The 72,089-nt window shown below is 40.4% G+C and overlaps 2 protein-coding genes and 5 long non-coding RNA genes across 10 annotated transcripts in view; 5 read left to right on the forward strand and 2 right to left on the reverse strand.

The window, feature by feature from the left end:
- Positions 1-3,664, forward strand: part of LOC148154871 (carbonic anhydrase-like) — a 4,069-nt gene extending 405 nt beyond the window's left edge. The window contains exons 4-5 of the mRNA XM_088014851.1: positions 106-261; positions 1,343-3,664. Coding sequence (XP_087870977.1) covers positions 106-261; positions 1,343-1,462 — 276 coding nt within the window. The 3' untranslated portion in view covers positions 1,463-3,664. The remainder of the gene's footprint in view (positions 1-105; positions 262-1,342) is intronic.
- Positions 3,665-25,567: 21,903 nt separating this feature from the next.
- On the forward strand, positions 25,568-27,404 carry LOC148154872 (uncharacterized). The gene is made up of 2 exons (XR_015765910.1): positions 25,568-26,941; positions 27,036-27,404. It is a non-coding gene; the product is annotated as an uncharacterized LOC148154872 (long non-coding RNA).
- A 4,073-nt stretch (positions 27,405-31,477) lies between these two features.
- Positions 31,478-41,368, forward strand: LOC106912823 (uncharacterized). Its single transcript, XR_015765829.1, has 6 exons — positions 31,478-32,361; positions 32,440-32,532; positions 40,067-40,146; positions 40,287-40,421; positions 40,516-40,797; positions 40,876-41,368. It is a non-coding gene; the product is annotated as an uncharacterized LOC106912823 (long non-coding RNA).
- Positions 41,369-47,672: 6,304 nt separating this feature from the next.
- Positions 47,673-48,718, reverse strand: LOC148154873 (uncharacterized). The gene is made up of 2 exons (XR_015765840.1): positions 48,478-48,718; positions 47,673-47,839 (listed from the first exon to the last, which is right to left on the reverse strand). It is a non-coding gene; the product is annotated as an uncharacterized LOC148154873 (long non-coding RNA).
- Positions 48,719-49,539: 821 nt separating this feature from the next.
- On the reverse strand, positions 49,540-51,798 carry LOC148154874 (uncharacterized). Of its 4 annotated transcripts, none has more exons than XR_015765822.1 (6): positions 51,709-51,798; positions 50,594-50,703; positions 50,387-50,504; positions 50,138-50,205; positions 49,947-50,062; positions 49,540-49,848 (listed from the first exon to the last, which is right to left on the reverse strand). It is a non-coding gene; the product is annotated as an uncharacterized LOC148154874 (long non-coding RNA). The 4 variants fall into 4 exon arrangements; XR_015765823.1 differs by having other exon boundaries at positions 49,947-50,066; positions 50,594-50,682; positions 51,709-51,781; XR_015765824.1 differs by having other exon boundaries at positions 49,967-50,062; positions 50,594-50,682; positions 51,709-51,779.
- A 12,201-nt stretch (positions 51,799-63,999) lies between these two features.
- LOC148154875 (uncharacterized) lies at positions 64,000-65,380 on the forward strand. The gene is made up of 2 exons (XR_015765851.1): positions 64,000-64,445; positions 65,082-65,380. It is a non-coding gene; the product is annotated as an uncharacterized LOC148154875 (long non-coding RNA).
- Positions 65,381-68,858: 3,478 nt separating this feature from the next.
- The window catches only part of LOC106904607 (uncharacterized), a 3,821-nt gene continuing 590 nt past the window's right edge, over positions 68,859-72,089 (forward strand). The window contains exons 1-5 of the mRNA XM_014969022.2: positions 68,859-68,955; positions 69,424-69,455; positions 69,544-69,809; positions 69,975-71,834; positions 71,914-71,991. Of these exons, the coding sequence (XP_014824508.2) occupies positions 69,551-69,809; positions 69,975-71,834; positions 71,914-71,991 (2,197 nt within the window). The 5' untranslated portion in view covers positions 68,859-68,955; positions 69,424-69,455; positions 69,544-69,550. The remainder of the gene's footprint in view (positions 68,956-69,423; positions 69,456-69,543; positions 69,810-69,974; positions 71,835-71,913; positions 71,992-72,089) is intronic.

The following is a 72,089-nucleotide window of genomic DNA, read 5'->3' on the forward strand; positions in this document are numbered from 1 at the left end:
AAGCAATCTGAGGTGGAATTGAACTTGTGTTGTTCAAATGTTCTCATACTCATAGCTTTGTTTTTCCGGCTTTACATTTCCATCTCTTCTGTGTGAAACATATAGGGAAAGCAGACAACTTTCTCTAACTTTGATGCAAGAACTCTTCTTCCTGGTTCTCTGGATTATTGGACTTATGATGGATCTTTGACGACCCCACCCCTTTTGGAGAGCGTCACCTGGATTGTCCTCAGGGAGCCTATAAGTGTCAGCCCTGCTCAGGTGGGTAGCTTGGTCCACTTAAAACACTGGAAGGACAGAAAAGCTAAATGAATCAGTTAAGAGTTCAACTGTTTTTTTTTATTTTCAATTTTAAATTATGCTTATTTAGATCCAAAACTGAAACATTGAAGCTCTTTTTTGAGAGGAAAAAAAAAGTTCTCATTCATGTGATGTTCATGTAACATTTATTAGACATCTATATTATGTATGTACTGGCTGACAGGTGGGGAAAAGCATGGTCAACATATAGTTTGTCTCTGTTATATTCTCAGCTGGATGGTACTGGATAAGTATAGTTCACAAGTCAGTGAAATCTACACTGGATTTGCTGGGATTTATTTCAAACTGCACTGTAGCGCAGTTGGTAGCACTGTTGCCTGGCAGCAAGAATTAACCGATAGGTTAATTAGTTTGTCTAAATCCTGCTTAGGTGAGTTTGTGTGTGTGTGTGTGTGTGTGTGTGTGTGTGTGTGTGTGTGTGTGTGTGTGTGTGTGTGTGTGTGTGTGCATGATTGTCCTGTTTGTCTCTGAGTTGCCCTGCGATGGACTGGCGGGGTTGACTGGTAGGAGTTCATAACTTTATTGATGGGTTGCCAGTTTGATACCCAATCTGTCGTTGTGTCTTTGGGTAAGACACTTCACCCATCTTGCCTGCTGGTGGAGGTCAGAGGGCCGGTGGCTGCATTGCATGGCAGCTTTAATTTTGTCAGACTGCCCAGGGCAGCTGTGGCTGCTATCCAGTAGCTTGTCACCATCAGGGTGTGAATGAAAATCAGTGAATGACTGAAGCACTTTGGGGTCCTGTGGACTTAATAAATCAATTTTTATCATTACGAAATACTCAATCAGTTAAAATAACGTTTTATTAAAATTATATGTTATGGGTTCATCAGCCCAATACATGCAAGGACTTGGTTCTATTAAAATTTCTGAGTACTGGAGACTATTATTCAAAGTAGGTGAATCATGCTGGTAGGGTGAAAATGGTTATTGTTGGAAATTTGTGATATTGTGACATGAAGCAACATATATTGTGTCAAAGGAACTTCATAACTGTTTCTGTGTTCCTGTATTCTATTAGATGGCAAAGTTTCGAAGCCTCCTGTTCACTGGAGAAGGAGAGGCCGCATGCTGCATGGTGGACAACTTCCGTCCTCCACAGCTCCTCAAGGGCCGTCAAGTCCGTGCTTCCTTTAAGTAAATCTTAGTTATACAGCAGGTATGCAAATTATTGAACAAAGACAATTTTTCATAGTAAACATATTTTTGCTATTGACATGGAAACACCTGGTGTTCCCAAAACCAGGTGTTGGTAACAACCCATGTAATCCATACATAGAAAAAATAAAACAAATCAGTTCAGAAATTAAATTATGAGTAATAATATAAAATGAATTGGGCTATTCTAGCAGTTTTATGTTCTGTCTCTGCAGCTGGTTGAGAGCTTCATTGTCTCTGTGTTTGGGATCATTGTCCTGCTGAAATATCCACCCTTTTTCATTCTGGCAGCAGACTTTTCTCTATAATGTCTGTACACTTTCATTTATCATCAATTACATGAATTCTGACAATTATGCACAGAAAAATAGACCCACATATTGATGTTCCCACCTCCAAACTTCACTATCTGCATGGAGCCTAAGTTCATTTTGTCCTTCAAATGTGGTGTTTGTTATGGCATCCAAAGAGTTCAATATTACTCTTATCTGACTAGTCTATGTTCTCCCAGTGTTTTACAGGCTTGTCCAAATGTTGTTCAGCAAACATTAAACAAGCTTAAACTTTCTTCGACTCCAGAAATGGAGTTTTGCGTGTTGAGCGTGCATACAGGCCATGGCTACTGAGTGCATTACTAATTGTTTTCTGAAACAATTGTACTTGCCAACTCAATATCTTTCTGAAGGGCCCAGTGTAGTTCGAACGAAGTCGAACTGTCAATGTACAGTCATGTGGTTTTTGGATTTTCATTTTTGCAAAGACCTATTACGGTCCACAAAATACACTGAGGCGAGCTTCCCTCCCACTGCAGAATACGTCATGATGGTTTTTTGCCATGTGTGTAATTTATAACCGTATAGTAAACATAGCGATCATGGCAGAGAGACAACTATTACAAGTTCAGAAGTTCAGAGGAGGAGGGAATAATATTTGACAGTCTGGAAAATCAATCTTTTTCCATGTCATTAAAAAAACCCAAAAAGACAAATGTTATGCATTGATGAGCCATTCTCCTGCTTCAACTGAGAGAATGGGCAGTGTAATATTTCAGTATACTTCCTCCTCCTCATCAAACAATTTCTTTCTGACTGAAAAAACTGTGCTCTCACTATCTGACCTTCCTTGCACAGATATCAGTCAGATCAGCAGCCGGTGGAAATTGTGTGGTAGTTTCCTAAATGAATAAACACCCATGAAATTCAGACCAATCACACAATCTTCCAGAGAGGGGGCAAAAAGTTCACCAGGGGGTGAACAGCATAAGGAAGAGAACAAAATGATGCGATTTTCTTCATGCAACTGCAATAACGAGAACTGTTTTCAGCAATTTGGCTTCCATAAGCCATCAGTTTGGATTGAACCAGCTGATATTCATTTGCACTCAAAAGGGGCAGAATGTCTTTCTGATCACTGATGGATTTTAACTGGTGTCTTGGCTTTCCATGTCTTTTTCCACTTCCCTTTCTGTGTGTTCAATACTTTTCCCTCTTATTACTACGCATAACTTAATGTCTGAACTTGTTTGTTTTGGTTTCTTCTATATATGGATTACTTAAGTTGTTACAAACACCTGGTCAAAAAGTCATATTTACTATGACAAATTGTGATGTGTTCAATACAGCTGTATTCCAAAGCGTCTTTATACAATAGCTTTCCATTTCATGTTCATTATTTGAACTATTAATACACAAAGACAGCTTTTTAATTTCCTGCTTGTCTCCAGCTACTTGAAACTTAAACCTTTTGCTTCATTTTATCTCTAGAATGTTTTGCCTTTTTTTCCTCTGAGGATGAATAAATGTCATTCTGGTCTAACAACACTTTTGGTAAATCTTATTTGTAAACTCTGAAACATTAGAATATCAAACTAGACATGAATAAACACACCCATGAAATTCATGGGTATGGTTGTTATTTAAAAAATATAATATTTGAAACTTTGACTATCTTTATACTAAGATTTACTGAGGTCTAAAAAATATGACAAAATGAATAACGGAATATTTTGTTAATCTTTAACTTATAATTATATCCTGCCTGTTTGTGAAGTTTGTGGAATTATTTCAGATTTGTTTGGTAATAAAAGCCTGTGTGTGTTTTGTGAAATCTTATCCATGCTCGAGTGTTTTCTAGGATTGTAGTCCACTCATTAAATTGCTAAATAAAAGTTGGTATTGAGAACCTCCTTTGTGAGTTGGTGAGACTTTATATGAGCAGTTATGTCATAATTTGTCAGGATCCGTGTTTTTGTGTGTTTATTTTTGAGTTTTTCCTGTGTAGTCCTGTTCCTGTGAGTCTCGGTCCTGTCCTCCCCGTTGATTGCTCCCCATGTGTGTCTCATTTCCCCTGATTACCCGTGTGTATTTAAACCCACCTGTGTCTGTGTTAGTTGTCGGGTCCTTGTGGTAGTCAGTGTCATTCGTCGTAAGTCGTTTTTTGTAGCCTCGTTTAAGTCGTCACAGTAGAACTGGAAAGTCCTGTGGCGGCATGGCTCTTATTTTGTCAGTCTTTGTTTAGTTGCGGCCGGTGCTGAGTTTTTGTTTCCACTCTGCCGTGTTGCATGTACTTGGACTGTTTAGAGCTAAACTTGATTATTAAAGACGTCAACTTCACTACATCCTGGGTCCTGCGTTCAATCTCACCACCACCACCAACACACTTCATGACATAATTAACCATTTAATTGACTCTATGCCACTTGTATATTATGAGTTGCTTCTTTATTTTAGCACCTAAATGACACAAATTATATTACTAAATGCAAATATGTGTAACCAAATATCCACCAGTAACTATATGAAGATGGTCTTCTATGTATTTGTTTCACCAAAACAGCACTATCACTGCATAAATATTGGTATAAACACAATCTGGACAAAAATAATCCCCAGACCATAAACCCCAGAGGAAAGATGTAGAAAAAATGAACAAAACAAAGACTAAAAAAAGCACACCAAATGAGTCCTTAACAACCCTTAATGGTGCTGCTTAGTACAGTTTACATTCAAGAAAGTGCAGACCTTTCTTCATGCTGATCACTGCTGAGCTGGATGTGTTACATCATCAGCTGAAGACTTAAACTGGAAGCTTTTCCTGACATGTTCTTTTTCTTTAATCCATAACATAATGATGTTTGTGTCTTGTGCTAATGAAAGTTCTGACCATGTTTGCTTTGCTAGCCTTATTCACATTTGGGATATTTGAAAGAACAGCAGCACAGGGCTTGTACACATATGAAGGATGGGTTTGATACATCTTATTTCTGCCTGATTTATGGAATTGTAGAAATAGTAACACAGTAATACAGCAGATTTATTGCCATAATTATGTCAAGCATAAGTAGAAGACTTTCAAAGGTGTGTTGCTCAACACAATCTTTGAGGATCAAAGGATCAAGATAGCTATCTCTTCAAAAGGATATGGCTCTTGAAACTTCTCCAACAAGATGTTAGGACTGTTTTTCACGTTTTGAGAAAGTTGCTGAACTGGAGCATAAAATATCTGTTATGCAAGACACAGGATGCAGAGATGTGCATGGACATTGCGATCATTGGCCAGACTCAGACACCAGCGACCGCTGAGCAGCTGGCTGACACTATTCCTGAAGAGATGGAACTCATGGGTTGGGAGAGCAACGGACTTGTTCTATGCAGCGGCCTCGTTCCTCACAGCTACCAGAGGCTTATCTAATGGACCAGCTTCCCCCCTCACTGCTTTTGGGAGATTGTATTCTAAAGAATGTGAGAATGAGGGAAACTCTTACATTAACCTTCCACTATTATTGAAATACCTGATAAAATCCCAGAAATCATTAAATCACATCCACAGGTTAAAAGAATAAACGTCCATGTAGGAACCAATGACATCACAAATCAGCAGTCTGAGCTTTTGAAACAGGATTTTATTCATCGTTGGTACTGTTCTACAGTTTAAACTCCAAGTTTTTATCTTGGGTCCCCTTCCAACCTCTGTCAGAGGACTAGGTCGTTTGAGCAGACTTCTTAGTCTGGGCACCTGGCTTCTCTTCTGTTTGCATTTCTACAAATGTCCGATAGACTTGCCTGTCACACACATATCAACACTAATTATAACAATAATGACCAAAATAAAACAGGAAATATTAAGGTCAGCTAAATTGTCGTGGCGGGATGTAAAAAGGACCCCTGCTACGGACCGATGCTGTTGTAGTTGCATTGAGACGGACACTACGCAGCCGGGGTGAGCTGCCATCAACCCGTGTCTTTTTAAAATGCCCTCAGCCCGATACGCCACCGTCCTTAGAAGTAAAACCTCTCATAAAGATACAAACGTGAGAGGGAAGACGCAAATCAAAGTCTGAACATGTTAGTGGGGATGAATACAGACATAAAAAAAAAAAAATGTGTCTGTCGTGGTGCAATGTGCTGCTGTATGATAGACAGAATGGGTCAGGAGAGGAACTGCAGATGCATCAGAACCTAAAGAACCAGAAATCAGCATCTCTTCATCCCTCAATCATCTCCTGAGGGTGATATGGTAGAGCATTTTATTTATTGATAAAGTTTCTAATTGTGCTTTTAGTCCACTGTTCTGAGTTGATTATTTGCTTATTTCATGTATAATATCAGCCAAAAATAATATAAATGGTCATTTTGAGAACAAATCATACTGAGAGATTAACAGTAAATACATAAATATTTCCTACTTTTAAAAAGGTTTGTTAGAGCTTTCTGTTTGTTTTATTAAGAAATGTTAACATCTTTTATTAAGTCATTGTTCAGTGGTCATTTAATGTATTACTAATGTCAGACACAGACCTGCAGCCCAGGGGCGGTTCTACATGGGGGCCAACGGGGAACAGAAGAAATGATGCTAAATAAATGTATTTTGTTAATGCTCAGTGGTAGATTTTTTAACCTTCACAATTTTACTTTAACATTGAATTAAAAATTATGGTGCCACACTTTTAGCTGCTGTATGGAGACAGGATCACACTTTACATCTGCAGCCTGAATCTCTGGAGACACAAGTGGCTCTTTGGCTCACTTATTATATCAAATGATCAAATGATGAAACATTGCTCTGTTTTTTTTTATTTAATTTTTTTTAAGCGTCCCCATGAAAAAGCACTGACTATCCTGGCCCTAGTGGTAAATTTGATCTAGAACCAGCCTCCAAACCCAACTCCTTATTGGTATAAATATTTTGGTAATACGCTTTTGGTGTATGCATAAGTTACAAAGCATAACTTATGCTTTTTGAGCCCTGTCTGAGGACACATTTTGATTATTAAATCAAGTCTTATGATCAGTTACTCAGTACTTGAGCAGTTTACCAAATTCATTTTACACTTAAACTTGTTTAATTAATCAATCAGATATGCTCTGGTTGGAGTAAAATTTTGGAGTGCTCTATGCATGAACAATTGCTCTATGGGTTACTTTTTAAAAACAAAAACATTGCCATAAAATATTAGCTATCACTGCAGTGGCCATCCTACCCTATGAGAGTAGGATGACGCGCCGTGGTGGGCGTCCCTAATTTTTATTTCTGAAAGGTGGGAACCCTAGATAGGTGTCTTCCCATTCCCTTAAATGGCATTGAAGAAGAGTAATCTAGATTTTTAATAATTATAGACCTGTATCCAACGTACCATTTATAAAGGAATCCACGATTAGATGTAACAATTGACTTTATTTGGGAAATATTTATTTTAGATGTAAAAACAATACAGTAATAATAATGTATGTTATTTAGTTTTTATACATTTCAATAAAATATTGTCACACGAGCCATTGTTGTTCATGCTGCAATGCAATATGGGCAAATGACGTCAAATATTCCAACTGCCTGGCTCCCTCCAGCCAAAACAGTGATTAGTAACATTATTAAGCCTTTTCAAATTGAAATCAATGGAAATGTAGAAATAACAAACGGTGATGAAGATGAGGAGGACCAAACAAAAGAAGACAAGAGCATGGATAAGATAAGAGGAGCTGATGTTTGTTGCTGCTACCTTCATCTTCGTAAATGAAACACTGAATGACACTTACCTCTGCTCAGAATGTGTGATCCGGTAAGTAGTTCTATAACTCTGTGTCCGGTTTGGCTATAGCTGTTTAGGGTCAGTAGTGGTTTCACATTCAGTACTGGTGTTCTAGCTCCGTTAGCATTTCCAATAGTAATAGCTCTGTTAGCGCTGCTTGTCTTTGATGTCTCTCCCAGCGTCTGTAGCGCTCCCTGCCAGCATGCCTAGGTGGGCCCCATATGGGGGAAGGGAGGGCAGACATATGGGTCCCATATGGTTTTGTCCGCGGGCAAATCCACATGGGTGCGCCTTAATGGGCACACCCATGTGGGCTCACCACTATGTAGGGCCCATGTGGGCTGTGGCCGTACATGGGCAAACCCATGTGGGGCCACCGTGGAACCCGCGGACAAATACATATGGGACCCATCTGGTCTGCCCTCCTTTTCCCCATATGGGGCCCGTGCAGGGGCGGATCTAGAAAAATATTTATGGGGTGGTAAGAAGGGGGCAGGGATATTTTCAGGGGTGGCAGTGTATATACTTAGTGTTCCATTAAGTATGCTGTATAGAGGACGTCAATCCTTTTGTTGAACTCTCTAGCTTGTGACATAAATATGATTCAAGGCAGGTTTCAACCAGGATTGCTGGAAATTTCTCATTAGACTTCTCTTTAATCCAGCCTCTGATCTGTAAGAATTTTAAAAAGTTGTTTTTAGGAAGATCAAACTTCTTACTCAATTGTTGAAAGTTAGCTAGCGTATCATTAATATACAGGTCAGCTACTACTTGAATTTTCCTATTTCTCTAACCCAGCAATGTTGAATCAGCAATATGATTTTGAAGATTAGGGTTGCCCCACAAGGGTGTTCTTTGAAGGAAATTAATATTTACATCTAAAAGTGAGTGAGACTTCTGCCAGGCGGTGAATGTGTTCAGAATTATTGTGTTGTCAGGCATTTTCTATAGCCTATGAATGGAACATCCTCTAAGGGCACGTGCTTCATCTCATGTTGCTCTATTGAGATCCATCTAGTTTCGCTTTTTTCTGCATGTAGCCAGATCCAAATTGGTCTGTACTGAGAGGCAATGTAGTAATTACTAAAATTTGGAAGATTGAGTCCACCCCTTGAATACTGAGCCTGTAACGAGGCTATCTTAACCCTGGGGTTCTTCTTTTGCCATATAAAGGAATTCATAATTTTGTTAAGCTCACTGAAAACCTTTTTGGGAATAGTTATTGGAAGGCATTGAAACAGATATATATATATTTAGGCAAAGTATTCATTTTAATGGTATTGATTATGGAGCTTTAGCAGAGGTTCAAGCTGGAAGACTCCGCCCCCTCCGTTCACCCATTGACGTCATGCTCATCCCCGTCCTCAGCCTGGACCTCACCCTGCACGTTCAATCAGCAATCAGGCTCTTCATAAGAGGATCCACACCCAAACCGTCAGACGCTTCCCAGCTGCGTTCAATCCGTTCATCTGCACGTCTCAGCTCCTCCACAGCTTCGTGATTCCCCGTCCTTCGACCTCGCATCCTGCGTTGGTCCTTTCTTTTTCCCCTCAGACGCTCCCCGGATGCAAGAGATTTCTCCCGGCCCCAGCCTCGATCATTTCAAGCAGCTTCTCCCGCCTATCTCTCACCTGTCTAGAATTTCACTTACTCCACGATCCACCTCCGAAAAAACATAAGCCCTCCGGTCACCTTGTTTACTTTGACCCCTTTGGCCCGTGATGCACGACGGATTACCTCCCGCACAGTCGTGAGACAAGGTAGCTAACTGCGGAGCTCTACGTGGAGGGAACAGCCTGTTTAAAGATGCCACGTAAAGAAAAACGACAGAATCAAAAGGGAGGATCTGATGGAAGCAGCAAAAGGCTTCTTCCTTCGCCCGCCAAGCTTCTCTCACTTCCGCATGTCGTCATGGTCAGCACCTTTCCGGATTTCCCCCTCTACGCCCGTCTCAGGCTGTCAGGATGCTCCTCAGATGCAAGAGATTCCTCGATGATTTCAAGTAGCGTCTTCCCCCTTTCTCTCCTGACTGGGATTTCTCCATCTTCCGCTCCCTCGCCACCTACTCCACGATCCACCTCTGGCAAACAGACACGTGATCCCACTGTTTTCAACCCGCACCGTCGTCTTCACCTCAGCGCCTTCACACCAGTGCCACGCTAAGGATCAGCATGCCTACTATTTCCCTCTCCTGCATGGTCGCTGTCAGCCCGCTCAGCAACACCTCTCTGGTTTTCCCTCACTACGCCTGTTTCAGGCTACCAGGGTAAGACGTAGCATTCTCATGTCTCATTCGAGTCTCGCAATACTTCGTAACGCAGACACTTTTCATTAGTTTATCCCCTCCCGAACACTTTGGCCGTATATACATGCGCCACTCAGGTTCTAATGTTCAAGGACTTTTATCCGAACATTGACTTAGCTAAAACATCGTCACCTGTTTCTCCGAGGCGCCTTTAAACATAACATTGGTTCAGCAGGTGACCAGCTGTTGCGTAAGAGCTGCAAGGCGTATGTTAGAATCCAGTCAGCCTGGAGGGATGTCTATCGTATGAATAGCAGATGCATGTGCACTCAACTGCGAGCAGTGCAGCCCATCGTTAACGGGTCGTTTGGTCACCGCAGTTATCTATCTGCTTCACATTAGTTATTCGTCGCTAGTCAGCGCAGTTTCCTCCATCTCCCTTATCGCGTTCTCTGCAACCTTGTTCTGCAATTAAAACAGTTTTTATGCGCTGTTAACATATCATCTATTTCAAACGCAACTTAAGCCCGGAGACGTTCACACCAGTCGCCAACGGCGTAGGAGCCGCTAGTATAACGCCAATACTTTGCGTAATTTAACCGACCGAGTAGAGTAGTGCTGCTGGATGCAGGTGATGTTAGCTTAGTTATGACTAATTTCAATACAACCCCTTAAGCTTGTTAACAAGACGCCCGTGACCATTGTCGTTGTGTATGTTCAGCTACGTTGATTAATTCAGCCTGTTGAAGATTTTAGGTTGTAATTTGGAAAAACTCTGGCTCCATCATCTTCTCACGGATCCCAGGTTCTCCCGGCGGCCGAGTTAAATCACACAGAAAACGAGTGTAGACATCTCAGAATTAGAGTTTAATCCAAAGAAGACGCACATGAAATTTACAACAGAACTGCAGAACAGAGACATGCATTAATTTACCTGAGTCGAATGGAAGAAGGAAGAAAGAAGCAAAGACGTGCTTAGACGTCTTTGGAGAATTACAAGAGCAAATCCGAGTAGTTACTGCTGTGTACAAAGTTTTATAGTAAAGGCGTATTCTAGACTTTTTATTCTAATAAGGCATAGCTTTGCTCATCCAACCAGGGGTTGTCTCTGATCCTTTTTAGAGTTAGACACTCCCTGCAATTTGTTTTCAAGATCAAGCTCAAACTGTCACCTTTATCTAAACAAGTGGAAGCAGAGCTTCTCCTCTACTGGCCTGGACTCCTGCTGTTTCAAGGCTTTTCACAGATCAGTGTGAAAGCTGGAACTTCTCCTGATTTCCCACACAAAGAGCAGTTCAAAAGATCTCTGCAAACAATCTACTTTATCTACAGGTAACATAAAGGTTAACAGGACAGAATAAGTTATTAATCTGAGAACTATAATTAGGCTTTCCAATAAAGACATGGCAAGTTTTTAAAATTAGCATATTTTAAATTTACTCCTTATCATGACCTAAACAGTCAATTCAATCAGCTAATCTTGTCTGGAGCAGGGGTTCGCGTCTCGGCTGGCCTTCTCATACTGCAGCATGAGGCATAAATTGTCATTCACCTAATTGTGGACTTTTACCCTGTTGCGACGCAATACGTGTAGTAGCGTGGCTTGCCAACGTAACATGAAGTCAACTAATAATTCCTCTTCAGTTCGGTTGAGTCTGTCCAGCGCTTCTGCTAATTATTAATCGGCCTTAAATTCTTGTTGACGAGGGCATTGTCCAATCATTGTTTCTAAAAAAAAAAAAAAAAAAAAAATTTTTGCTCGTGTCCATTCACTACTTATCAAAGCAACCTTAAATAGTACTGGTTTAGTCTCGATGCAAGACGTGGTGTTTTTTTTTTTTTTTAAGCATTTGATTTATAGGTATTTTCCACATGCGCAATGTATAGTGGTTGATGATTCATATTTCATTCCGGTAGCTCAGTTCAGAACAATCCAGAGATTTAAGTGGTCTGGCAGTCGCTATTCCAGCAGGTGATCCTTTTCGTAGCTCAAGTTTTAGGTTTTTCTTAGCTGAACTCTGGATATTCCTGGTCTACTTGCTTCGCTGCTATCAACCAAGCTGTTCCATATTCTGATGTGTCCTGTTCAAGTCCCATGGGTCGCTTCTCAGTTTTTATCTCAAGATCTCCCAGAATCGGCAGATTATTTCCCAGGCCATCCTGCCACTTTCAGGCTATGTAGTCGGTTCTCTCACTTACCCCGCTCCCATACTCAAATGTGCTCTTTCCAGTCTCACTTCTGGGCCAATAGCCTTTAGACTCTTACCAGTCATTCTTGTGGGTCTGTCACTACGGCAACCAGCTCTTGCAGGTATCCTAAAGCTCTCAGCCATTCTAGTCTAAACTCCCAACCCCATTGCCAGGTCCGTGAAGTTCATTCGAGTGGCACATCTCTACACGTCAAAGCTTTTTGATGAGTTTAGATAGTATTTTCTTTCTATTTTTCATTTTAAATTCAGTCCGTCGGGCATGGCCCTTTTTTGGGGGGGGGATCTCCTATGTAGTTGGTTCAGCTTCACCTTCATTTCAGCAGCTCGAGTTTCCAGCTTTTTACGAAATTGTTCCACAGCCATAACCCGTTTCCTGAGGGGCTAACTCCGCAAGCAATCCCTAATTGTCGCTCTCATCAGTCGTGGGTTACTATAAAGCTGAACCTTCACCAGTCCGTTTCATGTCATCAACCGACTTTAATCTTATCTGTTTTTCACCCACGATCATTTTGACTGTTGTTGATGAGCTGTCTCCACCTCTGCCCAGTTCAGTTCAGCTGTTAGACAGCATCGCTCATTTCATGTTTAATCTCAAGTCTCGCTCTGTAATTTATTAGCGAGGGCTCCCTCAGTGCCTAGGTGAGCTCTGCACATTTCGCTGGTGGTGGTTGGTCTTTTCTTGCCTAAGCAAGCATTCTTATCCAGTGATTTGTACCATTTTCCTTCTCACGCCTCCATGCTCCCACCTACATGTCGCATCACAAGCACACTCCTTCTACCGCATTCTAAGTCTTGAGTCTCTTTATCATCTCACTGATTACTTCCCCTCTTGACTTTTCCTTCTCTCTCCATTGCTAACTCTTTTTCTGTTTTTTGGCTTTTCCTCTGTCCCTGCTGCTGGCCCATGTCCCAGCGTCTCCTGCCCCTGCTGCTGGCCCATGTCCCAGCGTTCTCTGCCCCTGCTGCTGGCCCATGTCCCAGCGTCTCCTGCCCCTGCTGCTGGCCCATGTCCCAGCGTCTCCTGCCCCTGCTGCTGGCCCATGTCCCAGCGTCTCCTGTCCCTGCTGCTGGCCCATGTCCCAGCGTCTCCTGTCCCTGCTGCTGGCCCATGTCCCAGCGTCTCCTGCCCCTGCTGCTGGCCCATGTCCCAGCGTCTCCTGCCCCTGCTGCTGGCCCATGTCCCAGCGTCTCCTGCCCCTGCTGCTGGCCCATGTCCCAGCGTCTCCTGCCCCTGCTGCTGGCCCATGTCCCGGCGTCTCCTGCCCCTGCTGCTGGCCCATGTCCCGGCGTCTCCTGCCCCTGCTGCTGGCCCATGTCCCGGCGTCTCCTGCCCCTGCTGCTGGCCCATGTCCCGGCGTCTCCTGCCCCTGCTGCTGGCCCATGTCCCGGCGTCTCCTGCCCCTGCTGCTGGCCCATGTCCCGGCGTCTCCTGCCCCTGCTGCTGGCCCATGTCCCGGCGTCTCCTGCCCCTGCTGCTGGCCCATGTCCCGGCGTCTCCTGCCCCTGCTGCTGGCCCATGTCCCGGCGTCTCCTGCCCCTGCTGCTGGCCCATGTCCCGGCGTCTCCTGCCCCTGCTGCTGGCCCATGTCCCGGCGTCTCCTGCCCCTGCTGCTGGCCCATGTCCCGGCGTCTCCTGCCCCTGCTGCTGGCCCATGTCCCAGCGTTCTCTGCCCCTGCTGCTGGCCCATGTCCCAGCCTTTCTCTCAATGTTGGCCCATGTCTCAGTTGGTTTTCTTTTTCCCTCATACTTTCCAGTGTTGGCTCCCTTACAGTGGGCACCTATCCTGCCATCATTCTCCAGTTGATGTTGTCATCTAGCTGATCCTATCCCCAGCCTGGCTCCACACCTTCAACTATCTTTCACTCTCACGCCTCGTATTATTTCGGCCCCTTCTCTGAGCAGGCCTTCATTCTTCAGCTGTGCATCATGATCTCATGAAAACCCCTCTATCAAATTTGATTACTCCTGCCAGCTTCTCTCCTTCTGGTCTTCTGCAATCCGTTAGTCTACAACCGTATTGTACTTTTCTCCCTGCATTCTCAAGTCAGCACACGAGTTTTAGGTCTCACCTTTCCTCGGGCCTCGGCCCCGGCCTCGGCCCCTTTTTGGGGGGAGAGCATCCCTAATCAGTTATCGGGATGTTCATCGAGTTCACATCAAATCTCAGCTCAAATCAGCTGCCGGGGCCCGAGCGCCAAAGAACTGTTATTCATTGCTGTCATTAAATCTTTTAATTGTTTCTTGTTCTCGTCTGAGTCTTTCCAGATTGAAATGGAGCTTTAGCAGAGGTTCAAGCTGGAAGACTCCGCCCCCTCCGTTCACCCATTGACGTCATGCTCATCCCCGTCCTCAGCCTGGACCTCACCCTGCACGTTCAATCAGCAATCAGGCTCTTCATAAGAGGATCCACACCCAAACCGTCAGACGCTTCCCAGCTGCGTTCAACCCACCACCTCCCCATCTCCACCCTCATCCTTCGGTTCTCCAGGATGGAACCCTTCCTGACCACCACCACCAGTGTCGGGCCCCGGGGGGAGAGCATCCCTAATCAGTTATCGGGATGTTCATCGAGTTCACATCAAATCTCAGCTCAAATCAGCTGCCGGGGCCCGAGCGCCAAAGAACTGTTATTCATTGCTGTCATTAAATCTTTTAATTGTTTCTTGTTCTCGTCTGAGTCTTTCCAGATTGAACTGTTGGTAGATCAATCTTTGGAAGTTAAGTTTAGTTTTTTCCATTAACTTTGTATAATTTTGTTTAAATATGTAATCCTCTGATTTACCCACTTGGATACAAAGATATTTAAAGCCATTGTTACACCATTTTGATGGGTTAGTGAGAGTTCTAATATTATCATCCTGCACGTTTAAGGGTAGAATCTCACTTTTAGTGTAATTTAATTTATATCCTGAAGCTGCACTGTATGCTTTAAGGCATTCTAAAAGAGGGGGGATTGAGATGTATGGCTTGGTTATATATAACAAAAGATCATCTGCATATAATGAGAGTTTATGTTCATTTGCACCAAATTTGATTCCAGTTACAGAAGTGTTGGCAGCAGCTAGAGGTTCAATTGCAAGTGCAAAAAGCAGTGGAGAGCTGGGACAGCCCTGCCTACAACCCCTAGATAAGGAAAATGTAGTAGATAGAACATTATTGGTTAGTACATTAGCTTTTGGATTATTAAACAGTGTTTTAATATATTGAGTAAAATTCTTTCCAAAGTCCATAGCTTCTAAAGTTTGATATAGAAAGTTTGGTTCAGTCCTATCAAATGCTTTGTTGGCGTCCATAGAGATTATCAACATAGGAATTAGTTTTTTTTTTAGCTGTGTTCATTATATGGATCAGGCATCGTACATTATCTGCTCCATGTCTAATTTTAACTAATCCAGTTTGATCAGCATGTATTAATTTTGGTATTACGTCCTCAAGTCTAAGCGCAATTAATTTAGATAGTATCTTATAGTCAGCATTTAGGACACTGAGGGGCCTATACGCGTCACATTTCTTTTTATCCTTGTCTGGTTTTGGAAGTAGAATAATTGCTGCAGTTTCCAATGAGTCTGGTAATTTTGTATTTTCCAAAGCTTCTTTAATCATGTTTGTGAGAGGAGTCAGCAATTGTTAGGTCCACTCTCGCATTTCAAAATATCCAAAAGGCAAAAAATGCCAGAGCAGCCCAGGAGGAGGGTTTCGACTCGCTCAAGCAGATAAAGCACTCGCGGAGACTCCTTTCTTGTTTCCAAAAAGGTTTCTTTTACTTACAAACATAACAAAAAGTAATCTCCGAGTTGACTTCAACAAAAAACTTAATTTGCGGTACAAAGATCATTTCGCTCCTCACTCCTTTGTCAAAACAATCAGCTCAGCCCCAACAGCTGTTTGTGCTTGTTAATCACCGCCCGCTGCTGACTGACAAGGAGGAGGGTCTAAAAAAGGAACAATTAAATACATACATAATTGAATATACAAAATTGAGCTACCATTAATTTGTCATTAAGTCTGTGGAAATTAATTTAGCAAAGAATAAATTTATCTAATTCTTAATAGGCTCCAACATCCCGGCCCCTAATTGTTAGCCTTAGCAAGATAACAATTACAAAATAATATTCACAGGAGCCAAATATTTAGCAAAAATCACATAAATGTAATTATGATTTTCAAAATCCATATCCATAATCCACTTTTCCATACATTTTAATATTTAAAGCAGTCCATAGTAAAGATTAGGAAGTCTTTTATTTTATCCCGCTGCCTCCATTAAAAGACAGAGCTTATCTATTGGTCTTTGGATGACATTGGCTTTGGTTTTAACCAAAACACTTCTAACAAAGCCTTTGGCATCAGAAAAGGTCTTTATAACACGGCCCATTGTCCATGCGCTCCTTGGTGCCGAGTTATCGACAAGAACAACCAGGTCTCCAGGGCTGAAGTTCCTTCTTTCATTGTTCCACTTGTTTCGTTCTTGCATAAGTGGGAGATACTCCCTTATCCAACGTCTCCAGAAAAGATCAGCAAGATACTGTGCTTGTCTCCATCTTCTTTTTGAATATTGATCTGCCTTTTCGAAGATTCCTGGCGGGATGGTTACTTTTCCTTTCAGCTGGAGTAAGTGGTTTGGTGTTAGTGGTTCTAAATCATTGGGGTCATCCGACACTGAAGTTATTGGCCTGTCATTTAGGATGGCTTCCACTTCACATAGTGCTGTTGACAGGGTTTCATCATCCAGTGTTTGTTCCTTTAGAACAGATGTGAGGGTCTTTTTTATTAGACGTATTAGTCTTTCCCAGACTCCACCGTGGTGGGCTCCAGAAGGAGGGTTAAAGGTCCATTTTATTCCCTCTACTAGGAGAGTGTTTTGAACTTTCTGATGATTTAGCGCTCTTAACGCTTCTTGTAATTCCTTTTGTGCTCCCACAAAGTTTGTCCCACAATCTGTTCTGATGCTCATCACGGATCCTCTTCTGCAGATGAATCTGCGTATAGCCTTTATGCATGAGTCTGTGGTCAAGAAATTTGCCATCTCCAGATGGACAGCTCGACTCACCAGACAGGTGAATATGACTCCCCATCGTTTCACCTGAGTTCGTCCCCTTTTTACTTCAATAGGGCCAAAGTAGTCAATGCCAACATGACTAAAAGGAGGTAGATCTGGAAACAGACGGTCTTCAGGAAGGTCTGACATCTTCTGTTCACCAGGTTTTGCCTGCATGCGTCTACAGAAAACACAGCTCTTGATGATTTTTCTAGCTAAGGAGTTTGCACGAGGGAGCCAGAATTTCTGCCTGAGCTTGGAGAGCATGTAATTCCTTCCTGAATGTCCAACTTGGTGATGAATATCCTGTAAGATGATGTTAGATATATGTGAACCTTTAGGTAGAATAATCGGGTTTTTCTGGTGGATTGGCATTGCGCTTTTGTTGATCCTGCCACCAACTCTTAAGATGCCACCATCAAGCATCGGATCCAGTTTAAGGATGGAACTTCTTGAACTGAGAGGTTTGCCTTGTTCCAAATAAGTAAATTCATAGTCAAAGTAGCGTCTTTGTTCAAAACAAATGATAGCTTTCTCTGCGTTCTGCATATCCTCCACTGACAGGTTTCGGGTCTCACATTGATCTTTCAGCCTCTTCATCACTTCTGAGGACAGGTGAGTTTGACCTTTTCTTTGCTGGCTTAGTAGAAGAAGATGTCTTTTCACTTTTAATATCCAGGCTACAGACTTCTGAAGTCGATTCCATGATGAATGGTACTTGATTAGCCTGCAAATTGGATGTTGATCCTCCATTATCACACTGTTAATTGTGATCTCTTTCCTCACCTCAGGATCATTCGCTGGTATTTCTTCCAGACCTCCTGTGGGCTTTGGCCAAGTTCCCTTTTTTTTACTGAGATATTCAGGACCGGTCAGCCATTTTGATCTTAAGAAGGATTCCACATGAAGCCCTCTTGATGCGTCATCGGCTGGGTTGACTTTGGAACTGACGTATCTCCATTGTCTGGTGTGGGAGAGGTCATGGATTACAGCAACCCTGTTGGATACAAAAGTGTGAAATCTTTTAGTTTGATTGTGAATATATTTCAACACAGATGTACTGTCTGTCCAGAATGTTGAGTCTTTAAGTGGTAATTGCAGCTCCTTCCTTAGCATTCGATCCACTTTTACAGCCAATGTTGCTGCTGTAAGCTCCAGTCTGGGTATAGTCATCTGCTTTAGAGGTGCCACTCTAGCTTTTCCAAATATGAAGCAGATGTGGATTTGGCCTTGGTGATTTGATAATCTGAGGTAGCTTACTGTACCATAGCCTGACTCACTTGCATCACAAAAGTGATGCAATTCAGCAGTTTCTACTGGATTAAAGTTTTCAGGCTTCATACATCTTACAACTTGAAAATTGTGTAACAGCTTTAACTCTTTGAGCCATCTTTGCCAAGGCTTTATAAATTCCTGTGGAATAACATGATCCCATCCATACTTGGCTTTGCAGAGCTCCTGGAGTAATAGTTTTGCTTTCAGGATGAAAGGAGAAAGAAATCCTAACGGGTCATATATTGAGCTCACTGTGGAGAGCAGACCTCTTCTGGTAGCAGGACGACTTTTGATGGTCACTTTAAAGCTAAACGTATCACTGAAAGTATCCCAGTGGAGTCCAAGTGCAGACTCAACTGTTATTTGTTCTTTCAGCTTTTCTTTATCCAGATCCAGCTCCTTAAATCCTCCAGCTCTATGATGTTCAGGGATGCTAGCCAGCACTTCAGGGCTGTTGCTGACCCATTTGGTTAATGTAAAACCTCCCTCTCCGCATACTTTGGTGAGCTCTGTGACAAGTTTTACTGCCTGATCCACAGTTGCTACTGATCGAAGGCAGTCATCCACATAAAAGTTGTTTTGAATGGTTTTAATAACCTCATCGGAATAGTGCTTCTGGTTGTCGGTAGCAGTTTGGCGGAGAGCAAAATTAGCAATGCTTGGGGATGAAGAGGACAGGGACTTCCTGAGGTTTCTGTGGTGGCCGGAAGGGGACATTAGTAAACCTCTTGAGGTTTACAGGATGAAAGTTCACCTCTTTGGTTCTGTATCATCCCCAAGCATTGCTAATTTTGCTAATTAGGTTTCCTTCCTAATTTGCTATGCCAAGAGTTTGCTTGTTTTGTTCCCAAATTCATAATAGTGATACCTAGTTCTGGCCATTATTGCTTTCTCTTTATTGGTACATAGATTATCATATTGCATCTTTGTTTTAATTAATGTGTTAAGGTGTTCGTTCCTCCTTTTTTGTAGCAATTTACTCCTGCTCTAACTTCTTAATGTCACTTTCCAATTTAATCAGCGTCTCTCTAGTTTTTTTTTTTTTTTTACCTTGTAAGCACTATATGACAAAATATATCCTCTCATATAAGCTTTGAGGGCCTCCCATATTCCCATATATTGGAATGTGTTGAAGTATTATAGTTGGCTTCTAAAAATATTTCAATGTTATTGGTCATATATGCAACAAATTTGGGATCCTTCGACATGTAATTTTTAAATCTCCACCTATAATCTGTTGCCTGCCGACTGTCGATCATCCAGGTGAGTTTAATAGGGTTATGGTCCGAAAATGTAGCTTTTCGGACCATGTCACTTTGGAAATCATCTTTTGAGACATTAGTAACATATCAATTCTAGAGTGTGTATTGTGTGTTGCTGAAAAAAAAGAAAACTGATGTGATGTGCGTGTTGGTTGCGCCATACATCAATAATGGCTAAGTCCTTCATACCCTGCTTTAATGCTGCTGCAGCCTTTGATAACGAAGTTGTTTTAGGAGACGATCGGTCCAGAATTGGGTCCAGGACCAAGTTAAAGTCTCCACCTATAATTCACTGGCCTTTAATTGTGGCCAGTTTCATGAACAAATTATTAAAGAATAGTGGGTCATCATAGTTAGGACCATATACATTTATCAGCGTGATTTTTTCTCTATTTATTTCACAATCCACCAGTAAGAATCTGCCATTTTTATCCTTCTCAACCGAGTTTAATTGAAAGTTCAAGTGTTTTCTTATAAGTAGCGCAATACCTCTTGCTTTTGATGAATAAGATGAATAAAAAACATTCCCCACCCAATCTGTACGCAGCTTTAAATGTGTGTACATTTAAAGATGCAAGATGACTTTCTTGAATAAATGCTATATATGTTTTCTGCCTCTTTAGATATGTCAGCATTTTCTTCCTTTTGATTGGCGAATTAATACCCCTAATATTCCATGAAATACATGTTAAATGATCCATTGGTTAAGTTCTTTGCATAGATGTCTGGCCAAGATGGCGGCTCCAGTTCCCCATCTGGGACATACTTGATTATGCACCATATTTACATTGGTAGTTAATTTGGACTTTTGTGTAAGTAAGCGTTTGATTTTTATTGAGAGATCGTACATTCCCCAAAATACACCCACGAACACACACACACACACACACACACCCCCCCCACACAAAACTCTGTCCTATAAAGAACCCATAACAGAGTAACGCTAGGTAGGAATTTCTCCTAAACAACCTTTACATCGCTGGTGGTTCCAGCAACTTAGTTAAATTGACTACTCATGACATTCTGCATATGTTTCCAAAATTTACCATGCTGAGATTTTTAAGCATGCTTTTATTTCTAGCTGTTTAGACTATTGTAATGCCCTGCTTTCTGGTCTCCCTAAAAAAAACTCTCACACCCTTCAGCTGTTACAAAACTCTGCTGCTCCAGTGCTAACCAAGACCAGAAGGCAGGCTCACATCACACCTCTTTTAAAATCATTGCAGTGGCTCCCAGTATGTCTCAGGATTGATTTTAAGATTATTTTACTGGTTTTTAAGTGTCTTAATGGTCTTGCCCCATCTTAACTTGCAGAGCTGCTAATACCTTATGAGCCCCTGTGGACTCTGAGGTCCTCAGTCACTGGACTATTAACAGTTCCAAGAGTCAGAACACACATTTATAGTGAGGCTTCTTTCCAATGTTGTGGCCCCCGTTTGTGGAACGGTCTGCCAGAGAACTTGAGGGCTGCAGAAAATGTTGCTGTCTTTAAGAGCAGGCTCAGTACCCACCTTTTTAACTCTATTTCCTGAATTGGATCATTTCCAATTAGTTTATGCATTTTCCATACAGTTGTTTGTTTTTCCATGTGGGGGTGGGTAATTGTTTTTTTGTTTTTGTTTTTTTTTGTTTTTTTGTGGGTTTGGGGTATTTTTTTATCTGCACAGCACTTTGAGCTGCTTTTCGCATGAAGGATGCTTTATAAATAAAATTGATTGATTGAAAGATAGATTGAACACTAAATGTACAGGTGCTGGTCATAAAATTAGAATATTGTGATAAAGTTCATTATTTTCCATAATGTCATGATAAAAATTAAATTGTCATATATTTTAGATTCATTGCACACCAACTGAAATATTTCAGGTCTTTTATTGTTTTAATTTTGATGATTTTGGCAAACAGCTCATGAAAACCCAAAATCCCTGTCTCAAAAAATTAGAATATTATGAAAAGGTTCTCTGAACGAGCAATAAAAATAATCATCTGAATCAACAAAGTAACTCTAAACACCTGAAAAAGATTCCTGAGGCCTTTAAAAACTCCCAGCCTGGTTCTTTACTCAAAGCCGCAATCATGGGTCAGATTGCTGACCTGACTGCTGTCCAGAAGGCCATCACTGACATCCTCAAGCAAGAGGGTGAGAAACAGAAAGAAATTTCTGAACGAATCGGCTGTTTGCAGAGTGTTATATCAAGGCACCTCAGTGGGAAGTCAGTAGGAAGGAAAAAGTGTGGCAGAAAACGCTGCACAACGAGAAGAGGTGACCGGACCCTGAGGAAGATTGTGGAGAAGGGCCGATTCCAGACCAAATTAAATTTTCATCTCCATAAAACTTTTCAGCAGATGGAAGCATGAAGTGCTCCAAAATCTTCTGATAGCTGCTGCATTGATCCTGCCCTTGATAAAACCCAGTGGACCAACACCAGCAGCTGACATGGCACCCAGACCATCACTGACTGTGGGTACTTGACACTGGACTTCTGGCATTTTGGCATTTCCTTCTCCCCAGTCTTCCTCCAGAGTCTGGCACTTTGATTTCCGAATGACATGCAAAGTTTGCTTTCATCCGAAAAAAGTACTTTGGACCACTGAACAACAGTGGTCCAAAGTGCTGCTTCTCTGTAGCCCAGGTCAGGCGCTTCTGCCGCTGTTTCTGGTTCAAAAGTGGCTTGACCTTTGACCTGGGGAATGCGGCACCTGTAGCCCATCTCCTGCACACGCCTGTGCACAGTGGCTCTGGATGTTTCTACTCCATACTCAGTCCACTGCTTCCCCCAAGGTCTGGAATCGGCCCTCCTCCACAATCTTCCTCAGGGTCCGGTCACCTCTTCTCGTTGTGTAGCGTTTTCTGCCACACTTTTTCCTTCCTACTGACTTCCCACTGAGGTGCCTTGATATAACACTCTGCAAACAGCCGATTCGTTCACAAATTTCTTTCCGTTTCTCACCCTCTTGCTTGAGGATGTCAGTGATGGCCTTCTGGACAGCAGTCAGGTCAGCAATCTGACCCATGATTGCGGTTTTGAGTAACGAACCAGGCTGGGAGTTTTTAAAGGCCTCAGGAATCTTTTTCAGGTGTTTAGAGTTACTTTGTTGATTCAGATGATTATTTTTATTGCTCGTTCAGAGAACCTTTTCATAATATTCTAATTTTTTGAGACAGGGATTTTGGGTTTTCATGAGCTGTTTTCCAAAATCATCAAAATTAAAACAATAAAAGACCTGAAATATTTCAGTTGGTGTGCAATGAATCTAAAATATATGACAATTTAATTTTTATCATGACATTATGGAAAATAATGAACTTTATCACAATATTCTAATTTTATGACCAGCACTTGTATAGTAGTTTGAGATTTACATGTAAAGTATATTATGAAAAATGTAGTATTATTATTATCATATTCCCCCATTAAATTTTTATATAATTGGAAACCGTTTATAACCACAATGTGGGCAGATCATTGTATACAGAACAGAATAGAATAGAAATGCATTTGTACCAGCAGTAAAGTGACACGGAAATTGAATTTTCCAGTTTCACACAAATGCAAAAGTACGAAAGCAAGAATGAGACTGGGGGGTGCTGTGGTGGTGCAGGGTTCAAGCAAAACCCACATGTGGAGGCCTTGGTCTGGCGACCTTTGCTGCATGACTTCCCCCTTCTCTCATTACCCACTTTCTTGTCAATTCACTATCAAATGAAGGCCACTGGACCCAATAAAACCTTTAAAAAAGAATGAGACTGTACAATAAAGGCAACATAAGAAAACATAGCATAGCAAAACCAAAAAAATTGCACAGGTTCTTGTTTGTTTTATTTAAGGACGGTGTAACGTAACAATCAAGTGCAACTCAGAACTTGACGAATTTACCTGTTTTAAAGACCCACCAAATAAATCAAATAAAAACAGGAAAAGATTGAACTAAAAAACTGTGAACCAGTAGCTGCAATGCCCTTAGCCATAATTCATGTCAGTTGTGCTGACCCAACCCACTGAAGGGTGGGTACGGTCTGTTATCATTCTGCAGTCTCAGAACCTGCATAAAGCTGTTATCAGACATGAAGCACACCATTTCACTCTTTAACACATTCACAGACATTCAGACTATTTGGAACACATTACTAGTAAAAATACATCTTTCTTTAAGATTTCTTTTCTCCATCTTATTCTATTTTTAATGTCGGTCATCTCATATTTTGGACTTACTACACAAAACTTGTCTTTAATTTCGGAAATCCAAAAGTAATTGGTTAGTTTGTTTGTGTGATTACAATGAATTAGATCAAACTCAACAGTTAATAGGCAAGACAGACCCCCAAACTGATATTCTTAGATGCTCCTCCCAAAACATCTGCAAAACAGCCTGAAAAAATGTGTTGGGAACCGGGGTTTGTTGTTTCTTTGTGGGGTTTTCTCTGTTTGCCTGCTGCTTCCCCCTTCACCCACTAGATGGGGACTGGAGGCTGCACACCTTGGAGGGCGTGCCCGCTGACTCAGCCGGTGCACCTGTGCTCTATCAGGCAATCATCCTGGAGTATAGGAGGAGCAGGCTGCCAGCACCTTGACACCTGAGTGTTTGCCAGTTTTGGTATTCTGAGCCCTTCTGAGCTAGCTCTCTGTGTTTTTTCTGAAGATTCTTCTAGTAATTGATCCTTGTCGCCTTTTTCTCAGGTGTTTACTTGTGACGCCCTGGAGAAATCCCTTGCGAAGCCTGAGACCTGGTCTTCAGGATTTTCCTCCTTCGTGACACCATGGATTAATGTCCATGGCGTCACGAAGAAGGAAAATTACTAGTAATTTGGTTGCCCGAGTCCCTCCTTCGTCTCTTCAGAACTACAATAACCTGTTCCTGGATTCTCAGCTGGCAGTCGGCATGCTCCTCACTCCTCTTCGCTTGTACTTGCCTGTCCGCCCTCCATCGCAGTCTCCTCATCTCCAGCAAAGAACTCATTCCGTCAAGATCTCACTGGAACCTGGATCCAGGGGCGCGGTATAGAGGGGAAAAGTGATGACAATTCTAGGGGCCCTGACCAACAGGGTGCCCTCCACAATTTAATTATTTTTTGTTCATAGAAATAAAAAAAATAAAAAATAAAAAAATCGGGGCCCTATCAATTACAAAATTAATCATATTATATTTTCAAAGATTGTTTTTAGCAGTAAAAATTTAATGTTCCCACTCAGATCAAAAAACACACATCCATATTTGCCCTGAACCCCCCTATCTGCATTAATGGTTCGTTCCTGCTTGGAGTGCTTCAGAATGACGATGTTAGCAGCAGACAGTAGGAAGACATGAACGACTGTAGCAGTTACTATGCTGTTAAGAAAAGTTATAAAATCAGGTTTTCAAAAAAAGAGAGAGGGACAGAGAGAAAAAGGCAAGAGTGTTAATTTATAACCCAGTTTTTCTCTCCATAAGAGAGGTGGGTAGACTGTGTGAGATTATCAAGTATTTAGCATAGTTAGCTTAGCTACAAACTACTGTTTGCCTCCTTTTCACTAGCATTTAATGAATTAAGGAAACAAATTACCAATATATTCATATATTGAACTTGTACCTTTTACCACTTAACAGCAGATGAGTCAGTCAGCAGCAGCTCTAATCCACGTCCCTCCTGACCTGTTCTCTCCTGAGTGAAATTATAGCTGCAGTATGTAACTCTTATATAAATATTTTTTTCACATATTTTTTAAAACTGGGTAACACACTTTATTTGAAGGGGTGTGCATAAGACTGACATGACACTGTCATAAACATAAAGAAGTCTTTATGAATGTTTATGACAGTTGTCATGAAGTGTTATTCGGTAAATAATGACACTTTTAATGCAAAGTTGCTCTGAAAGTTGCAATGAAAGTCCATTAAAAGTGCCAACTTTGCATGATTTTGTAAATTATGATAAATTAATGCAAAGTTGGCATTTCTAATGGACTTTCGTTGCAACTTTTAGAGCAACTTTGCATTAAAAGTGTCATTATTTACAGAATGACACTTCATGACAACTGTCATAAACATTCATAGAGACTTCTTTATGTTTATGACAGTGTCATGTCAGTCTTATGCACACCCCTTCAAATAAAGTGTTACCCTTTTTTCTCAGTTTTTTTTTTTTGTTTGTTTTTTTGGAAAGTGGTTCAAAGGTTTTGAAAACATTTTCCATGCAGAAAATTTGGTCTGCATGGAAACCATGCATAGAGACGTGGCTGCTGAAATGACATCATTTGACCATGTGTCAGGCATAAATCAATGTTCAGTTTGACCTTGTTAGTTTAAATTAGTTTTAATGTTTAGAATTTTTGTTGGTGTAAGGTCATACTTCTAGATGTTTTTTATTGCATGTAGTTATGCAGTCCATTGTTTCAGACGTTTTAAATATGAAGAATCAGATCAGTTTTCTTAAGATTTCTGTCTTGCCTTTAGAGTTTTAGATGTTCCTCATCCACTCTATTTATTGACCTGCGTAACAAACAGCAGCAAGAGGTTCTGACTCAAGCATGCAGGTGACAAGGCTTTGGCAGAGACTGCCTTAAATCTTTGGAACAAAGAAACCAACATCTATGAATTCTTTAAGAGGATTCAGATGTTAACAGTTTAAACAAAAGATTAGGCATCTCTTTATCAGCAAAGACAAAAAGACATAATGCTGTAGATCACATACATGCACGAACACACACGAGCACGCGTGTACAATCTTTTGTGTTCAGCCCAAACCAAGCCTCATCTTCATGTTTTTAGATAACTATGAACTAGACTTAATAATACCCCATCAGGACAACACCTTGGTCACAAACAGGTTAGAGGTTTTAAGGTCATAATAACGCCACAGAAATGGAAAATATGCAAACTGGAAATCTTTAAATTTAAGATAGTGTTAAGATCATACTGCTGCCTATTTTAAACCTTGCTTTCTTTTGCTTACACATTTTTAAAATGTGCAAGATGTTTGATGGTTGTGCAGAACCATTGAAATTACTTTTAGAGAGGAAAAAACATTTTTAATATCTGCTATAGGTCAACTTTGAAGCTGCAGAAGAACTATTTAGAGGGTATCATGCAAAACTGATTTTTTTATTAGATTTACGTAAGCTGCTTGTGGAAAAGCTAAGATTAAAATATTCTGTCAGTGGTTTATGTTATGTAACCGAAACAGTTTTGAAAATGGAGCTAATAGCAAAAGTTCAAGCTGGAAGACTCCCCCCTGTTAGGTTCTGGGGGGGTTTTTAGGTGGTCTTTTGGTTGCTGAGTTATCTCTCCACTAGATGGAGTCCGAGAGGTGGCGGGCTGTGGTTTCAGTGATGATGTCATCCTCTCACCGGAGGCTGATCATCTAATTGACGGCAGCATAAGAAGGGTGGAACGCCGGTACTTCGACGCCAGAGTGTCAACCTTAGATGGTACCTCCAGCCCCTCAGAATTTTGCTCCGAGTTTTTTTGAGATCTGCCTGTTTTTTGTATTGTGCTTCATTGTGGGTTTTTTGCTCCCCTCAGGATCCTTCCGCATCTGGTTGCCTGACCACTGGTTTCTCCAACGACGTCATGGGATCTTACCCCATAGATGCCTGAAAGCCAAACCTCACCTGTAGTGATGGGTAAATGAGGCGTCATGAGGCGTTTCGACTCATAGCAACACTGTATTGATACTGTGTCGCTCAATACTGACACCTGCTGGACATTAAAAATTCCTACAGGCAACGTAGTGATTTGATGACCTAGTCTATACAATAAGATTTAAGTCTTTGTATTTTATTGAATATTATATGTTGTATTATGTCATATCTTCAGTTACATTTAAAATATATTTGATATACAGTCAATAAAGAATGTGAATATGTACCATAAAGTGAAAATTTAAGTGAATGTGTTTGGAATATGGACTGTTTTTTCCCCACACATTTTTATTTTAAAAAAAGTTTTTACAACATTTTTGAAATTTAGCCTGTTACGCTTTTTTGACAAAACTTCTCCTGCTGTAGAAAAAAATTAAGTAAACATTACATAACATTACATTTACAGCGAATATTTTTCTTAGGGGTTGCGTTCCGAAAATAACCCGTGATAGGCGAAATCCGTGAAGTAGTTATAGAGGAATTTAAAGGTGCTATACTCATGAAATGAGTTCCTTTCTGACTTGTAGGTCAGATTGACCCAGTACATTTGACACAGTACATTTCTTTTCAGTCAAAACATATCTTAATGTGAATCAACCAACAACATGCCTTTTAACTATTAGTAGAATTATATTCCTCTACATAATTACCTTCATTTTTACAGTTATTACACAGCATAAATAAATACTTTACATTGAAACCAAAGAACAAAACCTGTTTTCAGGTCAGCGGATGTGCGTGTGCATCAATCGGGCCTTAATGTGATCCGCAGTCATGTCATTAAAGCGTCTCCTCCAACCTGCCCCGCGAGATTCACAGCTGTATCTACAGCAGAGCGATGGATCTCATCAAACGAGCCTCCGGTCGGGTTTTGCGCTGCCTCTGGCCACAGTTTTTTTTTTTTTTTTTTTTTTTCAGGAGACATCGAAAGTTTTAGTTTCCATCTCCTGAGTGGCCAATCTGTATTAAACACCGTAACGTTATTGGCACTCAGGTAGCGCGGAGACTGTTTTTAACAATCATATGGTCAATCAGGACGAAGAACACTGTGGAAAAAAAAACTGCACAAAAAAATCTGCGAAGCAGCGATAACGTGAAAAGTGAACCGCATTATAGCGAAGGATCACTGTATATGAAATAATTTATAAAACGCAACTGAGTAATTTGTGGAATGGCTGTATATCAGAGTTTATTCTAGGTGTATCTGGGACTTCATTCTCATGCCTCATGATGCCTCAGCATTGAGGAGGAGGATTTATTTAAATAAGACAGCTTAGTTAAACAAATGCGACACTTAACCTGCAGAACATAATATGAAAGTAAACTAAGAGTCAGTTTCAGCTGAATTTGGGTTCAGATAGATCAAGTAGAAACTGACAAGAACCGGATGAAACGACAAAAACGAAAACAAATTTATTTTCCAGCATAAGATCAAAATGGTCCCACTCTGCGGAACCTTTCCTTTGAAGCTGCTCCGTAGTTGATGCTGTAAAAGATCAAGAATTTGTTTGGCAAATGCTTTTGACAGATTGACAGATTCGCTTCCTTATAAACACAGTTTGGCATCCAGCGTCATTTTGAAACAGTTCCTGTATTGGTCACGTGACTTGCTGAAACCAATACGCGCACCGACACGAGTGTTGGTCTATGGGGCTTGATACATGCGCCGACGCATCGGTGTTGCTGGACCCATCACTACTCACCTGTTACTGTAAGATTCTGCCAGCCATTCAGAAGTCTCCGACCGGTGTTATGCCCAGAAACGCATGCCTGCCTGTAATTCCTAAAATGGTTGATTTTTTTTCGCAAATTACTTGAAATAAATACGGTTTTTACACCTTTATTGACGCATATGAGTCGAACTTTTTTCAGCCCGTGTCTGTTGAAACGTTCTCCGCAAATGGTTTGAAATTCTCTGCTTTGTTTTTAGATACCATAACAGCTTAAAAGCATTACAAAACAGAGGTCCAATATGTAGAACATTTTACATCATGCTTAACTTTCTAGTCTGTTAATGTAGGAGGAAATGCATTTTAATTCATCAGCCTGAAAATATTTGCATCCATCCTGTTGATATAAAACTTATAGCATTAGCTCAGAGAACAAGTGTCATTACGTAGAAAAGGTGAAATCCTTTCAGCTCTTTATTTCTCCTAGTTAGCACAGGGATGCATTTTTTTTGGCAATTTGCTTTTCCAACCTGCCAAAATATGCATCCCCTCTCTATCCTCCCCAAATATTATCCTATCGATATAAAACTTATACCAGTAGTTCATGGAACTATTCTGGTTATGTAGAAAAAGTTATTTGACTCTTAACTTTTTAATTCTCCAAGTTAGAACAGGGATGCATTTTTTGGCAATATGGATTTCCAGCCTGCCAAAATATGCATCCCCTCTTTATTTTCCTCAAATATTATCCTAATGATTTAAAACTTATACCAGTAGTTCATGGAACTATTCTGGTTATGTAGAAAAAGTTATTTCACTCTTAACTCTTTAATTCTTCAATTTAACACAGGGATGCATTTTTGGGCAATATGGATTTCCAGCCTGCCAAAATATGCATCCCCTCTATTCTCCTCAAATATTATCCTATTGATATAAAACTCATACCAGTAGTTTACAGAACTATTCTGATTATGTAGAAAAATATATTTCACACTTAACTTTTTTTTTTTCTTAAAGTTAGCACAGGGATGCATTTTTTGGCAACATACATGCCTTATTTATTGTCCCCCATATATGAAACTTATGTATTACATATGATTTTCATGTAGGATGTTCAGTTATGATATTTTTTATACCGGTACAAAAGTCATGTTTATTATCACTGTTGCTAAGATAGTGAAGGAAATAAATCTGACATGCAACCTTGCTAAATGTAAAGCATATACAAATTTTTTTATTTTGGTTTAACATAAAAATGAAAAAAAAAAAAAAACAATTATTAACTTCAATGAAATGGTATTCATAACAGTAACTTTTGGAAAAGCCTTGCTGCTGAAATGTGCTATACAAATAAAATTTGAGTGATTGATTGAAATACATGCATTACGAATGAGAAGTACACTGGTAATATAGACAAGTATGAATTTTAAGTGCATACAACACAATGTGTTGAACAGTCAATTCAAATACATTCATATTTAAATGATGCTCTCAATAAATAAAAATAAAATGAAAAACCGTAATAAGGGGAACCATTTACAATCACAATACAGACAATTTTGTCAACATTATAAAGTGTGATTTATTATGACAACAATAAATAAAAATGTTCAACATGACTTTTGTACCGATATAAAAAAATATCATAACTGACCATCCTACATGAAAATTATATGTAATACATAAGTTTCATATATGGGGGACAATAAATAAGGCATGTATGTTGAGAAAAATGCATCCCTGTGCTAACTTTAAGAAAAAAAAGTTAAGTGTGAAATATATTTTTCTACATAATCAGAATAGTTCTGTAAACTACTGGTATGAGTTTTATATCAATAGGATAATATTTGGGGAAAATAGAGAGGGGATGCATATTTTGGCAGAGTCAAAATCTATATTGCCAAAAAATGCATCCCTGTGCTAACTTAAAGAAATAAAGAGTTAAGAGTGAAATAACTTTTTCTACATAACCAGAGTAGTTCTATAAACTTCCTGTATGGGTTTTATATCAATAGGATAATATTTGAGGAGAATAGAAGGGATGCATATCGTGGCAGGCTGGAAATCCGTATTACCAAAAAATTAATCCCTGTTCTAACTTTGAGAAATAAAATGTTAAGGGTAAAATAACTTTTTCTACATAACCAGAATAGTTCCATGAACTACTTGTATAAGTTTTATATCAATAGGATAATATTTGAGTAGAATAGAGGGGATGCATATTTTGGCAGGCTGGAAATCCATATTGCCCAAAAATGCATCCCTGTGCTCAATTGAAAAATGAAAGAGTTAAGAGTGAAATAACTTTTTCTACATAATCAGAGTAGTTCCATGAACTACTGGTATAAGTTTTAAATCAATAGGATAATATTTGAGGAAAATAAAGAGGGGATGCATATTTTGGCAGGCTGGAAATCCATATTGCCCAAAAATGCATCCCTGTGCTAACTTTAAGAAAAAAAAAGTTAAGTGTGAAATATATTTTTCTACATAATCAGAATAGTTCTGTAAACTACTGCTATGAGTTTTATATCAATATGATAATATTTGGGGAGAATAGAGGGGGGATGCATATTTTGGCAGGCTGGAAAAGCAAATTGCCAAAAAATGCATCCCTGTGTTAACCTGGAGAAATAAAGAGTTAAGAGTGAAATAACTTTTTCTACATGATTAGAGTAGTTCCATGAACAGCTGGCATAAGTTTTAAATCACTAGAATAATATTTGAGGAAAATAAAGAGGGGATGCATATTTTGGCAGGCTGGAAAAGCAAATTGCCAAAAAATGCATCCCTGTGCTAACTTGGAGAAATAAAGAGTTAAGAGTGAAATAACTTTTTCTACATGATTAGAGTAGGATTTCACCATTTCTACGCAATGACACTTGTTCTCTGAGCTAATGCTATAATTTTTATATCAACAGGATGGATGCAAATATTTTCAGGCTCATTAATTAAAATGCATTCCCTCCTACATTAACAGACTAGAAAGTTATGCATGATGTAAAATGTTCTACATAATGGGCCTCTGTTTTGTAATGCTTTTAAGCTGTTATGGTATCAAAAGAAAAAAACAGAGAATTTCAAACCATTTGCGGAGAACGTTTTCAACAGACACGGGCTGAAAAAAAGTTCGACTCATATGTGTCAATAAAGGTGTAAAAACCGTATTTATTTCAAGTAATTTGCGAAATAAAACCCACCATTTTAGGGATTACATGGTTAAGAAACGTGATAATGTTACAAATATCTTTAAAATTTCCTCCGGTCATATTTCAGTCCGTTTTCTCGTCAATATGCGAGAGAACAGAGCGATGCGCGCTCCCGCGAGAGGGGATGCAATTTTGGGCAGGCATGCGTTTCTGGGCATAACACCGGCCGTTCCACCTAGACTCAGCCACTTACAAGGACAAGCCTCCCTCTCCGCCCTCCAACGCCACTCACCGAACCACCAAGCTCCACGGAGAAGCAAATCCATAAGTTAGAAAGAACTCCAGGAAACAACCAACCCCCTCCAAGCCGTTAGAACGCTCTGAGCCAGTAAGTTTACTTAATTCTCATTCGCAACCTCCCGTTTCCCAGTCACCTGAACTCGCCACGCTTCTCTTATCTCCTCAGTGCACCAAGATCAGCCGAGCAGTTTTCCGGACCAGCTTTCCTTAAATTGTTGCTTCAGCAGCAGGAGACCAGTGGAAAGGAGTCTTTGTAGAGGTAAGGGCGGTTAACGGTGCGGCCGTTTGACTGTAGTTACGAATGAATCTACGGTAAAAGTTTGCAAAGCCCAAAAATCTCTGTTTCCGAGTCTGGGGAGTGGGCCAGTCCAAAACTGCTTTAATTTTTTCTTCCGTTGGCCGTACCTGTCCGCCCTCAAGGATAAACCCCAGAAAGGAGACTGACTTGTGAAACTCGCATTTCTCTGCCTTAAAGTTTATTCTCCAGAAGCCTTTGCAAAACAAGTCTTACATGTTTGTGTTCGGCCAGGGACTTTGAGTAAATGAGTTCTGTCCAGTCCGAAACTAATAAACGCCTGGATGAGATGGCAAATTTTTTGCGAAAGTCTAACACACAGCCTCCTGCTCCGGATCCAGTCCCTGAAATCCGTTCCACATTTTCCGAGATCCGTTTTCCCACTCCAGAGAGGTTTGATGGGGAACCTAGCAAATGTCGTGGCTTTATCATGCAGTGTTCTTTGGCATTTAACAGTTCCCCACGGAGTTTTTCCCATGACGGGGCGAAGATAGCGTTCGTACTGTCACACTTGTCAGGGAAAGCCTTAGACTGGGCGGAAGCCAAGTTTCCAGATCCCACCAACTTTGGGACTACGTTTCAGGATTTTTTTGAAGGAGTTTAAACAGATTTTCTGCTATGACCCAGACAAGACCTCTGTGAGGGTTCTCACATTAACCAGCCAGAGAGACGCTGAATGGGATTCAAAAATAATCTTAATTTATTACAAAAAAGTTCAAAAATAATCAAACAATGAAGAATTGGGCCCAAAACTGAGGTCAACATAACAAACTCCAACTCAGGTGTTAACACAAAAAACTCAAACACAAAACTGACCTAACTAACAAGACATGAGGGGAACTTAAATAGTGGCTGATCAGACCACTGCTGACACACAAGGGGTAATTTAAACATACAAAAACTTAAATAAATACAATACCAAATCTTTAAATTAAACAAACATTAGACTGAAACTACCAAATAGAAGAAACATTAAAGAAATGGTCAAATTAAAGAAAACCAAATTTCCCCATTCCCTGGCAAACAAATGGAACGGCCCGCTGAGGAGGTTTGCCAGCCATATAAGGACGTCAATTAGCTGGAGTTTTTCTGTGACTCTCCAGGAGCAGCTCCAAAGGAAACTGGGAACTCAAAACAAATAAATTAATTTGTTGCTTTCAACAAAAATATAAAGAACTGACAAATAAGGTTAACTAAATGTGTGCACTCCAAACAGTTAACCAAAAAAGTCAGACTAATGAAAATAATTAACAAAAATCTAAACTATTCACTAATTAATGTCTAAATTAATGTAAAGGATAAAACAAACAAAATGATTACCATTCAGGTCAGTGTGACAGTAGGATCAGCTGTCACATTCCCCCTCCCTTCAGAAGGGTCATCACACCAACGAGAGAGGTAGTCTGCAGTCACATTCAGCTTACCAGGTATGTGCTGGACTGTAAAGCGGAAGGGTTGCAGAGCAAGAGACCATCTTGTAATGCGACTATTTGTATCCTTCATTCGCTGAAGCCACTGGAGAGCTTTGTGATCCGTCTGGAGGATGAACTCTCTTCCCAGCAGATAATACTTTAGGGAGTCCAGAGCCCACTTTATGGCGAGGGCCTCCTTTTCCACTGTAGAATAACGGACTTCTCTAGGGTGTAGCTTACGACTTATGAAAGCTACAGGCTGTAAAGCCTCATCACCTTGCAGGAGGACTGCGCCAATACCCCTTTCTGAGGCATCTGTTTGTCGAATAAAACTTTTGTCAAAGTCAGGACACTTCAGGACAGAACTCTGACCCAGAGCTTGTTGAATGTCATGAAATGCTGCAATTGTCTTCTCAGTCCACTGGACTTTACTTGGACATTTAGATCCAGTCATATCTGTCAAAGAGGCAGCTCTGGCTGAAAAGTTTTTTATGAATCTGTGATAGAAACCTGCCATCCCTAGAAATGACCTCAATTGCTTTTTGGTTTGAGGCAATGGACAGGATTCAATAGCATGAATCTTGCGAACTTGTGGCTTGAGTTCACCATTTCCAATTATGAAACCCAGGTATTCTGTCTCAGATTGTGCAAAAACACATTTTGCTGGGTTAATGGTCAAACCTGCGCCTTGGATGAGGCCCAAAATTTCTTGTAAATGCTGAAGATGATCCTCCCACGAGTTACTATATATGACAATGTCATCAAGATAGGCACAGGCATAGTCATCACATCCACGCAGTACCTGATCCATGAGTCTTTGGAAGGTAGCAGGTGCGCCATGCAATCCAAAGGGCAAAACTGTAAACTGGAAGAGTCCCCAAGGGGTCCGAAAGGCCGTCAACTCCCTGGACTGCTTAGAAAGGGGTACTTGCCAGTAACCTTTGCACAAGTCGATAGTTGTTAGGTACTTAGCTTTGCCCAATCTATTGACCATGTCATCGATGCGAGGAGTAGGGTAGGAATCAAACTTTGACACAGAATTAAGGTACCTGAAGTCTATACAGAAGCGCATCGTTCCATCTTTCTTCGGCACCAAGACGACAGGATTACACCACTCACTTTTTGAAGATTCAATAATCCCAAGGGACTGCATCAGTTCCATCTCTCTCTTCAGGGAGCTGAGAAGGCGTTCTGGAATCATATAGCTCAGACGTTTAACTTTAGCATCACTTTTCAACACAATCTCGTGTTCAAGAATGTCTGTACGACCTGGATATTCTTTAAATATCTGAGGATTACATAATGCTCTAACCTGAAGTGGTTGTTCACTTGACAGATGTTTCAGGTCAAGCTCCATGGGTGTTGTTGAGGGCAGGAACTGATCATCAACTGCTTCCTCCTCTTCCACAGCTCTAATCAGCATGACTTCTGCCCCCGTTTTAGGTCGCTCTGTCCACTCCTTAAGGAGGTTCACATGCAGCACTTTGGTGGAATGTGGTCGTCCCACTTTAACAACTTTGTAGGTGGTAGGTCCAAGCTGTTTTGCTACCTCAAATGGCCCCTGCCACTTGGCCAAAAGCTTGCTCTCACTGGATGGTAGCATAACCAGAACCTTCTGGCCTGGGACAAAGGTCCTCTGCCGGGCTGACTTGTCGTACCAAGCCTTCTGGTACTTTTGGGCTGCTGCCATGTGCTGCTGGGCCAAAGCTGTCATCTTTTGTAGCCTCTCTCTCATCTGCATAACATAGGAGATAACATTAACAGGCTCTTCCCTCCCCTCTTCTCCAGCCCAGGTCTCCTTTAATAGCGCCAGAGGTCCCCTCACCTCATGACCATATAAAAGTTCAAAAGGAGAGAACCCGGTGGAGGCCTGTGGTACTTCTCTGTAGGCGAAGAGGAGATAAGGCAACCATTGATCCCAATCGGAGCCAGTTTCATCCACAAACTTACGCAGCATCTGTTTGAGTGTTTGGTTGAATCTCTCCGTGAGCCCGTCGGTCTGTGGATGATAAGGGGTAGTTCGAACACCCTTAATCCCCAGCAGCTGATATACCTGCTTTAGGAGAGTAGACATGAAGTTAGTGCCTTGATCTGTCACAATTTCACAGGGAAATCCAACCCTTGAAAAAAATTGCACCAAGGAGAAAGCCACAGCTCTTGCTTCAATTGTCTTTAATGGAAACACTTCTGGGTACTTGGTTGCATAATCTGTTATCACCAGCATATATCTGTGTCCAGATTTGCTTCTTTCAAGTGGACCCACAATGTCCATACCCAAGCGCTCAAAAGGTGTGTCAATTAGGGGAAGAGGTTGCAGTGGAGCTCTAGAAGGGAACTTATTAGAGGTTAATTGGCACTGAGGGCAGGTCCTACAGAACTGTGCAACACCAGTCCGTAATCCAGGCCAGTAGAAATGGCGCTTGATGCGAGCCAAGGTCTTGTGGCTCCCTAGGTGGCCAGCCCAGGGAATTGAGTGGCCCAAAATGAGCACCATCTCTTGCTTCCTTAGGGATGACAAGTTGCTTAAATGCCCCCTGTTGGCGGTAAAGGATATTTTTCTGTAGAACAAACTCTTCAGCACCATCTCTGTGGTCACCTTTCTGAGGTTCTTTGGCTTTCAGAAAAAGAGCAGCCAGACTGGAGTCATCACGCTGGATTTGAGTCATATTTAAAGGCACTTTAAAACCCTGTGGCAGATCCTGAACCCCTTCTGTAGATGTAACAGGTGTATGCAGAAACTTTTCCTGTCTCTTTTGTCGACATGATTTTCTAGATTTTCCAGGCTGCCCGTCTAAGTCTGCATCATAAAAAGGCAGCACACTCAGAGTTGGAGGAGACTCTTCTGGCTGTTTTGCTTGAGAACGAGTCACTACATTGCAGTTCTGTGGTTTATGTAGCAAATCAAACAAAATGGGTAAATCACTACCTAATACTACTGGAAAAGGAAGATTTTCTGCAACACCAACATTCAGTAGGTATAGTTGTCCTTGCACTTCAATATAAATATCCGCTGTGGGGTATGGCCTTTCATCACCATGCACACATCGGATAGGGATTGTGTCAGATGTACAAATTATATTAGATGGAACCAGCTCTCTTTCAACAAGAGTCTGAACACTCCCAGTGTCAATTAAGGCCTTCACATTTTTCCCATTAACTTTAACATCACTCAGTTTCACCGACTGTCCAACACTGATGCAATTGTCACTTTTAAGTGGGACAACACACAGCTGAGTGAGTTTGGGAGGGTTTTTTGGACACATGGGTTTTGTATGGCCTTCTTGACCACATAAATAACAAACAGGCACTTTATTATATTGCTTGGGTGTTGTGCGTACTGACTGATTTTCCCTTAGGAAGGCCTTACCCACAGCAGATACACCCTTTTGGTGGTGTTGTACAGGTGCAGCTCTGCGTGTGTCTTTAGCTGCCTTCCAAGAGGAGTAACTCCATGGTTGTCCTTTCCGTCTTGCAGCCACAAACACCTCAGCCAGTGAAGCAGCTTTGGAAGCTGTTGGAGGATCATGTTCCCGGACCCAAACCTGAAGCTCAGGAGACAGCATACGGAGATATTGCTCCAAAACAATAACTTCACCAATGGCTTTCACTGTTTTACCTCTAGGTTGGATCCATTTTTCATACAACTCTTTTAATCTTACATACAGTTCCTTGGGAGTTTCTCCAGGTTCCACTTCTGTAGAACGAAATCTCTGGCGATAGGTTTCTGGATTAATGTCATATTTCTTAAGAATTGCCTCTTTAACAGATGTATAATCATCCACTTCATCAATGTCCATATGCACATAAGCGCTTCTGGCTTTTCCAGTGAGCAATGGAACCAGACGGAAGACCCAGTCATTCTCTGGCCAGTTACATGAAACTGCAATCCTCTCAAAAGTAATTAAAAAATGTTCAATATCATCAGTTTCTGTTAATTTTTCTAATTTAGGCTCCAAGAAGGAACGAAACTGACCTGAAGTGGAGATGACTTTGCGGTCCCCTGGTAGCAGATATTTATCCTTTGGTTCTGGTTCATCTGAATCAGAGTTTTCCAGCTTAGCAGGTTCAGGTGTTGGAGAAGTTTGGGCCTGCACTTCTGATTGCAAGAGACTAAATTGGTGCTGGAGAGACCTGAACCGTTGATCTTGGCGAGCTGCTTCCTCTCTCATTGTTCTATTCTGTTCCTCCTGCTGGCTCATGTGGGCACGAAGAATACTGACAAGATCTGTATATGTTGGTTCTTTTACCTCTTCACCCTCAGTGCCTACATGTCCTCCAGATGCTCCTGCTTCAGTGCAATCAGCCTGCTCATCAAGGTCTGCTGTTCCTTGAGACTCCACCAAATTGCCTCGTTTACTCCTTCCTCCACGCTGCATGTTTCCATCAGGGTTGGTAATGGGGGGGAAAAAAAACTTTGTACTCCTGGCTGGTAAGATCCCACTTCTGACACCAACTGTGAGGGTTCTCACATTAACCAGCCAGAGAGACGCTGAATGGGATTCAAAAATAATCTTAATTTATTACAAAAAAGTTCAAAAACAATCAAACAATGAAGAATTGGGCCCAAAACTGAGGTCAACATAACAAACTCCAACTCAGGTGTTAACACAAAAAACTCAAACACAAAACTGACCTAACTAACAAGACATGAGGGGAACTTAAATAGTGGCTGATCAGACCACTGCTGACACACAAGGGGTAATTTAAACATACAAAAACTTAAATAAATACAATACCAAATCTTTAAATTAAACAAACATTAGACTGAAACTACCAAATAGAAGAAACATTAAAGAAATGGTCAAATTAAATTAAAGAAAACCAAATTTCCCCATTCCCTGGCAAACAAATGGAACGGCCCGCTGAGGAGGTTTGCCAGCCATATAAGGACGTCAATTAGCTGGAGTTTTTCTGTGACTCTCCAGGAGCAGCTCCAAAGGAAACTGGGAACTCAAAACAAATAAATTAATTTGTTGCTTTCAACAAAAATATAAAGAACTGACAAATAAGGTTAACTAAATGTGTGCACTCCAAACAGTTAACCAAAAAAGTCAGACTAATGAAAATAATTAACAAAAATCTAAACTATTCACTAATTAATGTCTAAATTAATGTAAAGGATAAAACAAACAAAATGATTACCATTCAGGTCAGTGTGACAGTAGGGTCAGCTGTACCTGATTCTCGTGATTTATGGAGTTTGAAGCAGGGGCAAAGATCAGTGGCTGAATTCGCTATTGATTTCCGCATTAAAGCGGCAGCCTCCAGTTGGAACGCTCCGGCTTTAAAGAGTGCCTACTTTCATGCTTTAAATGAGTCAATTAAGGATGAATTAACCACGCTAGACGAGCCTGAGACGCTGGAGGATCTTATTAAGTTGACAGTGCGAATTGACAACAGGATTCGTTCAAGAAATAAGGAGAGAAATCGAAGGACTGTGTTTGTTAGTGCCGCCTCTCCTTGTCTCACCTCCGCCGTCGCAGCCGTTCCAGTCCGAGCCTGAGCCCATGCAGATCGGCAATACTCGGCTCTCTCCTGAGGAACGCCGAAAGCGCATGACGAATCGGCTCTGTCTGTACTGTGGAGGTTCTGGTCACTTCATCGCTAATTGTCCTAAGAAGTCAAACTCCAGGACCCATCAGTGAAGGTGAGGAACCTGGTGGGTCAGAAGGGTGAAAACAATATTCCTCGCCTACAACTTCCTGCTGATCTGTGTTATGGTAATGAACATATTTCCCTGTCCGTCATGATAGATTCTGGCTGCGAACGAACTCTGATCGATTCTGAATTAGTTAAACAGCTAGGTGTTGAGACCATCCCTTTACCTTCTCCTATTCATGTTTCCGCGCTGGATGGTAAATCCCTGCCAAGAATCTCACACAAAACCAAACCATTACCTTTAGTTATTTCTGGTAACCACAGTGAACATATATCATTTTTTGTTTTTCCTTCTGCCAATGCTCCTGTGGTTTTGGGTTTTGACTGGTTAACACTCCATAATCCACAAATCTGCTGGTCAAAGAAACATATTGAATCCTGGTCTAACCACTGTCATTCCTCTTGTCTCCGTTCTGCCATACCTCCAGGCCCATCTCCGGCTGCCAGTCAAGATGCAGACCCTCCTGATCTCTCATCCGTTCCCGCTGAATATCATGACCTTGCACAGGTATTCAGTAAGACCAAGGCTTGTTCACTCCCCTCTAGATCTTCTCGGCCGCCAGGTGGCGACCGTTGAGGGGGGGTACTGTTAGGTTCTGGGGTTTTTTTTTAGGTGGTCTTTTGGTTGCTGAGTTATCTCTCCACTAGATGGAGTCCGAGAGGTGGCGGGCTGTGGTTTCAGTGATGATGTCATCCTCTCACCGGAGGCTGATCATCTAATTGACGGCAGCATAAGAAGGGTGGAACGCCGGTACTTCGACGCCAGAGTGTCAACCTTAGATGGTACCTCCAGCCCCTCAGAATTTTGCTCCAAGTTTTTTTGAGATCTGCCTGTTTTTTGTATTGTGCTTCATTGCGGGTTTTTTGCTCCCCTCAGGATCCTTCCGCATCTGGTTGCCTGACCACTGGTTTCTCCAACGACGTCATGGGATCTTACCCCATAGATGCCTGAAAGCCAAACCTCACCAGTTACTGCCATTCAGAAGTCTCCGACCGGCCGTTCCACCTAGACTCAGCCACTTACAAGGACAAGCCTCCCTCTCCGCCCTCCAACGCCACTCACCGAACCACCAAGCTCCACGGAGAAGCAAATCCATAAGTTAGAAAGAACTCCAGGAAACAACCAACCCCCTCCAAGCCGTTAGAACGCTCTGAGCCAGTAAGTTTACTTAATTCTCATTCGCAACCTCCCGTTTCCCAGTCACCTGAACTCGCCACGCTTCTCTTATCTCCTCAGTGCACCAAGATCAGCCGAGCAGTTTTCCGGACCAGCTTTCCTTAAATTGTTGCTTGCTGTAAATAAACTTTTCATTTTTTACATCCGTCTCTTTGGTGTTCCTGCATGTGGGTGAAATCAGTTAAACCCATCATGACACCCCCCTCCGTTTGCCCATCGGCATCATGCTCATCTCTGACCTCAGCGCTGGTCCTCACCCGGTGCGTCCAATCATCATTCAAGCTCTGCATAAAAGGATCCACACCCAAGCCATCAGCCAGTTCCCAGCTGCGTTCAACCCACCACCGCCCCTTCTCCACCCACATCCTTCAGCTCTCCAGGATGGCACCCTTTCCCGACCTCCTCCACCAGTGTCGGGCCCTGGGGGAGAGCATCCCTAATCAGTTATCAGGATGTTCATTGAGTTCACATCAAATCTCAGCTCAAATCAACTACCGGGGCCCGAGCGCCAAAGAACTGTTATTCATTCCTGTCATTAAACCTTTTAATTGTTCCTTTTTCTCCGTCTGAGTTTTTCCAGATTGAAATGCAGTTTATCTGCAATTCAGGGCATGTACATTTAAGTTTTTATATCAAAATCTGAAAAACAAAAAATTGTTGTTCAAGGAAGATTTAGTTTGGCTCAGTTCTGTTTTCTTTCCGGTTACAAATTTTAGATCTTCAGATTCAAATCTGCTTTTGTTAAGTTCAAATCTCAGTTATTTTGACTTTTAGATCTGTTTTTAGACTTTCAGGTTGCTGGTTTGGACCCACAACCCATTATTGTGTCCTTGGGCAGGACACTTCACTGTGTGGCCATTTACTGTCCAATCAGCAGCCCAAACACAGCTCGATGCATCAGAATGCTCCACCTTCACTTACAGTTGTTACTCATCTGTCACCAGCAGAATGTGCTGAGGAAGAACATTTCAATTTGTAAAGATTGCCATTATCCACAGAGAAGGCTCATAGACAGAGACATCAGCACAAGACCAGAACCATGCTCAGGAATGGCACCTGCTGAGTCAATCAAGGAGGAGGACCTGATCAAGAACGAGGGAGGTGTGCTATGTGAGGGGTCATAGCAGTGCTGAATATCTTCCAAAGTGAATAATCAGTTGGATAAAAGGAAGAGCTGAAAGACATTCTGGAATAGCCAAAGTGTGCGTGTTGGTGGGAACCCAGCGTTCTGATGATGCCAGTCTGACTGTCTGTGCCAACCAAAGATCCATCCTACTTTGTAGCAATACGTATGCACACACCAACGTAACATTGGTGTGTGTGTGTGTGTGTGTGTCTTAGATTTGTTATCAATACATACTACTTGTGGAAGTTTTTTGTTTTATTTTGTCAAAGATTATGGTAAGCTTAATTTAATGTATTTTATAACTGGCTTTTCTTAAGCTGCTCCATTACTTCATGCATAAGTTTACATGACAGATGGCTTGTAAACACATTCATAAATGTCTTTAGTTTGCCATCTGCATTTTTTTTTTACAATATAACATACTCAGTGAAAAAAGCAGTTTGAACAACTCTTATTTCAGGAAGCATAAGATCTGAAAACTGTTTGAAGCATTTGTCTTCTTTGATAGTACCAAGATTCATATCAGGACCTCAATCACAGTAAAAGCACGGATGAGAGAGAGAGAGAGAGAGATGGTGTGTGCTGCCCTCTCAAATTTTTGAGAATGGAACAAAAATGAACTACAAGAGTCTGAGTTTTCCCTTTGACATCAGTACTCTCTGAAGGACATTGACAGAAAACCATGAGCCCTAGAGCCATTTTGAGAAGATTTATGGAAGCAGACCATCAACACAATATCATAAATATATATCAGGCCAATAGACCAATGCTTGTAGGTGTGAGGACAAGTTAAAAATCTTCAGCTGTCAAAAATCCTGTGTGTCTCCCACTCTAACAGGGCAGATCTTCCACTTCCTTAGTTTCCTTAGTTTTAGGAAAAATTAAAACTTTTCCTTTCTTGTGCCTGGAGACAAGTTGTGAAACAACATAAGTAGTATTTGGATACTGTATTCACTTCTCAACAGACCACAGATGTCTCTACAAACTGAAAGTGGAATGCCGTTTCTAGGTGAAGCCATGATGGCACAGCAAATCCTCAAAAAAGTGGATTTTCAGGATTTTTCAAGACCTGACTCCATTGACTTGAATGGGATTTTTGAGCAGTTTTTTTTTTTTTTTCGCCTACTGCATCGCGATGGTAACTCAAAACACTGACAGAATTTATAGCACCCTTCTCTAAATGAAGCCACACCTTTTGATATAAATATTGTTGGTGTACATGCTGTGACTTCTGATATTTTGCCTGCAGTTAGTGCTTTGGTGTTATTGGGAAAAGTTTTTCTTTTATTATGTCACCATCATATGTCACCATCATAAGTCAAACGGCAACAGAATTAATGGCACCCTTCTCGAGATCGAGCTGCACGTCTTGATATATATATCTGGAGGGTGCACACAGCGGTTGTGGCCTGCCATGTATTTGCATGGGGTAGTCCCCATTTATTCATGTTGTGAACTAGCAACTCCGACTGAGTCCCCATAGTTATGTGTCTTCCTGGATGGCTTTGTTTACAACCCCAGTGAAACATCATTATTTGGCTTGGTTGAAATTAGGTGTTCAGCAGAAAGACTTCATTTTGAGGTTCTCTTTGCTCTTACCAAACATATCATTCTGTGTAGTACATTCGTAATGGGAAAGCCTTTAATAGGCCATCAGTTAATATTAAGCAGAAGACATTAAACTACACAGAGCAGCAGAAATGTTTGTGAAATACTGACAGTTTAGTTGCTTTCTTGGCTTTCTGTACCTATTTACATATCTGATGAACACTTACTCCCTGCAACCTTCCACTTCATTATACATAATTTCATTTATTAATTACTTTGTTTTGATTTATTTTTATGTGCAGGTTAGTAGGTTTGCTACAACATCTTATCTAAATTTCATCCCAATAGAAATGTTAGAAATATATTTACTGAGGGAAAACATTGACATTTTCAAAACAGATCTTGCCAACAGTAGATTAGTATGATTTCATCATAACCAGTGATGGCATAGTTACTTTGAAAAAGTAACTTTAATTGGATTACTGATTACTCCTTGAAAAAGTAATTTAGTTAGATTACTGATTACCTAATTTGGAAAGTAACTAAGTTACAGTTTCAGCAGCTGCTGACAACCAGTGATGTCAGTAACGCGTTACAAATCCAGTAGTCAGACTACAGTTGCTTCACAAAATCGCTTTGCATTACTGTGCGTTACTATTTTCTATTGTAATTTAATTTTATTTCCTCTACGCGTCTTGGGGAGTGACCGCCGCGAGAGTCAGCAGCGACAGAAACAGTGGAGAGAGGAGAGATTATTATATAATAGCTTGCAATTAAGTTTTGGCAAAGATCAAAGTAATTTTCACAAGAGGTGGAGCGTTGTTATCAGCAGCTGCTGAAAGTAACTAAAATAGTTACTTTTAATGTAACTTAGTTACTTTTCAAATCAGGTCATCAGTAATCTAACTAAGTTACTTTTTCAAGGAGTAGTCAGTAATCCGATTAAGGTTACTTTTTCAAAGTAACTATGCCATCACTGCTGACAACAACGCTCCACCACCTGTGAAAATTACTTTGATCTTTGCCAAAACTTAATTGCAAGCTATTTTATAATATTAACATCAACAATGTATTTCCACTTATCTGGAAGTGGATATACACTTCCAGATAAGTGTATCTGAAGGGAAGATTGTTTAATGGTTACAGCAGTACAAAATAAAAAAGTTTGTAATTTTTGTGTTCCACTATTGTCTGGAAAACTCTAAGAAGGATTTTAAAGGCCCCAGCCTCCAGGTTCTGCATTACCGCCCTGCGTTTGTTGTCAGAGCGCAGCACATAGCTCTCCTACTGCGGCTCCACAACTCAGATATCCTTCTGCACAGATTTGTGACACTTATCTTAATATTAATTATTATAATAGCGTTTAGTTGCACAATTTTACAGACACGTTCATACGTGGCTGTTTTCACGTTCATTGCACTGTTCCAGGACCGGCCCAGGCCTCCATGGGGCCCTATGCGAAATGTGGTTTTGGGGCCCTCTAGTTCTGCTAACAATGTGGACTGACTGCTATCAGCAGTCCAATCATTAGATCATTCACACACCTGCTGTAAACTTATTACATCTCTGGCTGTTTACATTAATTACATGTATAATATAGGATACACTTATTGGCCAACTGATTTATTGACCAGTTGATTTCTGGGAGCCGATTTCCTTAATTTTGGGGGATCATGATTGGTCGATACTTACACATGAAGCCCATCTTATCCCCTGATCTTATCTTCATCAGTAAAGGTTTATAAATCAGCTTCTGTCCTCTTCTGCTCTATAATAAGAGGTTTGACTGACTGACCGGCCCACCAGGTCAGGTCTGCACATTTACAGTTAACAATATTCACCCCACTGTGGCAACTCAGTGACTTTCTTGCTAGCAACTTTTCAGATAAAAAGAAATTCACATGAGCAAAAATCAAAATCGGCAGGTCAGGCTTTTTAAAGATTGGTAACCAGGGATCGGCCAGAACACTGCAATTGGTGCAGCGCTACACACATATTCATGACATTCTTTCATTAAATAAATTTCTCTTGAGCGTTATTCCAATAGCTAAAAATTTAATTTATACCAGGTGAGTCTTTCTCCCCTGAGAATGTGGACCGGTACCAGGTTGATTCTGAGCCTTCAAATGATTTTAGCAAAAGTTTCACATAACTTAGAAGTTGATGTAAAAATAATCTTTGTTTTAGCCACAAAATGATTATGATCAGCAGCAAATAACAAATCCCAACTACAGCATAGAGCAGCTCATCAATGTAGCAGCTATGTAGCCTGACATAGAAACATTTTGCTAGACAATGTCAAACATTGAAAAGTTTTAATTATTGTTATCAAACATTATCAAACACAGTGTTTTTAAGCCAAAAAATAGCTCAGAAATATACAGAGCCAACCATGAGAATCAACTCATTTAAGTTAAAACTCAGTTTCACACAAACACAAAGACCCCAGCATAAATGTTTGGCTGTTGAACTGGACTGTTCAAGCTAATTTTCTATTGGCAGCTTTACTAATCTTTACATTACATTACATTACCGAGGCACATTAAAACAAACCTTTATCTTGTCTTTTTTCTATTCTTCCTCTGTCTTTTCTCCCTCCCTGAAGGACTTTTGAGACATTGTTTTGCTTACTTAACTTCTGACCGGAGCTTTGGATGTTTGGATGCTCTGCTCATTCCAGCTCAAGTTACCGGCGAAGCGTGCGGTACCTACCGCGGCCACCAGGGGGCCCCAAGAGCAATTTTTTTGTTTTATCTATAAAGTAATAATTTCTACATACATTATCAAATATATATTACTGTAAAAACAAATCACTTTAAAGTAAAATTGTGTGTATTTGATATTAAAATGACATAGAAATTATTACTAAAAAAAAAAAAAAAAAAAAAAAATCAGCTCCTCTAAAAGGGCCCCTTGGCCCTGGTGCCCTAAGAAGCTGCTTATGCCCCTTTTCCACCGGCTCTACTGCAACAACCCGGCTCGGCTCTGCACGGCTCGGCTCTGTTTCGGAGTGACCGCGTTTCCACCGGCCCACTTGGCTCTGTTGCAGGGTACCGCCACCTGGTGGCGGGGGGGTGTAGCGCCCCGCCTCCAGGAGCGACGTGCTGTGCTTCGTTACATGCGACCTAACGCGAGTTGTTGTTTTTCTGATACAAAAGAAGAAGAGAGAGCTGAGCTATTTTTTTATAGCCTGATTGCGATTTTTCTGAGACTAAAAGAAAATGTGACAGTGGGAGGAAAGCAGCGATGTGGTGAGGAGGAGCTGATCTCCGCCTTGCAGCGGCAGGAAAGCAGGTGGCTCAGACGGTTCAGGTGAGCTAACGATGATTTTTGTATTAAACTACGATAAAACTTGTAATAGTGCTGAATATACATGAGCTAATGTCAGTCAGGGTGTTGCAAATAACTTACAAATATCAGAATTAATTCATAATATATTTCAATGTGTTTTCATGTTGGTAAACTGCCGCCGCAGACCATCGTGGTTCTTCTGCAGCCTTTGGGTTGTAGGATCTCACCAGTGTCCGTCTTCCTGACTGCTGGTCGGTGTTTACCTTCAGGATGTACAGAGACCTTCACCTTTCTGAAGCAGGAATCACATGAGCTTAATATGCTGATGAAACATTTCTGATAAAAAAATGTGTCTGTTGTTTTTAACTTCTCAATACGTTTAATTATGATTCACCTGATGTCCAAAGTATACTGAGAACAAATAAAACCACATTCCTTCCAATCTGACTGGTTCTAGTTCCATGTTTTCACATTTTGGACACTAAGAATTTAAAGTTTAAACTCAGTCTTATTTATCACTAATTAAGGTTACAGGTTTTGGAAACATTTTCTCACTTTCTTACATTGAAGATTCTGCAGGAAGACAGATAAACAGTGAGTGGATAGAATGATGATGTATAAACTAGAAACTAACATGATTTGTATTTAGGGTTCTTGTTAATAGAAACTCTGATAATAATGTCAAAATGTTTGGTTTGCTGAATAACGTATTCAGTTTCGGATGGCTTCATTGGTAATCTACAATGTTAAGTTCAATGAAATATTTATATAATATAATGCTATTTTCACTCTGGCTAAAGCTCCTCACATTTTGGGAGGATTGTATTAGGAGTTTGATGCCATATAAACTACAGTATATACAATAATGTGTGGAGTGAGCAGAAATAGAGACTTTGTTCACTGAGACACAACAACTTTTATTTTTCTGTTTGTCTCAATTCTCCATGGAGCTCTGCCATATCTGCTGGTAGCTGCTTCCTCCTGAATGAGATCCTGTTGTTCTGATGGTTCTCCTCATCGTTCTCCATCATGTCAGCCATGTTGCTCTCCTTCTGCTACCTGGGAAAAGTAATCAGATGTTATAGCTTATAGCACATAAATGTAGATAAATAACAGTTACTAATGTGGAAGTTACACATAAGGAATTATTTAAAACAGACATGTTACTTTATATATACATGCAAACACTTTTTTTTTTTTACCATCCAACCATACAGAATTATAAATAACTGGAATAGTGTAAATTAAAGACAAAATGTAATTACTTGTAAGTTTTAGACCTATGCATGCTACAGCCATGGATACAATACCTCTATCGTTTTCTTCGGGTTTATTGCTCATTCTACAATTACTAATTCATAATTTGATTAGAGAACTGATATCTAGCCATTTTACAATAATATGATGTCATATAACATGTTTTATCTCGCAACGGGGGAAACTCAGATGCAACAGCAAAATGAGAAACAATCGAAGCACGTAGATTCACGCAAAGATAAACAAGCGAAGGTAAAATGCTGTACAATATTGAGTTATTTATAACTGTAATGTGCAACCGAGTGTCTTCAGAAAATGCGCATGTTGTGTTTGAGCAATAAAAATACAGCAGACTTTGTGTTTTAAATGTCTTCCATGACTGTATGTGTGCAACCTTAAATGTAGTACAAACCAGACAGATCTATCTACAAACTGCTCACCTGGCTGGAGAGCAGCAGCGGCGTCAGCTGCGTCTGAGTCGGTGTTCACCGTGGGGCTCCGTCGCTCCGAAGCGGCTAACGAGGCTTTACATTCGCTCCACTACTGACAAAAACGACTCATTCCTCACGGCTCCATCGAGATGCCGCTGAATATTGAAATCCGAAGCAAAGAAAAAAGCCGGCATTTTTTTTTTTAGTTAACGGCTTGTTTGTATCTTCCATCACTTCCGTGTTGCCCCGAGCAGGGCCGTGCAGAGACCACTAAAAGGGCAGGTGCTCAAAAAAGAAAAAAGGCACATCTTACCGCATTCTAGGACAAAATATTAACAAACAGCTTTCAGAGTTTAATAAACAATGATAAATTACAAAATTGTGAAATATACAATCAAAGCTAAGGAAAATCTCTATATAGAGCATACAACTATGCATATGTAAGATATTTTATTAGTAATTTCTTTCTGCAGGTCTATTTTGTTATAGGAAAGTATTGCAATATTCAAACCCGCAATTCAGCAAGATATGTAAATCAGAGCTGGTGGTTTAGCTCTGATTTACATATTTTGTCTTGAATTACACTATTAAAATTATAAACAAGGGCACAATGCAACCTTTTAGTGGATTGTAATTTATAAAAAAGAGCTGCCTGTTTGCTGCAGTGGAGATGAAGATGGTCCATTCAGGAAAGCAGAGCTGCATCAAAATTTAAGGTGGAACTGCAGAAAAAAACAAAAGCAAAAATTGAATTGTTAATGCATGTCACTACACAGTAAAAACTGCTGGGTTAAAAATAACCCAATACGTAACCCAGCGCTGGGTCAAATATGGACCAACCCAACGCTGGGTTGTTTTAACCCAACTGGGTTGGGTTGAGGGTTTGACCCAGCACATTGGGTCATGGCAACTAACCAAACGTTGGGTTAAATTGACTTGTTTAAATTGGTTAAATTGACCCAAAATTGGGTTGAAATTCATAACCCAACACAAGGGTTATTATACCACTATAGTTGGGTTAAAAATATATATTTTAAATTTCACTATATAAAAAAAGGATTAAAAGACATATGAATTTAAAGCTTCTTTTATTTCCACATGATACATATATAGAGCCAGCAGATTTCATTTACAAAAGTTACTAAACATAAGTAGTTAAATCACTTCAATTCATTTGGCTACAACTCCAAGAAGTATCTGTTACTCCATATTAGAAAACATTTAATGAAAAAAAGTCTGTTTTAAAGCAAACTACAAGTAAACCTTTCAGCCATTAAACAAGGAGCATTTTTAACGACACTTTAGCATTTTGCCTGTCTCCCTGCATGAGGACATACAGGTTGTCACATTTTGTAGATGCACCACCAGGTTTGTCCCAACCTGATGGAGAGAGAAGACAGAAAAAACAGGCCATTAGTGATGAACTTATATAAACAGCAAACAATTTGAGCATGATTCAGAGATGAATGTTGACTTACAGGCTGGATATCAATGAAACCTTCTGAACTTCCAGGTTGATGGATCTGAAACTCTTCTCCCAAATGTGTAAGCAGGGAGGAGCACTGGCAGCAGCTGCAGGGCTACATCATCTTGTCTGTCTGGCAAAACATAAGCTTGTGTTAAAATGTTAAATGTTAACAGTTTATAAACATCTCTTGAGCTTCAATACCTTAAGGGAGAAAATTCATGTTGTTGAGAAGACGGCCGCTCCTTTCTCTTCTTGGCCATACAAAAGATCTTCGTTGAGAACAAGAGAGAGAAGACACAAAAACAGGCCTTTAGTGAATTTAAAGGTAAAGAGATACATTCTCAAAAACTAATTTCTGACTGATTCTAGTTTAACACAAAACCTCACTATTGAATGTGATGCACTTATTTAAACAATTTGAGCATGATTCAGAGATGAAGGTTGACTTACAGGCTGGATATCAATGAAAACATCTGAATTTCCAGGTTGATGGATCTGAAACTTCTCCCAAATTAGTAAGGTGGAGCAGGAAGGGGTACTGGCAGCAGCTGCAGGACTACATCATCTTCTGTATCAAACATAAGTTAGTGTTAAAATGTTGCAGTAACTAGAAAGCATGAAAACATTTTAGAGAACATTTCTTCTGAGCTTCAATACCTTGAGGGAGCAGACTCATGTTCTTGGTCATGCAGAAGGTCTTCCTTGAGAACAATGAGTTTGGGTTTTGCTTAATTCTCCTGAAGATCCTGGATGTAAAATTACAAAATCTATCAGAAAAGACAAAATCACAAATCAAACTTTAAGAATGACTGAATTAAATCTTATAGCTGTCTCCACTGCAAATAACTTGTAATTAGCCAGCAATTTCAAATGTTCAGAGTAATTTTATGTTCCTAAAAATAAATATAGCACTTAATAAAATAAAATGACACATATAATTTAATTTAGAAGTAAAACTTAACACAAACTTAGTGCTGAATAACTTTCAGCACCAACTTTAAATAAATGTATTTGTAATTAATAGTAACAATAATAACAAAATGAGCAAACATTAACATTAGATATTGTCTTAGTTTTGCTTTTAATTCGTGGCCGAAAACCAGCGGGAGTTTGAAAGCAATGTGCCGGGAGACGGTCGTTCTCTCTCGGCTTAACGAGCCGCTCCGCCCGGTCAACTGACGGAGCGGGCGAGACGAGCCGGCGGCTGGAGGGAAGCGATAAGTCCGAACACGTCCGAGCATGTTTGTAATTAAGCTATATGTTAATAAACCGAGCGCATAATTCAGGTTTACACAACTAATTTATCGCCTAATAACTTTGCAAAAGTTATTTTATTTTCAAAAAGCATAATATACCCATATTATTAAAGCTCTGCTCGCTCTCCTCCGCCATTACTGCTGGTGTTCGAACACGTAGCCTCAGCCCGCTGAGGATGCGCGCGCATATTGCAAAAATCAGGGAGAAACCGTCAACTACCTTTTCTTTTAAAACTAAATCGATTTTTAAAAATTTATTATGTTAAGTTACGAACAAATATGATTGAGGTTATATTAAAAAGTGAATTTAATTTACTTGACAAATTGTGCCCTTCCCCTTCATCTATTTTTTCCCCAACATCCGTGTTGTAGCAACACCGAAGCTCTTTGTCAGAGGAACCTACCGTAATAAACATTTTAAATAACCATAAAAATAAATATCAAACATGTTTGAAATAAATTCAATTTATGTATAAAATTCTATTAACGTTGAAACTTTATCTTCTTTTTACTTACCATGTCTTATTTCAAAGTAGAGGAGAAGTCCGATATGCAACGTTCACAGTCATGTTGAAAATGGAGGCTTGTGAAGAGGGGCGTGGCTTCTTCCAAGTTCCATCTTTAACCCAACCGTTTGGGTAAATCTACCCAACTCCTGGCCCAACAGAAGTGTGCAAGATGTAGACTTCCGATAAATTTCTGACCAAACTCATGAGTTATAAATTTTGACCCAATATTTGGTCAAACTATGACCCAACAGCTTCAACCCAGAAATTGGGTTATGAAAATAACCCAGCATTTTTTCCCATATATGAGAAAAGTATGGAAGTAAATATGTGCCATCAGAATTTGAATAAAAAATGCATCCGAATTCAATTTAAAAAAAAAATCAGTGTCATTATTTGTACATGTTTGCAATTTTCATATGTTAAAAAAATTCACATTCCTATTTCAAAGATAAAATTTTCAATATATATTTTTTCAGTGTTAAAAAAAATTCAGCATATAAAAAAATTCAACTTTTAAAAATTCAAATGCAATATTTTCAGTGTCCTAAAAATTCAACTTGCTCAAATTCGCCGTCTCAAATTCAGCGTCTAAAAATTCGCTGTACAAAATGGCAAGGTTACTTCAGGTCACAGACATTAGCAATCGTTGTCAGATTTCAACACCCAGCCAATCACATGACGCAGGTGTCATGGTGAAGAAATACCAGCATCACCGAGGCTAGCGACCATGGAGGCGAACGCAAACCCAACCCCAACGGTGAGTCTATGCTTTCATATTTCTGTAGTATATTTTATTTTGCGCATGAGGTTTGATACATTATCTTAAAACTTGATTTAAAACACGGGTTTGGGCCGTTGTTAATCTTACACCATGTAATGCTAGCATATTAGTTCTCGCTACCTCCTAGAGACCCCCACTCACTCCCCCCTTCTCCTTCTCTTGGATGTCCCACACCCAATGTTCCCGTGTTTTATTTCAAAAAGAAATACCACTTGCGCCAAGCCTAGAATCTTTTAAGATAACTGATGGATGGCGACTTTCCGGGTTTTGTTTGTATGCTGTCTTAGGTGAGACCGAGACAGGCAGTCTTAGTAAAGTCGTAATTTTCCGGGAGATGCTACCGCTAATGACCGCAGTGAAGTTAGTTTCAAGTTGGTTATTCGATATTCGAGCTCCGGGGAGTAAGCGGCGTTTAGCTCAAGGTTGATCCGATTTATGAACGCTACTCTCGGCCAGCGGTTCTCCACCGCTCCCGGCCGCAGCGCCCGAAGGTTCACTTAGGGACTATCAACAAATTACCGAACGAAACACTTCTGTCAAAGAAATGTTAATAAATGCCTTGAATTGTAACCAACTAACTAATTGTCAGTGCTAATTCATGCTTTTACATGAGCCAAAATAGCATCTATAAAATTTTAAATTCAATATTTTCAATAATTTTAATATTAAATAATATAATGTTTTCTTCAATAGCTTCAGGTCATGTGACCTAATGACTCAAAATCACTTTGAAATAATTCTACCAGTCTCTTTAGATGAGGCACAGTCATTTATATTCGATTTGAGTCCTTTTTATAATTTGTAGGTATTTTTATATTCGCTTCTAGGTCATCAATCAATCAATCAATCAATCCAATTTTATTTGAACAGCACATTTCAGCACCAAGGCATTTCAAAGTGCTTTACATAATAAAAACATGAAAACACAGTCATGCAACAATCAAAACATTAAGTTAAGAGCTGTCATTAAATTCGTAATTGATTATGTTTCAAATACAGCTCTAAACAGGTGGGTTTTTAGTCGAGATTTAAAGACACTCAGTGTTTCAGCTGTTCTACAGTTTTCTGTACGTTTGTTCCAAATTTGTGGTGCATGGAAGCTGAATGCTGCTTCTCCTTGTTTGGTTCTGGTTCTGGGTGCAGAGCAGACCAGAACCAGAAGACCTGAGGGGTCTAGATGGTTGGTACAACAGCAGATCTTTAATGTATTGTGGTACTAAACCTTTCAGTGATTTATAAACTAACAACAGTATTTTTCTATACTAGTCTATGAGCAACAGGGAGTCAGTGTAGGGACTTTAAAACTGGTGTTATGTGATCAATGTTCCTGGTTTTAGTGAGAACCTGAGCAGGAGTTCTCACTAAACTTTCACCCAATTACTCTAAATCAGTGTAAATTTGTTTTAGTAGACTGGAACAATGAGGTACGCTCATTTTTAATTCATTTTGACCCATTTTATTATTTTTTAGGCAATTTTGTATTTAAAAAATATATTTCCTATTTTCTCTTCACCTCCATAGGCTGCCACCTTATCATGATGAAAGGGTTTGAGTGTTGAAGTGACTCTAGGAGTTATGCTGTCAGGGGCTTCATACCCCTTATAGGGTCACCCAATGCTAGAGGTCGTAGGTCATGACAAAGAGCAGCCCAAAGACCCTTTATGAAGAGCACAATCAATGGATACAGTGTCCCCTTACCTGGACGCAGGTCACCAGGGCTCCACCCTGGAGCCGGGCCTGGAGTTGGTTCTCCGTGGCAGCATCTGGTGCCAAAACACATGGAGTCTGGCCAGGCTCAGCCCACAGTGGATTCACCTTCCCATGGGCTCACCAACTGTGGGCCAAAAGGGCTGGGTGCAATGTGGGATGTTAGAAGGCCGAGGGAGGGGACCTTGGCCATCTGACCCTGGGCGATAGACTTTTCATCAGTGGGCATCACCTCTCTGGTGGGAGCCTGAGCTGGTGTGTGAGGTTGAGAGGTTCTAACTAGAAATAGTCTCATCTCATCGCATGACCCGAGATGAGAGCCATGCGCTAATTAATGGAACATTTATAAAAAATCTGATATGTAGTGAGATAATGTAATGTTTCAGTTGTTGGCTGTGTTTCTATGACTTTGTATTTTTGTGTTTTTATGGTGTAAAGCTCTTTGAAATGCCTTGTTGTTGAAATGTGATATATAAATAAAATTTGATTAGATTTTTGGATTTGGGTGTTTTCTGTCCGAGGCCACGTTCTGCACAACCGGGGTTCTGAAAGGATCCATTTTGGTGGCCTTGGGATCACACCTCTGCTTTTGGCAGATGATGTGGCCCTACTGGCTTCATCAGGTCGTGATCTACAGCTTTACTGGAGCAATATGCAGATGAGTGTGAAGCGGCCGGGAGGAGAATCAGTACCTCCAGATCCAAGGCCATGGTGTTGAGCTGGAAAAGGGTGGAGTGCCTTATTTGGGTCAGGGAAGATTGTCCTGACCCAAGTGGAGGAGTTTAAGCATCTTAGGATCTTGTTCACTGTTGGAGTTCATTCATTTCTGTCTCTGTTCACCACCCATGTCCGTTAACCAGTTTCAGGACCCGACCAGAACCACTCATCATAAATGACCTTGAGAAATAATGAGATTTGGTTATATATAAAAACAAACTTTAATGCTAAAAGATTATCAAATTCCACAAGCCATACTTATCATCCAAATGGAACTTCATGCTTCTTATGTTACATTCACCGTCCAGCGTTGGGCCAAGTGAGGCAAAGATTGTAGCAAGTTTAGCTTTTTATTCATCTCTGCAGTCTGGACCCTCCCTAAACGGTACTCTAATCAGTTTCAGTGTGTTTACATGTCAGCAGTCACATATAATCATGGTTATGTATGCTGCAGCGTGTTATGAGGGTAAAAGAGATGGAGGAAAATACAGAATCCATAACATCAAGAATGAGGCAAAATGGACAGGAGATCAATAGAAGGATTGGTGCAGTAAAGTGGGCACTGTACCAGTCTGTCGTGGTGAAGAGAGCTGGATCGAAAAGCAAAGGTCTCGATTTGCCAGTCGATCTACGTCCCTACCTTCATCTATGGCATAGGCTTAAGGGTCTTGACTGAAAGAACAAAATCACAAACTAACGGCCAAAATTAGTTTTTTCCATAAGGTGTCTGGGCTCTCCCTTAGTGATAGGATGAGAAGCTCAGTCATCCAGGAGGGACTGAGAGTAGAGCCGCTGATTTTTCACTTTGAGAGGAGCCAGCTGAGGTGGGTCAGGCATCAGATTAGGATCCCTCTTTGACGCCTCCCTAGTGAAGTCTTTTGGGCACGTCCCACCAGGAGGAGGCCTGGGGGAGACCCAGGACACGCTGGAGGGACGATGTTTCTCGGCTGGCCTGGGAACGCCTTGGGGTTCCCCTGGAGGAGCTGGAACAAGTGGCTGGGGAGACGGAAGTCTGGGCCTCTGCTGACCCCGCAACCCGACTGCAGACAAGGGGAAGATGATTGATTGGTTGATTGATTGATTTTTCTTCAATAGCTTATGGGTCATAAGACCCATAAGTTAATTGGGTCTTATTAACTCAAAATCAATGTGAAATTATTCTACTAGACTGGATAGGTGGGGAACACTTATTTTTATTCCATTTAGCCCTTTTTATTCCTTGTCAGTGGGTCACATGAAATTTAAGCTATTAAACACCAATCTTTTTTTTTTTTAATTTGTAAATATAAATTATGTAAAACATTGATAAAGATCTAAAATGGGGAAAAATGTGGGCGCCTACTCTCTAATGATTTGTAAAACAATTTCAAAGTGGTTTTGAATATATAGGACATGTCTTGGAAGCTATTGCAAAAACATACTAAATTTTGACAAATAAAATTGCTAAAAATAAAAAAGAAATTAAAATATGAAACAAATGACTGTGCCTCATCTATACAGGATACTAGAACAATTACACACTGGTTCTGGGTCAATAGGTCACAAGACCTGGAAGCTATTGAATAAAAATACTAAATATTGACAAAACAAATTGCTAAAAAATAAAAAATATGTTAAAATGGAAAACAAATGTGGCTCATCTAAAGAGACTGGTAGAATTATTTCAAAGTAATTTTGAGTCATTAGGTCACATGACCTGAAGCTATTGAAGAAAACATTATATTATTTAATATTAAAATTATTGAAAATATTGAATTTAAAATTTTATAGATGCTATTTTGGCTCATGTAAAAGCATGAATTAGCACTGACAATTAGTTAGTTGGTTACAATTCAAGGCATTTATTAACATTTCTTTGACAGGAATGTTTCGTTCGGTAATTTGTTGATAGTCCCTAAGTGAACCTTCGGGCGCTGCGGCCGGGAGCGGTGGAGAACCGCTGCGCAACAGTAGCGTTCATAAATCGGATCAACCTTGAGCTAAACGCCGCTTACTCCCCGGAGCTCGAATATCGAATATCCAACTTGAAACCAACTTCACTGCGGTCATTAGCGGTAGCATCTCCCGGAAAATTACGACTTTACTAAGACTGCCTGTCTCGGTCTCACCTAAGACAGCATACAAACAAAACCCGGAAAGTCGCCATCCATCAGTTATCTTAAAAGATTCTAGACTTGGCGCAAGTGGTATTTCTTTTTGAAATAAAACACGGGAACATTGGGTGTGGGACATCCAAGAGAAGGAGAAGGGGGGAGGGACTGGGGTCTCTAGGAGGTAGCGAGAACTAATATGCTAGCATTACATGGTGTAAGATTAACAACGGCCCAAACCCGTGTTTTAAATCAAGTTTTAAGATAATGTATCAAACCTCATGCGCAAAATAAAATATACTACAGAAATATGAAAGCATAGACTCACCGTTGGGGTTGGGTTTGCGTTCGCCTCCATGGTCGCTAGCCTCGGTGATGCTGGTATTTCTTCACCATGACACCTGCGTCATGTGATTGGCTGGGTGTTGAAATCTGACAACGATTGCTAATGTCTGTGACCTGAAGTAACCTTGCCATTTTTGTACAGCGAATTTTTAGACGCTGAATTTGAGACGGCGAATTTGAGCAAGTTGAATTTTTAGGACACTGAAAATATTGCATTTGAATTTTTAAAAGTTGAATTTTTTATATGCTGAATTTTTTTTAACACTGAAAAAATATATATTGAAAATTTTATCTTTGAAATAGGAATGTGAATTTTTTTAACATATGAAAATTGCAAACATGTACAAATAATGACACTGAATTTTTTTTTAAATTGAATTCGGATGCATTTTTTATTCAAATTCTGATGGCACATATTTACTTCCATAGAAAAGCCTACTGAGTTTTGCTTAAAACTTTTTTAAACATTTAATTCACACATTTGTGTCATGAAGTGAATTTTTTTTGCAAAACAAACTTATTTGTGCATGTCAGAAATCTTTTCTTGATATTCTAAGTTTTTGTTTGACTCAAAGTTTTGCTTGTGATTCTCACATGACATCATGGGCAGGACCCAAAATCACAACAAAAGATTTCTGATGTGTGCAAATAAAAGTTTATGTTTGGCAAATAACTTTTTAAGTTCACAAGACAAAAATTAGTTATTTAATTTTAAAAAAAAGTTTTTTTTAAACAAAAGAATTTGTTTTTTTAAAAAAGAAATCATTACAATTCCAAAAGTTTTGATTACAATTTTATTTTACTTAACTGAGGTTAGTTTATTTTTTCCCATTGAATAATTGGGGAAAAAAATTAACTACATACTCTGCGAACCAGACCCTAAACTTATAGTCTGGGTTGAGTTTTTTCCCCTTCATTAATGACACACATTATATCTATCATGGTAATTCAGGGTGAGTTATTTTTAATTCTAAATGAATATCCTTGTTGGACTATTATTTAAGTGCTATGTTTATCTAACGCCAGAATAAATGCGATGTACATTATGCAGCAAAAGGAAATTAGAAGATCGGACATATATTCATTATGGAGATGATAAGTTTTGGACGGTCGATGTGCCTCGTACACAGGGAAGAAGCTTTTCAGTTATATAGCTTTGCTAGCAAAGTCGTAGCTAGCAGCTAGCTAATAGCACAACAACAACAGTCTGTATGATAAAAATACTGAATCGATAGATGAGAACAGTTTTTCCTCACCTGGCTGTCTCCTCCCCTCAGTAGTTCTTCAGAGGAAGCCAGACGTAGAGGCCTGTCAGTGTCTGTTGTATTTCATTACCTCTCTGCTTAAACCGCTACTCCGTGCTGAAGCAGAAACGATACTTCAACGTTTTCCGTCATTTGACAAGTAGCAAGTCTACTCCACTTTATTCACCAAAAACGTTTTTTTTAATATATATAATTCACCAAAAACTGATCTGTAATCTGGAACGTTGGCTATGCTGAGCTCCAGTTAGCCGCCTTATGTCACTGCGCGAGAGGCAACTGCGACATGCGTCACGGGCAAAAGGTCAAAGGTAACAAGGTGACCGGAAGGCTTATTATGTTGTACAAAAAAATAAAATAAAATAAAATAATTTTAGTACATGTTATTATGTGTCAGAAGAGGGCTTTGAAAATAATAATGCAAAAAAAAAAAAAATTGACCAAAAGGGCACTTTGGGGCAAGGAGCAAAAAGGGCAGGTGCTCAAGCACCCCCAGCTCCCCCCCCTCTGCACGTGCCTGGCCCCGAGTTTCAAACGTTGCGCCTTCATTTTTCTTCTCTCTGCTCCGTCTTGTCCACGCCCTCAGCCAATCAGTGAACATCACCTACCAAACCAGGGCCGGGCCGGCTGGCCCTGCTCTGAAGCAGGACCCTAAAAAGCAGGGCCAGCTCCATTGAAAAGGGCTGGTGGAAACGCATTTAAAGCGAGCCGAGCCGAGTAGAGCCGGTGGAAAAGGGGCATTAGTTTGCTAATGCCTTGGGCCGGCCCTGCACTGTTCATATTAGTCTCGATGTTTTCTGGAGTGAAGATCGATGTCATTCACAGCAAATATATTAACTTGACATTAACAAAGACAAGCGGTACGGATCATCCGGGAAATGATGGACAGGAAGAGTCTGACGTAAACGACCTGGATGACAGACAAACTATGGGATTTATTATGTGTCTCTGCTTATTTCCAAACCCAAATGAGTAACTTCACGTTCAAAAACGAGCCCCAAAAGCGCAACCCGCGACTCATTAAATATACAAGCGACTTTAGAAACAAAACAACCCCAAAGCCGCTTATAATAATCTAACGGCGACAGAAACTCAAAATACCCAGATAGCACATGATGTTAAATCAACGTTGAAAAATAGTTAGAATCGTTGATTTTTGGTTGAAGTCGACAAATGACGGTGGATCAACCATCAAACAACCATCCAATCAAACCGTTGAAACTGTGACATTGAATCAACGTTGTTTTGTGGTTGAAATCTGATCACTGAAATGCCGAAGTCTGATTAATGGTTGATTTTTGGTTGAAGACGACAAATGACGGTGGATCAACCATCAAACAACCATCCACCTCTAGCCAAGTAACCAGTGTTGAAACTGTGTCATTGAATTAGTGTTGTTTTGTCGTTGAAATCTAATGACTGAAATGCTGATGTCTGATCAACATCTGATCAATATTGAATCAATGTCAGCTGTATTGCCGCACCCCTTCCCCTCCTCTCCTCCTCATCAGCGCTCTGGGTCAGAGTATTTTATTACTGAGTGGGGGTTATCACATTTAAATTAACCACTGCAGAGGATAGTGGTTGGTGATTCCTTTCTGTGCATTTTCTTACTTGTTCATAACAATTCTCACTGACTGTGTGTGTGATATATTGACACAAAAACATCTACAACTTACTACAAGGAGTGGAGGGGTCCACCCCCACCATTTACATGAGTGGGATGTCCCAAACACACAGCTGCTTCGCTGTTGGCTTGTTGGAAAATATGTTAATTCAATGTTGAATTATCATCACAAAGGTTGCATGTTTGGTTGAGGTCGACAACTGATGGTGGATCAACTATAAAACAACCATTCAATTCTAGCCAATTAACTAATGTTGAAACTGTGTCATTGAATCAATGTTGTTTTGTGGTTGACATCAAATAAATGAAATGCCAACGTCGAATCCAGTGTGTTTCACCACTGGTCCTCCAGGCCCTACAAGTTTTAGGCATTTCCCTAATTCAACACACATGATATTAATTGACGTCTGATTAACGGGGTTTTGCTGAACTGAAACAACGCAGGTCAGTTTGATTGACGTCAAGGTTTGGGGAAGAACTACCCAGATAGCACACAATGTTAATTCAATGTTGAATTATAATCACAAAGGCTGCATGTATGGTTCAGGTCAACGACAGAAGCTGGATCAACCATCAAACTACGGAGCCCCCCAGGGGACATGGGGAATTTTTTTTTCTTTTGCGTTCCCTCGCAAAACTTTTGCGTTCCCTCGCAAAACCTTTTGCGTTCCCTCGCAAAACTTTTGCGTTCCCTTGCAATACTTTTGCGTTCCCTCGCAATAATCTACTGATCAGTTCATGCGGCATAATTGACACTATAAGCCTTTTTTACGGTGGCCGCCGTACTTTCTGCTTTAATACAAGCTTATAAGGTTTTTCCATGGACTATTGAGTTATTATCGCGGGGTAATAAGTCATCTGATTGTGTCTCTATTGTGTTCGTGTCTGAATGGTTTAAAGGGCTGCTTTCTGTGCCGTTCCATCTGAGTCTTAACAGACATAAACATGCAGTAAATAAATCGATTTTCAATCAGTTTTCTGCACCAAAGCGTTAATAATAATAAACACGTTTTCACTGAGGCTCTATAAGAGCAATATGAATGAAATAAGTAATTATTGATATGACAGGAGCAGCGGCTTTGACACCTGGTGGTGGGCGTGTCGATGTGGGAGTGACTGTCATGATGAATGGGAAGGTGACGCTGCTGGCTGTGTGTGTGTGTATGAGGCAGCGGGTGAGCTGGGGGGGTCAGTCCTCGCAAAGTTTGGAGCATAATAAAAATAAAAAAAAAAAATCGATAATTGTGACAGAACAAAGAAGAGGTTAGGAGTTGATTGATACACGGACAGATGAGAATCCCCGAGTTAATCCAGTGCGGCCCTCTACCACCAATAGTTTGCTGTGTTTTATAATAATAAAACGTGTTTATTATTATTAACGCTTTGGTGCAAAAAACTGATTGAAAAATCGATTTATTTACTGCATGTTTATGTCTGTTAAGACTCAGATGGAACGGCACAGAAAGCAGCCCTTTAAACCATTCAGACACGAACACAATGGAGACACAATCAGATGACTTATTACCCCGCGATAATAACTCAATAGTCCATGGAAAAACCTTATAAGCTTGTATTAAAGCAGAAAGTACGGCGGCCACCGTAAAAAAGGCTTATAGTGTCAATTATGCCGCATGAACTGATCAGTAGATTATTGCGAGGGAACGCAAAACCTTTTGCGAGGGAACGCAAAAGTATTGCGAGGGAACGCAAAAGTTTTGCGAGGGAACGCAAAAGAAAAAAAATTCCCCATGTCCCCTGGGGGGCTCCGTATCAAACAACCATTCAATTCTAGCCAATTAACATTCATTGATTGAAATGCCACATCGAATCCAGTGTTTTTCAGCACCGGCACCAGGCACACTGCCCTGCAAGTTTTAGGCATTTCCCTAATTCAGCACACATGATTTTAATTAACATTTGATTAACAAGGTTTTGCTGAACTGAAACATGCAGGTCAGTTTGCCTTGCGGATAAGGTTTGGGGAAAAACTAGTAATCAAAGTGTTCAGGTGTTTTTTGCACCCCTCACCACCGCCTGCCATTCAAACGCCCAACCCCCTTCCCTCCACCCGCCAAAAACACACACACCTCTTTCCCCCCACCTGGGCCCATCTACCCCTCAATCGGGTGAAACAACTTTAATTTTAAGTGAGGGTTTTTCATTTTTTAAAAGATTGTTTTGGCTAGTGGCCTTTATTTGACAGGAAGGTGGGTAATGAGAGAGGGGGGTAATGCAGCAAAGGTTGCCAAGGTCAGGAATTGAAACTGCGACAGCTGTGTTGAGGACTGAGGCCTTGATTGTGGTTTGTGCTTAACCCCTGCGCCACCACAGCACAACCCCTTTTAGGTGAGGGTTAATCACGTTTTAACTTAAGCACTATGTGTTGACAACACTGAGTTGTGATTCCGTTCTGCACCCAGATTCACTAGCGGAACAAGTCAGCGTTGGGCCGGGGGGCGGGGCTAATTACCGGACCCCTAACGAATCACCAGGCCCCTGACGTTTATCGCCTGCGCTACCAGAAACTGTTGAGCGAGGGGCGGGGAGGTTGGTCTGCGTTTTTTGGTTGATCGTTACCCAGGAAACACATCGGCTAAACCGTGAGTGAAACGGTCACTGGGACTGACTAGTATATATTCCATTGAGGGAAAGTAACTTTAACATTAAATAGACCTTTCTCAACAGGCGGTAGACTTTCTCAGTCTGTAATCAGATATTTAAGCCCCCCCCCCATAGCTCTGCGCCTGCCCAGATTGCACATGATGGCAATTCAACATTGAATTAACATCTTTTGCCAACAAGCCAGCAGCGAAGTGGCTGTGTGTTTGGGACATCCCACTCATGTAAATGGTGGGGGTGGACCGCTCCACTCCTTGTAGTAAGTTGTAGATGTTTTTGTGTCAATATATCACACACAAATGGTCATTAGGACTTTTTTATGAAAAAGAAAGAAAATGTACAGAAATGAATCTTCACCCACTATCCTTTACAGAGGTTAATTTAGAATGTAATACCCCCCACTCACTAATAAAATGCTCTGACCCAGAGCTCTGATGAGGAGGAGAGGAGGGGAAGGGGTGTGGCAAAAGAGCTGACATTGATTCAACATTGATTCAACATTGATCAGTCGTTGATCAGACATTAGCATTTCATTCATTAGATTTCAACCACAAAACAACATTGATTCAATGACACAGTTTCAACATTGGTTACTTGGCTGGAGGTGGATGGTTGTTTGATGGTTGATCAACCGTCAGTTGTCGACCTCAACCAAAAATCAACCCTTCTGACTATAATTCAACGTTTATTTACCGTTGTGTGCAATCTGGGCAGTTTGTTGCAGCCCTCATCACCTCCTCATCTCCCCCTACTCCCTCCCAAACCTCCCCCACCCAGTCGCTCCTCCCAACCTTCTCCTCTTTACCCCCTCTCATCCCTTCTTCCCTCCCCCTCCTTGAGCTCTGGGTCAGAACATTTTATTACTAGGTGGGGGTTTATCATGTTTCAAATTAAGCACTACATGTTGAGAACAGTGGGTTGTGATTCCTTTCTGTACATTTTCTTACTTGTCTGTAAATATTATTACTGACTGTGCATAATGTGTTGACACAAAAACATCTACAAGTCTGTACTAGGAGTTGTACAGTCCACCTCCCCAATTTTACACTTGTGGTTTGTCCCAACCAAAAAGCCACTTTGCTGCTGGCTTGTTTGCTACCGGCTTCTGAATTGAATTCTCCGCTGAGCACTTTTATGGTAAGTTTTTCAATATTACTTTGATCTTAAATGTGTTTATTGAAAAATAAGGGCATTGTTTTGTGCCCATAGTAATCCTGGTTATTTTGGGGCAAAACGGATATTTTTAATAATTGAGGTCATGTCTCCTTTTGTATTATTTTCATCCTACCCACCACTCCAGGCCTAAGTATGAAATCCTGCAAGATTTTGTGGGATTTGAGTTTTTAAAATAGGGCGGGGCCTATTGTTTGGTCTGGGAGAGCATGTGGTGGACAAGGAAGTGTAAGGCTGGCTGCTCCAGGTGGGCTTTAAATTGTTGTGATAGTAATCACTTGTTTTTAACTTTTTATTATGATATGCTTAGGGACGTGCTTAAATGAGCCTCTGTACCAGAACAGCTGAGTTGGATGATTACATGACCGTCTGCAGCCATCAAGAAGTGCAGAAGGTTGTTAATCATCCACAGATTCAATCCAGGTGAGGCAGAAGGGAAACACTTAACATGTAAGGCAGGTGAAACACTGAACTAAACCTGCTAATGACTGATTCAGTCTGTTGATCCTTGGATTGGTAACTGGTTAAATTGAACTGGACTATTGTTACTTGTGTGGGATCTTTATTAGCATATAGACACTTTTTAAGGAATTTAATCAACTTATTTGGAAATATTTGTAGTTGATGGAAGATTGAACCAGCTATTTGATGGAAGTTTATTCTGTATAAATTATTTTTCCAACTACACTATAAATCACCTTTTGTTCGATTTATTTGTCTCTGGTGTGTTAAATAAACCTGATCCTCCCTGAGTTTTATTGTTAGGTTTTCTGATAAACAGCCCTTTATTTTAAATATTGATTTAATATCAATATCATAAATCCTACACTATACTGCAGCTTGATGGGTAAATGTAGTTATATATGTAAACATTAAGATAAATATTAATGAAAGATTAAGATATTAATTTAACAGTGAGTGTACATGGGGAACTATATGGTTTGTATTTGATCTCAGACCTGTAACCAGTACAGTGTTTAATCTTTCATTGTGTTTCAGAACTTTTCAAATGTTTATCATCTTTCTAACCGGCACCTTCCTCACTTTTATTTTTTTCAGCTGTTGCTCTGCAGTTTGACCGAAAGCTGACTCTTGAGGACCGCAGCAAAACTGTCAAGAAGTGGCTTCATTATGCGCCAGAATGAGAGGAAGACATCACAAGGAATCAAAGTGACACCAACCAGAGTCAAACTGGGGTTACCACAACTTGTACTGTTTCCCTACTTCATACAGTACAAAGCTTAACTTCATGGACTCTGTTCTTCTGTGGACAACAGACTGTTGTTTTGACAGTCAAAAAGGAGTCAAATATGTTTAAAGATCTGTCCCTCTTTTCTTAAATAAAATGTTAAATCAAACCCATGTTGTCATTTTTAACCTTTTGTACACAGTTTACCCATCATCTGCCAATAATACAGTGTTTAACACCAGTGAAGAAACTTTTAGTGGCATGTTATGATGTAGACCTATCAGACCTAAAATGTACATAAATCCTTAGCTTTCATTCAATATAAAAACAACCCAAATCTGCATGTACATCCACAGTCAAATGAGTGTTGAATCAACACAAATCTGCATGCAGATCCACGTTCAGTTGATGGTTGAATGAACGTTGATTCCTAACTGATTCAATGTAGAATCAACACAAATATGCATGCAGATCCATGTTCAGATGATGGTTGAATCACCATTTATTCCTAACTTATTCAATGTAGAATCAACACAAATATGCATGCAGATCCACAGTCAAATGAGTGTTGAATCAACATTGATTCAATGTAGAATCAACCGAAATCCGGATGCAGATCCACGTTCAGATGATGGTTGACTCAACATTGATATAATGTAGAATCAACATTGATTCATAACTGATTCAATGTAATATCAACACAAATATGCATACAAGTTGACATACAGATGATGGTTGAATCAACATTGATATAATGTCAGTTATGGTTGAAACCCTAACGTTGATTCAACATACAAGTCACCGACCACTTTCAATGTTGTTTCAATGTCAGCGTTCAACGTTGATTCAATGTTTCTGGCTGACATTGATTCAATGTTGTTTCAATCATTCTGTGCTATCTGGGTAGTTCCTGTTTTTCCAGCAATGAAATGCGCATCTCTGTCCTCTCTCCACTGTTTCTGTCGCTGCTGACTCTCGCGGCGGTCACTCCCCAAGACGCGTAGAGGAAATAAAATTAAATTACAATAGAAAATAGTAACGCACAGTAATGCAAAGTGATTTTGTGAAGTAACTGTAGTCTGACTACTGGATTTGAAATAGCAACGCGTTACTCGTTACTGAAAAAAGTGGTCCGACGTCAGTAACGCGTTACTTTGTAAGGCGTTCATGACCGTTCATGACGTCACTGGTCATAACTTTTACATGATAACATATAAATAAAACCTGAGGCAAAACTTCTACATTTTCAAGGATTAACTTGTGACTAGGGCTGTTCTGACAGCTGTCATCACATCAAATCAAATCAAATTTTATTTGTATAGCACATTTTGTAATTGTCTTTATGTCCATCACTAATGTCTAGTTTCTAGCTGTAACAACTGAAGCTGTTCAATGACTCTAGATCAAATATAATAACTTTGGTCTTGTTTCTGTTCATTTGGAGAAAGTTTTGGCACATCCACACATTTATCTGTTCTAAGCATCTGTTCAGTGATTGGATGGGTTCAGAGTCACCTGGTGACATCGTGATGTAGAGCTGGGTATCATCTACGTAGTTATGGTAGCTAATCTTATTTCCTATTATAACCTGTGCCAGTGGAAACATACATATATTGAATAAGATGGCTCATTGGGGTACACCACATGTAACTTCTGTCTGCTTCGATGAGAAGTTTCCTGCTGAAACAAAGAAATCCCTATCTTTAAGATTTGAACCAGTTGAGTGCTGGATAGTCCTACCCTTCTCTCCAGTCGTTCCAATAATTTGTCCTGATTAACAGTGTCAAAGCTGCTCTGAGGTCCAACATAACCACCACTGTGGTTCTTCCACAGGTTTTTATTTATTTATTTTTCTTTTTTTGGCCATGAGGCAAAAGTGCTTTTTTTCTACGGGAAATGAATCGGCATTGTAACAAAGCGCCGCCACTGACGTAATTCTGACAAATATCTACTCATCAGAAACAGACATAATATAAGCATAGACGCCTCATGGACCGCTCCGGCGCAGGAAATACGGCGGCCATCTTGGAGCGGTATACCCTCCTACTTTGCTCAATCAAAACAGCAGAAGATGCCTCAGCACTGAGGGATATTGTTGTTCTGGTCGATGGATTATTGTTAACCGTTCCTGCTCAATCTGCTGACCGTGGTCTGAAGACACAGGGGAGATGTTTCTCCAGGGCCGAAGTTTCTACTTCGGGGTTAACTCCCTCGCACGCCTTGAACATGAACCACGCGGTGGCACGGAGATGGTTGAGGTTAACTTTTAATAACTCCAGCTAACAGGTGAAAGCTGCACAGACTTTTCTTACAGCCGCTGCTCCGGTCGTCATCTACACACTCACTCCGCCTCACACACACTGTCTCTCCCTCCCTCCTCAAGGACGCAGGGGTTCTTTTTGTATGCAGCGCCCCCCTTCAGACCGGAGGATGACTGCCACACATCTCTTGCACCCGCACAACTCACTAAGCTAAGCATCACATACAGTGGAGGCACTTTCCGCAACATTATTGATGTGAGGGCTCCACAGACAACATTTCACAAGTAAGATGGACATATTATTGTGTATATATTGTGATTAGAATATTACTTTACTGTATTTATGTCCACCGGCGAGATACCAGCTAATATTAGCTACAGTGCTTGGTGTAATACGGGTTCAGCCCCGCTATGAAGGCTAACTGAGATTCTGTACATCTAAAAAAATTAATTATTCTCTAACATTGACTTAGATTATCTGACACAAGGGTCTATATTAGAAATGAAACAATATAACACATATTATAAAACTTATACTATGTGCTATAACATTCACCGGCAAAGTTTAAACAAGTGGTAAAGACTATTATTTATATTCTTTCACTCTGTCAAAAGTAAGATACATCCTAAATCTTCCGTTTTTGTTTTGAAAATTTCCTAAAGACACGATGTGAGGAAGAAGAGGGAGAAATCTATAAAGAGAGACGGATTCACTGCAGGATGGATGGATCTCACATCGGATTTTGGACTCGTCGGCTGAAAAATATACACATGTTTATATATATATAATTCAGTATTAATCATTATTTATTTGTGCCATTATTAATCTTTATTTATTAGTGTTTGTATAGTTATATAAATATATATTGATATTACTAAATTACTATATTACTATTAAATAAACTATGAACAGCTGTGTGCTTTGTAATATGCTCTTCATACATCGATATCAGAATATTCCATTCCTATTCTATTGTTATAGCCACTAAGCATATTTAAATATGATGAACTATGTATTAAAAACATACTTAAAAATACAATTGTTTATAAATGTTGCTTTGATAGATGTTTGAATATGGTTTCCAGTAACAAAAAAGTGTGTTATGATCGATCAAATCCGCTGATACATCATTGTGCTGCTAAACACATAACGCTGAGTGGAGTGGTGGACCGCTCCAAGATGGCCGCCCCAAATCTCGTCAGCGACAATAGGCGAGAGCGGTCCATGCGGGTCTATCCTTATATTATGTCTATGATCAGAAAAGCCTTTCCTTTATAGCTCGGCTAGACTCGCCATCTAGTGTTAGAATTGCAGAATGCATCCCTTTGATGCGGCTCTCTGATTGGCTTCAACATTTTCAGCTGATCTTAACTGCTTAACTGCAGAGTTGACTGATTACCGTACTTATTGTCAGGTGTGTCAGCTGTGATGTTTCACTGACTGTCTGCACTGCAAGTGTTTACTTTGTCCGGCTGTCAGCAAGGTACAGGAATTCTTCCTTTTTGTTCATATTACTGTTTTATTTGAAGTTTATATCTTGTATTAGTGTCAGACCTAGTTCAGAGTGTGAAGTTTACATCTTTTATCATACCCCATTCTCACAGAAAAACACTATTTTAGGGATTTTTTTTTATCACAATTGTAAATTTATGTTTATCTTTGCAGCAACATTTGTCTGTACATCATGTACAAAATGAACCAACATATATATAATGTTTTGTATGGAAGATATATTTTGAGGCTTTTATGTTGAATTATTTAACTTTAAACAGGTAAACTTTCAATTGTTAAACTTGATGTCTGACAAATTAAAATCCACAATATTTTGGGTAAGCTAAAAGTTCTATCATATGAAGTCAGTTTGTTTGCTAAATGGGCTCATATAAATCTGACTCAATGGACAGCCTGGTTGTTTTAAAATGTTTGATTATTTTTCTTTTTTTCCTCCCAGGAGTATTCTTCTTTGCTTTGAGACCTTGTTGGGTATGTAATGAAGATCTAGATAATGGAATTTATTTTTCATTTGCTAGAACAGTGTTGCACAACTAACTTCACTTTCCTAATCCTGTAGTCTGAATATGGCAGCGATTAACAGACCACTTCCAGCTCATTGTGAACCTGATGCAAGGAACCCCAGCAGTGGTGTTGCATCCTTTGCACAGCAGGATCCAGGTCCACACAGCACTGCTCAGGATCCGGTATTTTCTCCACATGCCCAACATCCCATCTTTGCCCGTCCTGTCTTCTACATTCCTGCACCACCTCCACCCCCTTTACTTCAATACCAGTGGCCAATACCCTTCTCCTATAACCCCTTTGCTGGCTTCCCAAGCATGGGTGAGTAATGAGTTCTTTAGCAAGTGTGTGTGGTTTACAAGTTAGATTTGGTCTCAGATTTACATAAATTATCCTAACCCATAAATTTCAAAAAGCTACTTTATTCCTTCTATTTCACAGCAAAATATTTCTGAAAAAAAAAAAAAATCATTTTTTGTCTTCTAGGCTATGGTATGATTGCACCACCTCCCCCACTGCCCCTCCCCACTTACATGGAAGCTCCAGGATATATTCTCCCTCACCCTCATGTTCAACCAGTTGATTACAGGCGCATGCACCACTCACAGTCATACACTCAAGGTGCATCCCATCAGAACCCTAATCAGATGCGAAGAATTCGCCCAAATCATTTTATCCCTGTAAGAGAAACTGTGAATTCTGAAGTTCAAACGGAGCCTGCACAAAGAGGCATGCATGGGTATGACATGGGCTCAGATTCTGGGAGGGGAAGTCGTTCAAATTCTCCATGCTCCCCAGCCTTAAGTTCCCCCAAGCAAGCCTTAACTGAGGTGGTAGTCTGCAAGTTGCCCAGCAGAGAAGAAAAAGACTTGCAAGTGAATAAGCCCTTCACAAGTACCACTGTCATAACAGACTTTCACAAACAACCTGTTGAATCAACTGCTGTTGAATCATCTGGAAGCACAAGGCAAGACACACCAATTAATACTGACCAGGAGCCTATCCCTGACTCGCTTTCTAAAGATGGGGATTACAATATGAGGATAAGGTCTCCAGATGGTTTACTTCCTGTGTCTAGCTCATCTCAGAAAGACGATGAGGTCCTTAAAGAAAGGCGCATCTCTGTTCCTGACATTTTGATGAGCTGGGGAGGTGGAACACCACAAACAGCGCTGCTGAAAACAACAGATGTGGGGTTGTCCCATACTGATATTTGGACATCATCTCAGCATGATGTTGAGCTCAACAAACCTTTATCCCACAATTCCACTGAAACAAACACTGGTTCTATTAAAGGACTTGGTGCTGGTATTAATGAAGGTACGGCAAGTCCAAAAGTTAGTGAAATGCTCTTCAGAAGCCTTCGACTCCCTTATTCTACAATCGACGCTTTCCTGGAGTCTAGTACACATGAGGAGCCTGTAATAAGCTTTTCAGAAAGACATTCATTAACTTTCATAGATGACGTTCAACATTTGCAAAATTTCTCCAACAACTCTAAAACTGAGGTGCAAGAAAATCACAATGGGACATATCTACACAAGATGTCAGATGTTGCACCTCATATGTCTGCTTGTAGTTGTCAGTTGAAGAGAAAATCCAATGAATCCATCTGGTCTGTGGAGTCTCTGCCTGCCTATGTCCCTACTAGAGAGTGGCTATTACAAAATGGCATGTTAGAACTTAAAGTTAATGAAGAGACAGAGGAAGCTGAAAATGTTGGATTCTCCAACCAAAATGAGAACCTCATGAATGAAGAAAAGGGAGGGTGCAGCTTGTCGAACTGTGTCTCTGTTCAAGTACCAGAAAGCTGTCTTTGTTCCAGTATCCAAGAAGAGGAGCATAGTCCCGTGAGAGAGATGGGAACAGAAATTAAAGGGGATGTATCTGAATCTATAAAACCAGAACAAAGTCAAAACTTACCTCACTCAAAAAAGAATGTCTTGTCTCCTTCCTCCGCTCTGCCAAGAAAAGCTGCATCTACTCCGACTGAAAGGGATGAGACTGAAAATGGGTCTTCTGAACTTAAGGTTGGTCAAAGCCCAAACCAGAACACCCTGATTAATGAGCTGCAGCAGAAAAGCCTTTCATCCTCTGAAGAAATGTCCCTTGATTCTGCAGCAGAGGAAATTTCCTCATCAGCCATCCAGCTGATTTCCCAGAATGCAGTAGACATCAAAGATGATGAAATTCCGATTATAGTTGAAAATGTAGCTGAAGTGTCCCTATCAAAGGGAACTTTGGTGGACTGTGGTGTCCAATGTAATGAATTCCATGAGCAACTTTGTTTTTGTGGGGAACTGAAGAATACTGAAACAAACAGAAGACATCAATTTAAATCTTCAGGTAGTGCTTCTCTTATTTAGTAGTGATGGTTTACTTTGACTTATCCGTAATATACTGATTACTGAAACTTATCTTGTAGATATAAAAAAGGCAATTGATGGCAGAAATGGACATGTGCAGAGAAGGAAGAATGGACAATGGAGGGGCACAGGTCAAGGTAATGCATCTTCATTTGGTTCCATCAGGTGTAATATGTTCCTCATAATCTTACAAATATCAGACATAGTGCAGTTGTTCAATCAAAAATACTTGTGT

Source organism: Poecilia mexicana, unplaced genomic scaffold, assembly GCF_051168715.1.
Source record: "Poecilia mexicana isolate PSO_F unplaced genomic scaffold, ASM5116871v1 scaffold_17, whole genome shotgun sequence".
Classification (NCBI taxonomy): domain Eukaryota; kingdom Metazoa; phylum Chordata; class Actinopteri; order Cyprinodontiformes; family Poeciliidae; genus Poecilia; species Poecilia mexicana.